Source organism: Mesocricetus auratus, unplaced genomic scaffold (genome assembly GCF_017639785.1).
Source record: "Mesocricetus auratus isolate SY011 unplaced genomic scaffold, BCM_Maur_2.0 Super-Scaffold_100019, whole genome shotgun sequence".
NCBI lineage: Eukaryota > Metazoa > Chordata > Mammalia > Rodentia > Cricetidae > Mesocricetus > Mesocricetus auratus.
In genome coordinates this window covers 26,715,116-26,787,204 of record NW_024429200.1, presented here as the reverse complement: position 1 = coordinate 26,787,204, position 72,089 = coordinate 26,715,116, and the positions used below count along the sequence as shown (strand labels likewise).

Here is a 72,089-nt window from a genome sequence, read left to right as displayed (position 1 = left end):
GAAGGAACATGACATGTCCAGGGCATTGTTTCAGTCCACCTTTCCTTCTCTTAGATATGTCATTAACATATATAAGGTGTCACGACTGCCTAGACCAGCAAGGAAGACACAACGCTCAGACTCTTCTTTAAGCAGTTTATTCAGGAACCTTGAACAATCTTCTGACCAATCTTCTGACCCCGGGGAGTGCCAACCCACACCTTAAAAGCCCTTGGGTGGCCAACCCCAGTATGCCCCGTGGAACATGCAGATAGGTCCACGTACGCGAAAGCAAGCCTGATATCCAGCCTTAACCAAATACAGGTGGGGCTCTTAAAGAGTTGTTTATCACAGAGAGCACTTGCTGTAGGGCTAGCAGAAGGCAGAAGCCAGCGCCATCTTAAGGGTGTGGCACTTCGCAGCTCTCTACACTAAGGTACAATGAATTTATAAAGAAAAGATATCTATTTGATCCATACGTTTAAAGGTTGGTAGGGGCGTGTAAGGAGGAAGGAATAAAAGACTGAGCAGCAGAACCTCTCATCCTCTTTTCGGCTTCCAGTTCGACTGCGGAGAAATACTCAGGTCATCTGGGTTGCTTGTTTTTCTCTTGTGAGTAATTTCTACAATGAACAGTTACCTATACTCCCAATAAGTGTGCCGTTTATCATTGCAGCATCAGTTGAAAATCCAAACAGCATGGTTTAGGCTTCAGTGACAACCGCCATGGTAAATAATAGAATAAGTAACCAGTGTGAAAAGCTCCAAGCAAGAAACCAAGAATGATTAGGGCCCATGTTAAGAGAAACTTTATCTTTGCTTGCTGCTCACCTGCCAGCCGCCTGGGCTCTGCCGCATTGTAGTCCCCAAATAAACACACAGGAGGCTATATTAATTATGAAGCTATTGGCCTTGCTTGTCTCTTACTGGCTAGCTCTGCTTTAAGTAATTACCCCATAATTGTTCATCTAAGTATGTCTCTTACCAGAGAATAGTTCCGGGCTCCTATCCCATGGCATTACATGTTGACTCTTGTGTTTCTCCTTCCCAGAATCCTCCTGGACTCCTAGTCCCTCCTATCTAGATTTCCTATTGGCTCAACAGTACTTTATTGACAAATGCACAGGACTTCCCCCAACATTTCCTCTTTTGTGTTTAAACAAAAAGGTCTTAACTTTAACACAGTCAAATTGTGTATAACAGAACAGTTATCAAATAAGAACATAGTTACAATATTTTAGCAAGACTTAAAGAAAATATCATCCATCCCATCCTTGTGAGTCCAAAGTTCTATATGTAGCTTATCTTTTATCATAACTAAGGAAAACTATAACTATAACTATCTGTCTTCAACTCCATCAAAGACCACAGAAGGATAATATATAAACACTAGTATTGACAGAGATATCTTACTGCCTAGACAGTCAACCGAAGTTCCTCTGTAACGTTGGGGCATCCATCTTCAGCCCATAGGCCACAATGTATCCAAAAGATTTCTCAGCAAAGCAGGAAATTTCAAACTGTCCATCTGCATTGGCAGTCTGTCAGTCATTTCTCTGTCCCGTAGAAAGTCTGGTAGACACTTCCATGAAGCAGAAACCCTGTAAGACTGAGTTTAGCAGTCACTTTTCTGTGGGTCCTGCATATCCAGTTTATACAGCAACAGTCAGTCTAGGCAAGAGCAGTTTCTTGCCCAAATGGCTAATCTTGCCATGTTGAAAGCAAACTCCATAACAAGTTTCTTCGATGCCCATCTTCCTCTCAGACATAATTGGTGCTGCCAGGAGCAGACATTTCTCATTGTCAAGGAAAACCCTAAACCATTTTAATGCCATTTTCTGAAGGTCTTTGAAAGGTCTGAAGACTATCTATCTGTCTCAAATATATCTCTATATATCTAGAAAACCTAACTTACCTAACTATAAGTTCTAAGTAACTATCTATAGTCTGTATTCAATTATGCATTATGTTTTAAAAGATCAGTATAAGCACAATCCTTAATCAAGAGGAGAAATATACACATCACAAAATTGACCTTGAATTTGTGTCAATAAATGAAAAACAATACCCATACCATAATTCCCCTTTTTACCATTAAAAAAGATTGGCTGTGATCACTAGCCAATTATAAACAATCCCATTTAAATGAAAACAAAGATTTATAAACAAGATGGGAATTGGGATGTCGCTCATTCCAAACTGCTTCCTGCTGGAAGGGGGCACCGTTCATACCGTGGGGATCATGACAAAACTCAGAAAACTGTATAAGTCCATATTTTCAGGGTCTGTAAGACTGCATCATCTTAGCTGTTTCAATTGTTGGAACATCTGATCCACTGCTTCCGGGGGTCTTGGTTCGTCAAACCACAGAAGCCTGGAAGGAATCCTCAGCTTTTCATTTTCTGTGGAAATATAAACTAAAACTCCTTTTCCGAGTAATATATCCTTATACTTAAATTTTGAAGTCAAGGCATTTTCAAAAGATAGAAGTTGAATTAATTCAGCAGCATTTATAATCAAGTGTACCTTAGCAGTTGCTCCTTCCTTAGCAATGAAAAAACTGAAAAGCACAATAGCGTACAGTATCCAGACTCTCTGTGTATTTTCCATCTTTATGTGGCTTATTTATTTATCTATTATTACTTTATTTATTTTACTTTTATTTATTTTTCTCTGAGACAGGATTTCTCTTTGGAAATCAGCCTGCCTCTGCCTCTGGAGTAAATCCTACTGGCGTGTGCCACCACAGCGCCGGCTTTTGTATTTATATACCACTTTGTCGTTTCATTTTATCTCTCAATCTCACGTATATTTTTAAACACACTGTAAACCTTTAGAGGTTTTGCTCATCCAAGTCTGACTTTACTGTAAATCTTTACGTTTTTCTGGCCACGTGTCTTATCTGAAAAACCGCGGCTGTTTTAAACTGCCTCTTTTTTTTTTTTCAAGATGGCGGGCATAAGCGTGATTCCAGCTTACCGCCTCAGTCCATGCTGACATCCAGCAAAAGCTGCCACTTCTGGCTGTACGTACACACCTTTCAATCATTAGCAGAGTCTCTTAAAACAACCTTGCTGGCTGTTTTTTTTTTTTTTTTTCTTTTTATGCTGAGTCAGGAAGACTCCAGTAAGCGAGCTGCGTGAATCTCGGCTTGTGGCTAGCAAAACTGAGCACACCTGAGAAAAATGCTGCTATCAAAAATCTGTTCTTCTCTCCGCTCTTCTGTTTCTAAAATTCCTTTAAAGCTTTTTTTATTTTGCGTGGAAATTCATGATCTCACTCCTGATCACCATTTTGTTAAGAGAAGCTTTATCTTTGCTTGCTGCTCACCCACCAGCCGCCTGGGCTCTGCCACATTGTAGTCCCCAAATAAACACACAGGAGGCTATATTAATTATGAAGCTGTTGGCCTTGCTTGTCTCTTACTGGCTAGCTCTGCTTTAAGTAATTACCCCATAATTGTTCATCTAAGTATGTCTCTTACCAGAGAATAGTTCCGGGCTCCTACCCCATGGCGTTACATGTTGACTCTTGTGTTTCTCCTTCCCAGAATCCTCCTGCATTCCTAGTCCCTCCTATCTAGATTTCCTATTGGCTCAACAGTACTTTATTGACAAATGCACAGGACTTCCCCCAACAGGTCCACAATACCCTCTGTTGACACACCTTCCCAATAGACTCCAAGTAGGCACCACCTCTTAAAGGGCCTACCACCACACCTAGAACTAAATCTCTATCACTGAAACCTTTGGAAGACAAACAAACAAAATTTGAACCACAGTAGGCAGTTAGTAGTAGAAAAAAAAATTTTTAGCCTCCATGCAGGGAGTCTTGCAGTGACTTTGAAATCTGCTTCAATACACACATTTTTAGTGAACTGAGAAACTTTGTGATTGAGAGTGGACCAGTATAGACAGAATGTGAATGTTATCTTCACATTCTTCCTGTTGATATCCAATTTCAAGAGAATTCTAGTCCCAAAATGACTTGGTGAACAGTAGCAATTTCTTTTCTTTTCTTTTTGTAAAATTTCATGATGGGAATATAATGACTTTAAATATTTTAAATTATTTTTTAATCTGAAATTATTATTTTTCAACCTCAAAGATAGAATCTATCCTGTTTTCTTGAGAGAAAACATATTGTATGTTTCTGAAGGCTTAGTATTTAATAAAATATTAACCCCAAGTTTATGAACTTGGAGAAACATAGAATATGTCCCTTTTATATTTTAATCCCCAAATGCTGAGTACAGCACTCAAATAATGTATCAGTGTCCTATGGAAGTGCTAATGCTGGCCACTTGGGTAAAATTGCTCTTGAAAGTTTGTTTCATTTGGTATTAATAATGATTTTTTTCTTTATCCCTTTTCTTATTCATTCAGCTTTACTTTAGTAGGAGGGTGTGAATAGACACCTGGTTTCTCATTGCTGTGAAAGACAATGATAAGAGATGTGAGCTCTTTGTCTTTCACTAGTCAGTGTTAAGAATAAAGTTTCATGTCTTAGAAGTTAACTCTAAAAATCAGTATTGCGGTTTCTTGAGCTAAACCTACGAATACCCATGGGACACGGCATCTCAGTCAAGAACATACATCCAAGAGGACTGACTTGTCCTCACACACGGAATTCTAATGTTCACAATAGGCAAAGACTGGAAAGAACCCTGGTGTTTTTAAGTGAGTGCAGAGTTTATTCACAATAAAATAAAGTGGATTTCTAGGACAGGGAAAATTTGGAGGAGTATCCGGAGAAAGCCGTTGAGGATAATAAAGTCAGTCCTGAACAGGTAACTCAATATTCCTGCCATGGGAAATTACAGGAACAACAGTCGCTTGGTCTGAGGAAGTAGCAGGTAGTGAAGAGCAGAGCAGAGCACAAAATCGCAGCCCAGACACAAGTATGGTGAAGAGCTTCTGTACCATTGTCTATGTATTCACTAGATGGTAGACGTTTGGATTTATCCAGGAGTGTGGGGGGGGGCTTTGGTATTATGAATAGTGCTACTATGAAAATTAATGTTCACGTCTTTATATGGACATTTGTTTTCATATTTGTTAGATGCCTAGGAGAAAAAAGTGTTAATTCATAGTAAATTAATATAATTTCCTCATGATATGCTAATGTTTAGCTTTATAGTGTTGCTAAAGCGTATTCTAAAGATCCAAAACATTTTACATTCCTAACAAAGAATAGGAATTCTAGACTTTCCACATACTTCTAACATTTGGGGTTGTCTGTAATTTTTATTACATTTATTTTACTTACTTTTACTTTGCTAATTGAGAATACATTTTTCCGCACAATATATTCTGATTATGGTTTCCCCTCCTCCAACTCTTCATAGGTCTTTTCCATCTCTCCTCCCATCCAAATCCACATTTTTTTCTCCCCTTTCTCATTAGAAAAGAAACAGGCACCTAAAGCTAATAAAATAAAGTAAATGTATTATTTATTTTATTAACTCAGGTCATCAGGCTTGGCTTTAAGTGCCCCTACCTGCTGAGCTATTTCACTGTCCCATCCATCATTTTTACAACCATTAGAATACAAAATTTGCTTATTTACTGGCCCTCACAAATGCTGGGCAAGCACTACTACTGACATACACTCCTAGTCATTCATAAGTATGGTTTAGTTTACTTTTCATCAATAATACTGAGCATCTTTTTATCAGCCAATTAGTTATTCCTATATCTTGTCTCTTTCAAAGTTATAATCCACATTTAAAACTATAAAATTGCTCACTTGAATAGGATACTGTCACAGTTACTTTTCTATTGCTGTGAAGAGACACCATCATGTAGCAGAGAGGACATGGAGCCTGGGGATCAGACTGCGAAGAGTCGCTACTTTAGTAGACCCAAGTCTCCCAGTGTACAAAGACAAAGACAGGACAAAGACAGGACACCTCCTTGCTCTCCAGGTGTTGGCTGATTTCCCTTAGCAGTGTTCCAGGGAAGAGCTCTGTGACTCTTTCATCATCAGGAATTTATTCCTGAAAAGTTTATAATTCCTAATGCCTAAGAGGAGCTTAATTTCCTAAGGGAGGGGAATTCTTTTCAGATTGTTTATTGCTAGAATACAGAAATACAATCAGTTTGAGTATGCATATTACTTCCTTAAATCTTGCAAACCTAGATTATCAATTTTAGTACATATTTATAGATTCACTAGGATTTTCCCAAATAATGCCATACTATCTTCAGATAAAATGGTTTTTTATCTACCTTTCTAAAGTGTGTGACATTATTTTCTCTTCTTGCCTAGTTGTTCCAGCTAAAGCCCTGATACAATGTTGAGAGGAAGGAGTGGGAGTGGGTATCCTTGTCTCTTCCTAGGCCTCAGCAGGTAAAGCATTCACTCTTCACCAATATTCCTTTGACTATAGACTATTCTTGTTTGCTTGTTTGTTTGGATGGCTGGAATATGGCCTGTGGTCAAGGCAGAACTATCATTAACACCTGGTAAAACTGGAAAGCCTTCAAACGACATAACCACAAGTTCCCCTATCTACTCTTGGCCCATGAATAAGTTGCCATAGCCAAGGAATGGTCAGCAAACAGCAGGTGTTGTTACTAATTGCCTCCAAAGAGAGGCATCCTGCCTCTACAAACCAGTAGAATTAATCAATAAATAAAATGACATCATCCTAAAAGTATCAGGCACTCCTTATCCTCTGGATATTACAAAACCTGCCTCCAATCCAGTCTAGGATGTTCAGTCTATACCTGAGGGACACTTCCTGTGGCCCACCATGACAGATGGTATCCTTTTTCCATGGGCTGCAAGTGTGTGGGATTGATATACTACGGATCTTATACGTAAAGTACCTGTGACTGACAGTTCTGTGTTCTCCCAAACCCTCCATCAAGAATCCCTCCCTTAAGGGTGGGGTTTCTAGAAGACAGGCTGAGAAAGCATAACTCTATTTGTAGCTTGAGAGATTTAATTGTGAACTGACATTGGATTTGTTTAATTATTTTCCTGGTTTTCTCATGCATTCATGCATCCATACAGTAGAATATATTAATTGCTTTTCATTTATTAATTGAGTTGCATTATTTGAGTGAATCTCACTTGATCAATATCATAATAATTCTCTTTATATGTTTCTGGATTAAATGTCTAGTGTACTAGTCAGTATTTTTGTAAATATGTTGGGTTGATGCATTTTTCTCTTGTGAATGATCCTTGGTTTTGTTTTTACTTTTTATTTTTGTTGTTTTTTATACAGGCTGGACTGCTAAGCAATAGATGTTTAGTTTTTTATTTATTTAAAACTATGTTTCATTTTACATACTAGTACTAGTTTTCCCTCCCTCCTTTCCTCCTCCCCTCCCATCTCTCCCCATCAACTCCTCAGAGTGGGTAAGGCCTCCCTTGAGGAGTCAACAAAGTCTGGTATACCGAGTTGAGGCAGGACCTAGCCCCTCTCCACTGCATCCCAGTTTCACAAGGGAATGGGCTCCACAAAGCCAGTTCTTGCACCCAGGATAAGTTCTGGTCCCACTGCCAGGGACCCAACAGATCAAGCCACATTACTGTCACCCATGTTCAGAGGAACATACCTAAGCATAATACAGTGTCCACCAAGCCAACATCAAGCTAAATGGAAAGAAACTCAAAGCAATTTTACTAAAATCAGGAAGAAGACATGGATGTCAACTCTCTCCATATCTATTCAATATAGTACTGGAAGTTCTAGCTAGAGAAATAAGATAACAAAAGGAGATCAAGGGGATATGCTTTGGGGAGGAAGAAGTCAGACTTTTGCTATTTGCAGATATGATAGCATACAAACATGATCCTTAAAACTCCACCAGGGAACACCTACTGCTGATAAATGCCTTTGGTAATGAGGCAGAATAAAAGAGCAACTCAAAAAAAATCAGTAGCCTTCCTATATACAAATGATAAACACACTGGGAAATAAATTAAAGAAACATCACCCTTTACATAGTCACAAATAATATAAAATATCTTGGGGTAGCTTCCTGGTTTAAATATCAAGGTACGATCAGATAATTAGCCTCTTAGAACAACTGATAAATTTTCCCTGCTACATACTTATTTCTTCTTTTTTAAACTTTATTTTTATTTTATTTTATGAGTATGGGTGCTTTACCTGCACATATGCTTGTGTGGGTGGCAGTCACAGATGGTTATGGGCTGCCATGTGGGTGCTTGGAATCAAACACGGGTCTTCTACAAGTACAGCCACTTAATGCCTTGGACATCTCTCTAATCTCCCTTTATTTCCTCTTGATTTGGATTTAGTTTGATTTTCACCTAGCTTCCTATAGGTAAAATTTAACATATTGACTTCAGTTGTTTTTGTTTTTGTTTTTGTTTTCTACTTTTCAAATTAGATGTTAGAGCCATACCCTTTCCATTAACCAAGGCATTACTTGTTTCCTACATTTACAGAAATGTCCTTTTTCATTCAGGTTGAGAGTTTTCTAAGATACCTTGTGACTTTCCTTAGTTGTACATGATATTCTGAACATTAATTTACTTTCCGCATTTGGGGGATTTTCACATTTATTCCTACTGTTGATCGGCATTTCAATTTCACTTTAGTTGGAGAGGATTCATTCAGAGATTGGCTTAGGGTTTACCATTTGGACTATCCTGAAGAATGTTCCAGGTATGTTTGGAATTATATGTGCTTATCCACTGGAAGGGATAAGCAGTGGAGTTAAATGAGGGCAAAGCTTCAATTCTTCACTAGATTCTTTGATTTTTTTTGCCTTTTTGTCCTAGCAACTATTGAACGTGTGACAGAAAAGTCTATTTATGAAACTTGCTTTCATGATATGTCAATATTTCACCATTATGAAATGCCTCTTGGTGTCACTAGTAATATTTTCTTAATTTCAATTTCTGTCTTATATTAATGTATTCATTCTAGCTATTTCAATCTCTTATTATTTTTAATCAGTTGAGTCTTACAATCTGTATTAAATCTTTTTAAATGCAATTTAAGAATTTCTGCTTTTTGATTGTTGGATAAGCACACTTGATGTAGTTACTGATTTCATTGAATGTGTGTTTGCTGTTTTTCTTCCTGTCTTCCAAATACCTCATGACCCCCTTTTATGTCAGAATTTTCATGTGTCATTTCAATAATTGTTAAATTTAAAATGTCATAGTTGTGTGTGTTCACATGATAGGTTGGGAGGGGCCCAGGCCACACACTTTTGTGCAGAGGTTAACGGGCAACCCTGTAGAGTCCATTTTCTTCTTTCTCCTTCATGTGGAGTTCGGGGATCAAACTCTAGTCACCAGCTTTAACATGGCAAGAACCTTTACCTGTTGAGTCATCTCAAAACATTTTTGTTTGAGATGGTTTTATATGTAGCCCAGCCTGGCCTAGAACTTTTGACAATCCTTCCTCAGCCTACTATGTGCTTAATTACATACATCGACCACACCCAGCCCTTTCCATCAAACCAATAAGCTTATATTCTGAGTTATTTTCTTAGCGTTATGCTATAGACTACTGCATTCTTATCAGTAGTATACAATTTATCACCCTCCATCAGGTTAAAGCCCAGAAGGTAATCCAGCAAAATATTGAAAAATTTTCTCCAGTATATGACCTTTTCTTTCTCCTTTGTTAATTGTCATACACCTCACAATTAACACTAGTCTATTACCAGTATGCCATCATAACAACTGCTTTGTTCAAGTGTGTGTCTCTTACAAAGTTCAAAGCACAAATGTATTTATTTATACATTTTCAAATAATCACATCCTTACTATATCAGTTCATCTATGGATTCAAGTTTTCATCCTGTATTATTTACCATTAATCCAAGGAAATTTTTTAGTGTTTCTTGTAAGGAAGATCTAACTTATCACATATTTTCCTAGATGTACAATTCTCAGCTGATGGGTGTTTTACCCTCTAGTACTTTGAATATGATTTCTACTCTCCATTCTTAAAATAATCCTGAACAGAACAGATTTATGCCTTCAGATCAAAATCCAGGTTTTCTGCCTCATGCTCTTGCCCCTTCTATTTCCCTGTGATTGGCTCTCCTAGCCTTACATTTCTGACTAGGCCTGGAACCCCTGGGTCTTGATGATTGCATGTTCCCTTTATTATAGGACTGACATGTGGAAGAAAAGGTCAACTTTATTTTACTTGTTCACAAAAGCACTGATTACCGCTTTGCTTGCAGAGAGCCAACAGCTAACTCTAATTTGAAAATAGCATCATGGGCTCCCAAAGTATCCATTGTTCTCTTTATAGAACTGTCTTCTCATCATCCTTTTAAGCCTTTTAGCCTTTCTAATTGCAAATCATCAGAAGTAAACCAAGGACTTCCATTGTTGTTTTGTGTGCATTTTGGTTTGGGTTTTTTGTTTGCTTGTTTTGGGGGTGCTTTTTTGTTTTTTTGTTTTGTTTTGTTTTTTAGCTTTGAGCACTACCATCTTCATCTTATTTACCAAGATCAGAAATAAAGAAAGGAGACCTACTGTCTGGGGTTTTTCTAAATGACATATGATTCATGCAGTAATGAATCCAACTGTTCGTTTTTTTACCATAAAAGAAATAAAATCACATTCTTTACAATAAGTATATTTTACACCCCCCCATAAAGTACAATATGATGGTTTCCATTCTTGTTGTTAAAAGAAACTTCATATCTAACAAAAAAAAGTTAAGTGTGATGGGAAAATGTTTAGTAACTCAGGAAGGGTTTGACTGACTGACTTAGGAGGCGTAGGGAACATAATAAGAGACTTGGTCTGTATCCGTTGCCTCCAGTAAGATCCTGTCAGGATACAGCTGTTGTACACTAGATACTTAACAGAGAAAATGAACTTCAGGAATTGTTAGCTAGGTGGCTGAAAAGGCATAAACAGAACACGAAATAGCAACCTCAAGAAACAGCTGCCACCCTTGGGCAGGGAAACAATGGAAAGAGGCTGGCCATAGCAAAACTTAGAAGCTTGGAGAAGAAACCCCATAGAGCTTAAGCTCCCACCTCTGCAGAGAGGTCCCCGGACAAGCTGGTCCTGGCATCTCTGAAAAGGCGCAGACAAACGGGTTCTGCTAGTGATATGATGGGAGGAAATTGCCATCTCAGAGAGCGGCAGGACGCAAAGCTGATGCTCCCAGGGACAGGATGCAGACAGGATGCTTCAAATAGTTCCTTCCTCCTCCCCACACCTTTACCCTCTAATCACCATCCTGCACCACTACCATCATCCACACCACAACTGAAAGAGCTTCATAGTAAACCAGCTGGTGACATGTAAAGGTGGTTTGTGGAGTGCCAGCTTCAGCATCCTGTAGCAGATTGTAGGAGACACTTGGAGCTGAGATGCAAACCTTTGTAACTGGTACACACATTTAATTCCAAATAAAACTCCTGCCGCATGTACCCAGTCTCTTTGTCTCCCATACACCTGCTACCACTGAGCATTCTGAAATGATGATAGAATTAAATAATCAAATATCACAGTGACTTGTAGTTTCCAAGCTTTTCACCAAGGCTGAATCAAAGCTGATGTTTATTTTCCATTATTGCAGAAGATAAGGGGGCATAGGGATGAGAAGAAAGATGAAAAAGATTGCTTTAAATTTCTTTATGGTTTCTTGTGGTTTTGCAAGAGTGTACATAGGAGATAAGTAGGTGTGTGTGTAATTCATACATGACAGAAATACCACAATATAAAACTGCCATATAAAAGAATCTATTTTAAAACTCTTTTATATGTATTGAGCCTTGGGTAGTAGATCAGTATTTATCCCAGGTATACAAATGGACTTTGGGCTCCCATCCAACAATGAGAGTTGCACTCTCACCCTGAACTCTTGGGGGAGGGTCTAGGCCCTGCACTGGATGAAATGACAGACTATGGACACCCCCATGGAGGGCCTCACCCTCCCTGGGGAAATGAGGGGATATTGGGGGGGGTTGGTGGGAGGGCACGGGAGGAGGGGAGGGAAATGGAGAGGGACCTGGAATTGACATGTGAAACAACCTTGTTTCTAATTTAAATTTAAAATTAAAATAAAGTATATATATGTAATATTATGAAATAATAATAATAAACTTTTATATGAGTAGGGAGGGCACAAGTCTTAGTGGGGGAAGCTATTGCTGTTCTTCTACAAAATGAACACGATGTGCCTGTCAAATTGCCTCAGAAATAACGGTACTTATGCCCATAGAATTGTTGTTCTATCAGATTCGCTCAGAGAAGTTTCATTTTACAGTGGTCAGTGGAGACAGCTTGTCAAAGTGGTGAGGATAAATGACTGTGGGATGCGCAGCCACAGAGAACTTCTGTATCGCCCACCTGCGAGTCCCAGGGAACATCTGATGAGAAGCAACTGAATAATTGAAATTCTGACATCAGGGGCATGATACGGATGTTGCACTCCTTTTGTTTGTTTTTATTTTTCGAGACAGGGTTTCTCTGTGTAACAGCCCTGGCAGTCCTGGAATTTGCTTTGTAGACCAGGCTAGCCTTGAACTCACAGATCTGCCTGCTTCTGCTTTCTAAGGGCTGGGATTAAAGGCATGAGCCACCTTTGCCCAGTGGCTGTTGCACTACTCTTGAGCTCAAAGCAGATTTAACTACATGAACAAGACTGAAGCCATGTTATGGAATTAGAGAGAGGCCTATGGGGCTCCTACCCACCCCGAGGGTATATATTTAGTTAGTGGCTCCTTGGGAAAGAGACATTTTCCTCAGTGGTATAGCCACTAGTGAGGCATTCATGGCCTGTACTCAAATTTTCACCTCCGGTCCTGTAAACAAACCTAATGAAACTCACTAGACCACAGTGGGGGGTGGAAGGCAGCCATCTTAAAGGAGAAGGTTGTCTGGTTGGGTATTAGCAGGAGAGCAGAGGGCACAAGAGAGGTTAATGTGTGTGAATATTTTTTAACTACATCTATGAAAATCCCATAATGAAATCCTCTATTGCATAAAATACATGATAACAAGAAACATTTAAAAAACAAAGTGATCTTTTGTATATTTCATATTATTTACTTTTAATGTCATGAAGTAGCTTTAAATGATGATAATCAAAGTACTAACAATAATAACTAGAAAAAGAAGTATTTGTGCCTTAGAATTTAAATGACATAAAAAGGCTAATTGCTCATTATGAGTAAGACCTGTCAGTGGGAACATGAGATTGAACACAATGACAAATAGACATTTCCGACCACCCAGTCCCAAATAACTTACTCAGAGACTGACTCAGAGGCTAAATTTAAATTATATCTATTCAGTCAATAGCTCAGGCTTGTTTATAACTAACTCTTCCATTTAAATTAATCCATTACTATTAATCTGTGCATTGCCACATGACTAGTGGCTTTACCTGTCCTTTAGCATGTCTTGCTTCCTGGGCGGATGACTGGCATCTCTCTGAACTCCTCCCTCCTCCTTCCCATCATTCTCAGTTTGTCTTTCCCACCTAACTTCCTGCCCAGTTACCTGCCTGACAGCCTTTTAACCAGTGAGAGTAATACATATTCATAGAGTAGAAAAGGATTTTTCCACAATCGGCATGGTGACAACCGAGTCAGAAGGGGCCCTGACTGGGGCTGAGGCAAGGCCAGTGGCTATGGATGAGAGGCTATGAGATTTCCCCAAAGAAAGGCAAAAGAGATAATGACTCTGCTGGGAGCAAAGAGCTGGGACACTTTTATTTTGGATTGAAAGAAAAACCCCTGGCATGGGATCTGATTTTCCTAAAATACAGCAAAAAATGTTAATGATACCAGGTCATTGACCCAGGTCTTTTTTCTTGTCTGCTGTGGTTTGTAATCATATCTCCATCTGATGCACTTGATGTGGAAAAGCAGTGTATAATCTAACCCAGTTTCTACATTATCTGGACGTCATCACCTACAAATCTTTGTTATTAACTTATCTGTGTTAGTTAGAAAGTATTAGAGAACAGACAACCAACATAACTTTTACTTAGAACTTATATTCTCAACGTTTTAAGGCCAAACTTTCTACTTGAAAAAAATCTATGAAGGGTATATAGAAATGATATTAAGTCTTAAAATTTTCAGAATTAGTATCTGACCCTGCTTTCATTTTATAGAATTCAATGTGTCTGTCAGCTTTCTATAACAGCAAAAATTAACAGAAATGTTCACCTTATGAAGGGAAATGGTTTGTTTTGAACCTACAGATTTGGAGATTCCATCCTGCGATGTATAGTTTTGTGTCAACTTTACACAAGCTCTGCAGCCTATAGAGCTGTTGTAAGAATTCATGAGACAGAATAGCACACAATGCAAAATGTAAATGTCAGGGGCAGAAAGTCTACAGGTACAGAGTCTTCTTAGAGAACTAGATGAAAAATCCAGGTTTTTAGCTGGAGTTCCTCCTGCCATGATAAAACACCATGACTAAAGCACCTTAGGAAGGACAGGGTTTTATATGGCTTGCATTTCCCCAAAACAGTCTATCACCTAAGAAGGTCAGGGCAAGGACTCAAGACAGGAACTTGAAGGTAGGAGCTGAAGAACGGGAAAGTAGTGCTGCTTTCTATCTCGCCCTTCGGCCTTGCTCATCCCATTTTCTTATACAACTCAGGACTGCCTGCCCAGGGGCAGCACACCAATTATTATTCAAGAAAATGTACTCCGGACTTGCGTGCATGTGATCTGATGCTGTGGAATGTGACAGCCAGCCCTAACCTGGCTCGCTCTAATCCGGTGACACTTCCTCCACAGTGCTCAGACCTATGTATTAATTTATATACATAACTCTCCTGCAACGGCTAAAGAAGATATGGTACTAGGCATCCTGTAAAGGCCATTGACCTTTGCCCTAGAATGCTTATAGGATCGTGTGTCCTGCAGGCGAGAGAAGAATAAGATGATAAACAACTTTAATGGAAGTCCCCTCTGTTCCATTAGAGGTTTTGCTGGGTCCAGGACCCCACCCATAGACTAACCCCAGGCATTCGGTGCCTGCCACCCTACCCACAAACTACCACTACTCCTCTCATCACCATAAACCTACTCACAACTCCCGCTGGAGCCCCTTGCTCTACCAGTGGCCATTCAGAACTCAACACCTAGACCAATAATCAACCCAAACCCAGATGCCACCCCCAACAACAAAGTCAGTCCATCGCCACCAGAACCCACTACCACAGCAAGCACTACATATTCCACCCCAGCTAAATAACAAGAAAATTAACTTAAAATCAACTTTATGAAGATGATAGCAGTTATTAAAGAGGAAATGAATAAATCCCTTAAAGAAATCAAGAAAAAAACAAAAAGTTGTAAGAAATCAATAAATTATTTAAAGGAAAACAAGAAAGCCAAGAAAGATAAATAAATAAACAGTTGAAGGAAACAAATAAAATTGTTCAAGACCTGAAAATGGAAATAAAAGCAATAAAGAAAACAGAAGCTAAGAGGATACTGCAAATGGAAAATCTAAATAAGTAAGCAAACAGGAACTATAGACACAAATATCACCAACAGAATATAAGAGATAGAAGAGCAACTCTCAAGTATTGAAGATACAATAGAAAAATAGATGTATCAGTCAAAGAAAATATTAATTCTGAAAGATTCCTAACACAAACTATCCAAGAAATCTGTGACACTATGAAAAGACTAAACCTAAGAACACATACAATTTTCTTAATAGGTACACATACTAAAACTAATACCAGATAAACAATTTAAATATAACCCGCAAGGAAATAAAAGCAGTCATGAAATCTCCCAACCCAAAAAGCCCAGGACAAGATTATTTTAATGCAGAATTCTACATATTTCAAAGAAGACCTAATACCAATACTCACCAAATTATTCTACAAAATAGAAATAGAAGGAACATTGCCAAAATAATTTTATGAGGCTACAGTCACCCTGATGCCCAAACCACCAAAAGACTCAATAGAGAAATAAACTTAGAAACCAATCTCATGGACATCAATTAGTTAAAAAAAATACTTAATAAGGCAATGACCAACCAAATCCAAGAACATGTCAAAAATAGGTTTCCTCCCAGAGATTCATGGATGGTTCAACACACGAAAATCAGTCAATATAATCTATCACATAAAAAACTGAAAGAAAAAAAACACATGATCATCTTATTAGATGCTGAAAAGACCTTTAACAAAATCCAACAACACTTCCTGATAAAAGTCTTAGAGAGATTAGGAATACATGGGACATATCTAAACATAACAAAGGCAGTTTAAAGCAAGGCTATATCCAACGTCAAATTAAATGTAGAGAAACTCAAAGCTGGGACATCAACCCAGCCACAAAATCTTCAACCTACAAGCTGTCCTCCTACTGGGCTGCCATGTCCAGCCATGAAATGAGGGTTTGTGATGTGAGGTTTTATTGTAACTTGTTATACCATGCTTGGCTGATGTCCCTGGGAGGCCTTCTCTTTTTTTGAAGGGAAAGAGAGGAAGAGTGGATCTAGAGGAGAAGAGAGGTAACAGAGAGAACCAGCAAGAATGTAAGGAGAGGAAACTGTGGTCAAAGTGTCATATATGAGAAAAGAATAAAATAAAAATAAGATAATGGTGTTCCTGCTTTCTGCTTTTATAAACTCACTTATGGCTGTTATACTGGATAAAGTGGTCTTTTTATTACTATACAACAGGGAAAAAAAACTAAGGACAGTAAAACAGTTTTCTTGCCCAGCTATGGATTTCATAGGTAATTTTATGTCCATCTTTTGTGTCCATCTTTATAAACCCTTCCTTAGTCACCTTCAGCAGGATATGCTGTTTAGCTTTAAGGCTGCCATCCTTCTTTAGTAGTAAGAATAAATTCATTTAATCTAAATGTGAATTGGTCTAAGTAGTTGACTTGCTTTTCTAAAAGCATACTTCTGCAGTTTTTAGGTCACTTCAAATAAAGTGGCAATTATAGCTGCCACATTTGACATTTAAGAATTAGTAATTTGCATCACAAAACAACCCTGGCTCATCACCTTTCTGTTTCTCCTCTGTGGATTGTTCTTTGAGATGCTTTAAATAGATGATGTAGTGAGCATCATGCTGTAAGTAGTTCATGTTATTAAGATTAATTTAAAATGTATATGAAGAGCTCTGAGGCTCATAGATAATGAGCACAGCATTAAAAACCAATTGCTGATGGAATCTATGCATAAAGTTAATGACTTGATTCATGTTTTCTGATAACTCTTCATCTTTTGTAAGGGATTTTCCACTAGAAACAGGGTTTCAGACCATTCTGTCACCCATTTTTTTTCCTTGGGATAATTTTTCTTTCTTCAACTTGTTCTCTTTTAATGGCCCTCAGAACAAGTTGAAGAAAGACAAATTATCCCAAGAGAAAAATAAAGATACACTAGAAACTACTACTGGTAGAAACTATTAGAACCTCAGCAATAAATAACAGTGAGGGAAGTGTAAATGAATACACCCAAATATAAATGACCAAAAGGAAGCCAACTAAGATTCCCCCTTTTCATAGTTTAGACTCCAAAGTTCTCATTTTGTGGGAAACAGATAATGCAATTCTCATTCCTGAAAAAGCATAAAAATAGATTGAATACTTTAAAAAAGCAATATGGTTGGAAGATAACTGCTCTGTGAAGAATCATAGCCAACACTAGTTTCTTGCTGAGAATTCATTAAAAGAGAATTGATTAGCAGGTTTGATATTCTTTAGAATAAATTAGATTTTACTTTGCACAAATTTTAGCTGGAAATGAAGTTGTAAATTAAAATGTCTCCTAATGTAATTACATTGTCTTCTATTATGAATCATTTTAGAATTGAAAACTCTACTTTTTAATCAAGAAATGAATGCCTGATTTTTAGCAGAATTAAATGGAGATCCAAGCAGAACCTGAAATGCATACACAGTGTGGACCACAGATAAGAAAATAGAATGTGGAGCCAGGCCATGAATGCCTAATATGAAGATAAGTGGCTATATACAGGATATAGGTTAAGTTTAATATGTTCATTTTGAAGATGTATTTTTATAACTTGAAAAATCTCAATTTTTGCATTTAAAATAAGGTAGGTTTGTGGCAAAGGGTTTGTCCATCTGTTTCTTCTGGATAATTAAGAATTTAGGATATATTTGGGCATGACTAAACTGAATGGTATTAAATATGTAATTGTTCCAGTGGGATGTGTTGTGTTTGGGGGTAACGTAGATCTGGTTTGGATGTTATTTTTTTTCACTTACTGTCAGAACAATATTAGGCAAATCTTACCTCTAACTGGGGGCTTCAAAATCTACCATGAAAGTTGGCTGTGAGTACTAAAAGACGTGATGGATGCAGATGTTTTCCCAGGCACTCATTAACTAAAGTGCCCACCTTTGAACTGATGCTTAAGAAAACTTATTGGAAGGAACTCCTTAAGACAAAACAAAATGGACTGCCTCTTTCCTACCCCTTTCCCCTACCACATTAGTCTCAAAAGTATTCAGACAGTAGGTTTGGGTCTATATCTGCTTTCTTGCTGTGCTGTCTGCGTATCCTGCCTTCTTCACTGTCCTCTCCAGCTTTCTTGCACAATAGTCATTCCATTATTTCTCCCTCTGTTGGTCGGAAAGGTTTACATTTTTTATTCTAGAAATGACAAAGTAGAACTTTAATGTTAATACAGGAAGAGATATCTGACAAACTTGTTTAACATGCTATTTGACTTTCCACATATTTGAAATGCTATAGAACTTTTTATGATTAATTTAGAAGATCCATTCTCAGTTAGTTGTACTCACTTATTTATGAGTCTGTTATTGATGATTATGTCATTCTTTTCTGACTGTATAGCTACCCTTCAATCTGATATTAGTTTACTTTTGCCCAAAGAACATCTTTATTTCCTTTTTTTTCAACATTTGAGTGACTGCATTATATCATCACCTCTGAGGAGCTATTTTTGAGGTATAGGATTTTTTCTTACACCATATTGGCTTTAATTCTGTTGTTTGTGGTTCTTATTATTGCTATTAATAAGACAGAGCTGTCAGGGTACTTTTTAACCTATTTTAGGACAATCTTTTTTTAGTTAAAAATGGTTACTTTAGGCCTTAGTCTTTTCTAGCTTCACTGTAAATATATATATATAATTGCCACTGTCTTTTATCTCTTTTGACACATAGGTGAATGTACAGAATCATTACTAGTTATCAGTACTATATTTATTCAAATAAAACAAAAAATAGAAGCATCAGTCATGGCCATAATAAAGCTTCATACACATACACACAAAAGAAAAAACAATTTCTGCACTAATGAAACATACAAACACCAAGTTCTTTATTTTATATATCCTCAATAATGAAAGGTAATTATTACTTGCTTTAATTTTCCATTTATACAGGTATAAGAAAAAATGAAAGTTCCCCAAGGATTCAAGAACATCAGCTAGACGATTTAGCAAACCTGTTATTGACTCTCTTAAACCTGCTAGAACTGAGAAAAGTTTTTAGTCTTCTATTGAGGTTATGACCAAGAAAAGAGTAAGCAACTGTAATCCTAGGGCTATATAATTGAATGTCTGTTATACTCAGAAGGGTTCCTGCTTAAGAAGTCAATCACCAGTTTGCATGGACCAGATGTAAAGAATTGAATGAGAAATACAAGTACTTTACAGCACTCACAGGCAATCATGGAGCAGTGTTCCCCTTTCTCCACATCCTCTCCAGCATAAACTGTTTTTGATTTTCGCCATTCTAACAGGAGTAAGATGGTATCTCAGAGTTGTTTTGATTTGCATTTTCCTGATTGCTAGGGATGTTGAGTACTTTCATAAGTGTCTCTCAGCCATTTTAGTCTCCTCTATTGAGAATTCTCTACTTAGTTCTGTACCCCACTTTTTAATTGCATCCTTTGGTGCTTTGGAGACTTTCTCCTTGAGTTCTTTGTAGATTTTGGAGATCAGCCATCTATCAGATGTGGGGTTAATGAATATCTTTTCCCATCCTGTGAGCTGCCTCTTTGTCTTGTTGACTGTGTCCTTTGTCTTGCAGAAGCTTCTCAGCTTCAGCAAGTCCCATTTCTGTGCTGTCTCCTGTACCAATTCGTTCAAGGGTACCTCCCACTTTCTCTTCTAACAGGTTCAGTGTGGCTGGACTTATGTTGAGGTCTTTAATCCATTTGTACTTGAGTTTTGTGTGTGGCAATAGACATGGATCTATCTGTAGTCTTCTACATGACAGCATCCAATTATGCCAGCACCATTTGTTGAAGATGCTTTATTTTTTCCATTGTATAATTTTAGCTTCTTTCTCAAAAACCAAGTGTTCATATGTATGTGGGTTAATATCAGGGTTTTCTATTTTATTCCATTGGATTTACTGAAGTTTTGTAATGAAGACATTTGTTCTAGTCAATACAAAGTTGTATTTTATGTCTAAGGTGGGAATATCAGAACAAGCTATGGTGTAACTCTGTAGGCAACAGTCCTGTTAGGTCAAGGGACATCAGTGAATGTTACCTGCTGAAGAATAGCATCCTGGCATCATTCTAAACATTCATTTGAAACATCATCCTTTATCTACACTAATGAAAATGGTTTCATGTGAGTAGGGTCTATATTCTTTCTAGAAGTAGAGTTTGTATATTTCAAAACTATAATCCTCCACAAGGGGAATCCCAGAGCTCCTTGATTTGGAAAATATTAGATTTCTTATCTGTTAACTCTTTAAGAAATCATATGATTTAGTTATCTAAAATATGCCCCTACTTCATAAACAAATTCTCCATATTCATTTCTACTCTACTCATAATAGGCAGGAATTGTAAACTGCTTTGATATCTATCGACTGACAATTGGATAAAGAAAATGTTGTACATTACCCTGAAGACAGGGAGGGAAGATGCGGTTAAGGAAAGGAAATTAGGTGCATGTGAAGGGTCATATGGAAAACTAGTGAGTGGAAACATCCTAAAATATATGAAGGTGATCTTAATGAAATCTTCAAGTAATGAGGGAGACAGAGTCCCAACTGGCCATCTCTTGTTAACAAACAAAGCTTCTAGTAACAGGATTATTTATAGCCAATTGAATTGCTGGCAAAGGGGTCATAATGAAATTCCAAAACAATCCAAGCTGTTTCCAAGACAATATGTTGCTCTCCACAAATTGACAACAAGACCCATCCCTAAAGACAACATCCAACTCATTATTCATGGAGAGTTCATGCTGATGCCTACACAGAATCTTCATCCATACTGTCTAGTGTCTTTGGTATGGGAAGGTACTCTTCCGGCTACCAAAAGAGAAATGTAAACCTCATCCCATCCACAAAATGGGATCCCATCTACAATGCCGTCCTGCCTGAAAATATGCTAGGAAAATAGTTGCACAAGCTTGTGGGAGTAACCAACAATGCTTGATTTGACTTAAGGCCCACCCCAGGAGATGGAACTGCTTGGTAACTAACACACCCAACACTTCTTGAGTAACTAAGAACGAAAGACTAACTAAATAGCCTAGAGATCTGAGGAAAAATCAACCAGTACTGGTCTAAAAAAAGTATTAACAAAAAAACTCCTAATCATATTCTGCTATACTCATAGATAACTGACTTATTCAGCCATCATCAGTGAAGCTTCCTGTAGCAGCAGATGGGAACAAATGCAGATGCCTACAGAGAGAGAGAAATCTTGGAACAGGCAGTTCTAAATAGGGTATTTCCATGAAATCCCTCCCATCTTAGTTCTGGGATCTGCAAAGAAGAGGAGGCTGAAAGAGTTAAGGAGCCAGAGGGTATGGAGGACAACAAGAGAACAAAGCCTCTAAATCAACTCAGCAAAAGTCATATGAGCTCACAGAGACTGGAGGAGCAAAAGGGTCTACATGTATCTGCACCAGGTCCTCAGTGTATATATTAAAGCTTTCAGTTCAGTATTATTATGGGACTCCTTAGTGTGTAAATGAGTAGGTCTCTGATTCTTGTGTCTTCTCTTGGGGGTCTTTTCCTTCTGTTGATTTGCCTTGTCTAATTTCAATGTGATCTGCTTTTGTTTTTGTTATTTTTGTTGTTGTATACTTTTTTATTTAAAAAATATGTTTCATTTTACATAACAACCCCAGCTCCCTCTCCCTCTGCTTCTCCTGTCCTCTACATCCCCCTTTCCACCATACATCCATTCCTCAGGGGAATGCCTTCCTTGTGGAGTCAACAAAGTCTGGCATACCAAGTTGAGATAGAACCAAGCCCCTCCGCTTTGTATCAAGGCTGACTAAAGCTGAAGGGCATGTGGAGTAAGGGGAACACTCCTCTATTACTGGTGTGAGTGAAAACTTGTACGGCCACTTTGGAAATCAACATTGTGGTTTCTCAGGAAATTAGGAATCTACTTCAAGACCCAATAATACCACTCTTGTTCTTGCTTTTAATCTCAGTATATTTGATTTTGTTATGTTTTGTTGTTATTTCTTAGAAACTTTTTCTTTTCTAATGAGTGCCAGGAAGAGAGTGGATTTGGATGGGAGGAGAGGTGGAGAGAAAGTGGGAGGAGTAGAAGTGGGGAGACTGGTATCAACAAAAGGGGAAAATTGAGGTACATTTATACAGTGGAATATTACTCAACTGTTAAGAAAAATGAAATTATTATGAAATTCTCTGCTAAATGAATGGAGGTATAAACATGAGAAGAGCAAGACCACAAAAGACAAATATTGTATGATTTCTCTTATATGTGGATGTTAGCCTTTAGGGTTTAGGCATATATGCTTCAGTCAGAATAACCACAGAGGTAGTTAGTAAGGGAAGAGGGAGAAGGGGTGAATCTTCCAAGGAAGGGGAAATAGAATATAGTGTGATAAAGGGATAAAGGAGGAAACAATTAGAAGTGTTAAAAGAGTTGAGAAAGGAATATGAGAGTGACAACTAACACAAAAGCTCTTTTGAGAAGCAGTATGGAAACCTACTAGGAGAAGCTTCCTAACAATGCCTCAACTAGTGATAAGGGATAATGAACCACACCAAGTATACCAGGAAGGGAAGTCATATGATACTTTATTAGAGAGAGAGAAGTCACTTACATGAGAAGCTGAGAACTGAGGTCAGAGCTCTGCTGGTCTCCTACATTGACCGCAACCCCAAGAGAGCAAATCACCCCTCCTTCCTTGACCTTTATTTCTGCCTTCCCCATGCACCTGTGACCACGCCTAAACAGGCATGGTCAATGCTGCAGGTACATAAAGTCTCGAGACTACCTACAAAGTAGACTTCTTTTCTTCAAGAAAAATGGGTTATATCTTGTTGCATTATTCACCAAAGGGGTCCAGTAGGACCCCTCACACCAAGCAGAATATCACCAACACTATTGGCTACTTATGGTCTTAGAGTAAGGCCCTATTTCTGAAGAAACCACATGACTTGTGTCATTGATTATGGGGAAACCAAATTGGTACCCAACTAGAAGCTTCACCCCTACTGACTAGCATTCATGGTGATAGAAGGTACTGTATATGTACTCCTACCAGAGGAGAAAAGTTATCAACAACATCAAACAGCTGCAAATCCTGTGACTAACAACAATGATTTGCCTGCAAGATATATTGATGCAATAGTAGCACAAATATTATGGGAATAACCAACAATTTTTTGATTAGGTTTAAGGCCCACTCAATGAGGTGGAACCCATACCTGACTGTTAGGAAAGCCAAGAACCTCAGACTCAGCAGTGTCTTGGGAGAAAAACCTACTACTATTCGGCTAAATGAAGAAAACAATAAAAATGACTCCTAATGACACAGTGCCATGCCCATAAATTAAAGCATCATTCAACCCTTATCATAGAAGCTTATTCTCACAATAGATGGTAATTAACGCAAACCTACAACTGGGCAATATAGAGAAATGGATGTCTTCATTCAACACTTACCCTCAATGCTTGGGGTACTTATATGGAATAGGAGGTGGAAAGATTCCAAGAGCCAAAGGTGGTGACTACCTCTAAAGAGCTGCATATTCCAGATACAACTGGGCTGACACACATTTGAACTCACAAAGAATTGACAGCCTGAAACAGACCTGTACAAGTTTGAAGCAGACAGAATCCCAGTTCTGAGAAGGGGAAATGGACATAAAGTACCACCCCTAACCAAGAGGAATTTACAATTGATATTTGCTGGGAAAGAAAAAATGTTTTCTCCAATGGAGTGTCACTACATATATCAACAGCACTCCAGGGCAGTCCCAGACCCAGGAATAATTGGTCAACACAAAATTGACTCCATATATTTGTGTGCTTTTTAATTTTTTTCTTATTGATTTTTCTTTGTGTTAGTTTCTTAATTTGAGTGAGAAGTAATAGAAAGAACATGAAGTTGGGTGGGTAGAGATCTGGGAGAAGGTAAGTAGAGGAAAGAATATATAATCAGAACATATTGTATAAAAAGAACAATTTTAAAAACAAAAAAGCTCTCTGATCTAGTCTGACAATCTTTGATTTTTAATCAAAATCATTAATCCATAAATCCATAAATTATTAATATAGCTGACTTTAAATCTAGCATTTTGCTACTTGCTTTCCATATGCCTATTGATGCTACTCACTCATGTTAAAGTATTCTACTTTTCTCTTTTAGATCTTAACGCCTCTTTGTTTTAATATAAATATCCTGTTTTCAATAAATTTTCAATTTATTTATTTATATCCATATGGGCACAGAGTTTCCAGTTTTATACTGCATCTGTATGGTTATTTGTTGCACAGATTGTCTCAACTCTGCCCATTGGTAGTTGTTCCAAACTGATCTCTGAATCATTTGGCTATGCCATGTCATTTTTTGAGCAATATTTTACCTGCTGGAATTAGCATAGTCGAAACTCACTTTGTACTTTCAACTCTCAACAAAAGTAGACAGTATTAATTATATCTACAAAGAACTCTGTTCCTGAAAATTAATGTTGAAGAGCCAGGATCTGTGATTCAGTTCTGGTCTTTAAAAATACAAGCGGTCTTCTGTATCCTGGGTTCTACATTAAGTATTCAAGTGACTGTAGATTGGAAATATTTGCTAAAAACTGATTTTTGCCCTGAACATGGCATTATTCCCTAAACAATCAAACTTGCAATTATTCACATAACTCACTATTATCACAAGTAATCTAAAAATGACTTAAGGAGAAAAAATGAATACACAGCAAAACCACATGAAGCCTAGGGACTGCACACTGTGGATTTGATCCTGACAGGGTCTAGCCTACCCTGAGATTGCCAAAGCCCTGGTACTAGGACCGCCTCCATCCACAGGAGGAGGAGAACTACCAGAATATTGGACCTGCTTGCACCCACTGGAAGGGAACCTTGGTCCCCTACCCACCAAGAGAGGAAAAAACAACTTCTAGATGAGAAAAAAACCTTAAAAACAACCTCATGAAAATGATAGAGGCCTTCAAAGAGGATATGAGAAAATCCCTTAAAGAACTAGAAGAAAAAAACTGTGGGGACACCAGACCTTGAGCAGAAACCCACTTCCCCTTCAGCCTGGGAGCAGGCAGCTGTGAGATAATGTTTACTGAAAACAATTCAGTGCTATAAAGCTCTTGATAGGGCTCAGATAAGGGCTCGCTCACTGAAACACCATGACTTTGACACCCCTTACGGCTAGATGCTTCTTCCTGTTCCCCCTGATGTTTCTCCCTGATTCTGGGGCTGGAGATTAAACCACCAGCCAGGAGGGTGAGAAGTCTGGGAAGAATTGTATGTAGATGGATGACAGAAGTCCTTAAAAAGGGAAGTGTTTTTTTCTTGGGGAATTCTCCTAAGCGGACTCGGGGTGCTCCTCGTAAGCTGACTTGGGAAGCATAAAGTTTTCTAACAGCAACCGACTGGTCTCTGTGTCATCTATCCCGACCACCTCGCTACATTCTCGGATGCAGGCTGCACAGCAGGTGCGACAAAAACAAAGCAAAAACTCAAGAAATGGAGGAAAAGACAAACCAAAAATTGCAAGAAACAATTCAAACAGTCAAAAGTTGAAGCTGAAATAGAGACAATTAAAAAACACAGTCTGAGGGATGCTGGAAATAGAAAAGCTGGGTAAATGGTCAGGTACTACAGATGCAAACATAACCAACAGAATCCAAGAGATGGAAGAAAGAATTTCAGGTGTTAAAGATACACTAGGAAGATTCCTGGCTTTCTATTCCACCAACAGGACCATGTTGGGGAAGTCCTGTGTATTTGTCAATAAATTACTGCTGGCCAATAGGAATCTAGATAGGTGGGGCTAGGAGTCCAGGAGGATTCTGGGAAGGAGAAAGACAAGGGAGTCAACATGTGACGCCTTTGGGGGTAGGAAGCCTGGAACTATTCTCCGGTAAGAAACATACTTAGATTAACAATTATGGGGTAATTACTTAAGGCAGAGCTAGCCAGTAAGAGACAAACAAGGCCAACAGCTTCATAATTAATATAGCCTCCTGTGTGTTTATTTGGGACTCATGCGGATCTAGAACCAGGCTGGTGCGGCAGAGCCCAGGCGACTGGCGGGGGATAAGCCAAAGCGGCTAGCAAAAGAAAAAGCTTCTCTTAACATAATGGTGATCAGGAGTGGGATCATGAATTTCCACGCAAAATAACAAAAGCTTTAAAGGAATTTTAAAAACAGAAGAACAGAGAGAAGCACAGATTTTGGTAGCAGCATTTTTCTCAGGTGTGCTCTGTTTTGCTAGCGACAAGCCGAGATTCACGTGGCTCGCTTACCTGAGTCTTCCTGACTCGGCATAAAAAGAAAAAACAAAACAAACAAACAAACAAACAAAAAAACAGCAAGGTTCTTTTAAGAGACTCTGCTAATGATTGAAAGGTGTGTGCATACAGCTGGAAGTGGCAGCTTTTGCTGGATGTCAGCATGGACTGAGGCGGTAAACTGGAGTCACGCTTACGCCCGCCATCTTGAAACGGCAGTTTAAAACAGCCTCGGTTTTACAGATAAGACACGTGGTCAGAAAAACATAAAGATTTACAGTAAAGTCAGACTTAAATGAAGAAAAACCTCTAAAGGTTTACAGTGTGTTTAAAAATAAACGTGAGATTGAGAGAGAAAATGAAATGGCAAAGTGGTAAATAAATACAAAAGCCGGCGTTGTGGTGGCACACGCCGGTAGGATTGCTCCAGAGGCAGAGGCAGGCAGGTTTCCAAAGAAACCCTGTCTCAGAGAAAAATAAATAAAAGTAAAATAAATAAAGTAATAATAAATAAATAAATAAATAAGCCACGTAAAGATGGAAAATACACAGAGAGTCTGGATACTGTACGCTATTATGTTTTTCAGTTTTTTGCTTGCTCAGGAAGGAACTGCTACTAAAGTACACTTGCTTATAAATGCTGCTAAATTAATACAACTTATAGCTTTTGAAAATACCTTGACTTCAAAATTTAAGCATAAGGATATGTTACTCGGAAAAGGAGTTTTTATTTATGTTTCTACAGAAAATGAAAAGCTGAGAATTCCTTCCATGTTTCTGTGGTTTCACGAACCAAGACCCCCGGAAGCAGTGGACCAGGTGTTCCAACAATCGAAACAGCTAAGATGATGCAGCTTTACAGACCCCGAAAATACGGACTTATACAGGTTTCTGAGTTTTGTTATGATCCCCATGGTATGAACAGCGCCCCCTTCCAGCAGGAAGCAGTTTGGAATGAGCGATGTCCCAATTCCCATCTTGTTTATAAATCTTTGTTTTCATTTAAATGGGATTGTTTATAATTGGCTAGTGATCACAGCCAATCTTTTTTTATGGTAAAAAGGGGGATTATGGTATGGGTATTGTTTTTCATTTATTGATACAAATTCAAGGTCAATTTTGTGATGCTTATATTTCTCCTCTTGATTAAGTATTGTGCTTATACTGATCTTTTACAACGTAATGCATAATTGAATACAGACTATAGATAGTTACTTATAATAGAATTTATAGTTACATAAGTTAGGTTTTCTAGATATACAGAAATATATTTGAGATGGACAGTCTTCAAACCTCTCAAAGACCTTCAGAACATGGCATTTAAAATGGTTTAGGGTTTTTCTTGACAATGTCTGCTCCTGGCAGCACCAATTACGTCTGAGAGGAAGATGGGCATCGAAGAAACTCGTTATGGAGTTTGCTTTCAACATGGCAAGATTAGCCATTTGGGCAAGAAACTGCTCTTGCCTAGATTGTTTGACTGTTGTTGTATCATCTGGACATGCAGGACCCACAGGAAAGTGACTACTGAACTCAGTCTTACAGGGTTCCTGCTTGATGAAGAGTCTACGAGACTTTCTGCAGGACAAAGAAAAATGACTGACAGACTGCCAACGCAGATGGACAGTTTGAAATTTTCTGCTTTGCTGAGAAGTGTTCCAGACACATTGTGGCCTATGGGCTGAAGATGGATGCCCCAACGTTACAGAGGAACTTCGGATGACTGTCCAGGCAGTAAGATGTCTCTGTCAATCCTAGTGTTTATATATTATCCTTCGGTGGTCTTTGATGGAGTTGAAGACAGATAGTTATAGTTATAGTTTTCCTTAGTTATGATAAGAGATAAACTACATATAGAACTTTGGACTCACAAGGATGAGATGGATGATATTTTTTTAAATCTTGCAAAAATATTGTAACTATGTTCTTATATGATAACTGTTCTGTTATATACAATTTGACTGTGTTAAAGTTAAGACCTTTCTTTTTGTTTAAACAGAAAAGAGGAGATGTTGGGGAAGTCCTGTGTATATGTCAATAAATTACTGCTGGCCAATAGGAATCTAGATAGGTGGGGCTAGGAGTCCAGGAGGATTCTGGGAAGGAGAAAGACAAGGGAGTCAACATGTGACGCCTTTGGGGGTAGGAAGCCTGGAACTATTCTCCGGTAAGAAACATACTTAGATTAACAATTATGGGGTAATTACTTAAGGCAGAGCTAGCCAGTAAGAGACAAACAAGGCCAACAGCTTCATAATTAATATAGCCTCCTGTGTGTTTATTTGGGACTCATGCGGATCTAGAACCAGGCTGGTGCGGCAGAGCCCAGGCGACTGGCGGGGGATAAGCCAAAGCGGCTAGCAAAAGAAAAAGCTTCTCTTAACAGGACCAGGTAAACCAGGCTCTGGGGCTCCCTGGGGACTGCCACAGAGCCTACCCTCCAAGCAGGAGACACACACCCTAGATTCCTGGTTTTCTCTTCCACCAACGAGACCAGTGAACCAGGGGACCAGTGCCTGGAGAATGCCAGTGGGAAATTAAGCACCCAAGATTTCTGGTCTTCTTCTCCACCCACAGTACTAGGACTAGGACCAGAAAGAGGAGAACTACCAGAGTACTGGACTTGCTTGCACCCACTGAAATGGAACTCTGGTCCCCCAGACCAGTAAGGGGCTCTTTCTGAACCCACTAGAAGAAGAGATGGGAAAGAGACAATACAAAAACATTCAGCAACAGAAAAACAAATATGACACCGGCAGATTCTAGAGACTCCACACCAGCAAGACTCCAACATTACAATGCAAATGAAGCAGAAGTCAATGACCTTAAAAACAACTTCATGAAAATGATAGAGGCCCTAAAAGAGGATATAGGAAAATCCCTCAAAGAAATGGATGAAAAAACAAACCAAAAAATGCAAGACACGGAAGAAAAAGCAAACCAAAAAATGCAAGAAATGGAGGAAAAAACAAACCAAAAAATGCAACAAATGGAAGAAAAAGCAAACAAAAAATGCAAGAAATGGAAGAAAAAACTAACCAAAAAATGCAACAAATGGAAGAAAAGACAAGGCAAAAATTGCAAGAAACAATTCAAACAGTGTAAGGGTTAAGAACTGAAATAGATACAATAAAAAAAACACAATCTGAAGGAAGGCTGGACATAGAAAAGCTGGGCAAACGGTCAGGTACTACAGATGCAAGCATAACGAACAGAATACAAGAGATGGAAGAGAGAATCTCAGGTGTTGAAGATACACTAGGAGAAACTGATTCATCAACCAAAGAAAATCTTAAGTCCAACAAATCCCTAACACAAAACATCCAGGATATATGGGACACCATGAAAAGACCAAACCTAAGAGTAATAGGTATAGAAGAAGGTGAAGAAACCCACCTCAAAGGGGCAGAAAACATATTCAACAAAATCATAGAAGAAAACTTTCCCAACCTTAAGAAAGACATGCCAATGAAGGTACAAGAAGTTTACAGAACCCCAAATAGAGTGGACCACAAAAAAGTCCCCTTGCCACATAATAATCATGACCCCAAATATACAGAATAAAGAAAGAATATCAAAAGCAGCTAAGGAAAAAGTTCAAGTAACATATAAAGGTAAGCCTACCAAAATTACACCTGACTTCTCGATGGAAACTCTGAAAGCCAGAAGGTCCTGGATAGATATTCTACCAACACTAAAAGACCACAGATGCCAGCCCAGACTACTATACCCAGCAAAGCTTTCAAACACTATAGATGGAGAAAACAAGATATTCCATGACAAAACCAGATTTAATCAATACATTTCCACTAACCCAGCCCTACAGAAAGTTCTAGAAGGAAAACTCTAATCCAAAGAAGTTAGCTACAACCAGACAAGCATAGGTAATAGATAATCCCACTTTACTAACATCCAAAAGAGAAAAGGGGTGGAAATCCACACACAATTCCACCACCATCAACCATTCCAAAACAAACAAGAATGAGCAATCAATGGTCATTAATATCCCTCAATATTAATGGTCTTAACTCATCCATAAAAAGACACAGGTTAACAGTATGGATTCGAAGACAGAACCCATCCTTCTGCTGCATAAAAGAAACACACCTCAGCCTCAAAGTCAGACATTACCTGAGAGTTAAAGGTTGGGAAAAGATTTTCCAATTAAATAGATTCAAGAAACAAGGAGGGGAAGCAATCCTAATATCTATTAGAGTTTAAAATAAAATCAATCAAAAAAGATGAAGGAGGTCATTACATACTAATCACAGAAGAAATCCACCAAGATGGAGTTTCAACTCTGAATACCTAGGTCCCAAATACAAAGGCATCCACATTCATAAAAGAAACATTACTAAATCTCAAATTACAAATAAAGCCCCACATACTTCAACACCCCACTCTCACCACTAGACAGGAATACCAGACAGAAACTTAACAAAGAAGCAAAGGGTCTAATAGAAGTTATGACCCAATTGGGATTAACAGACATCTATAGAACATTCCATCCAAATAAAAAAGAATATACCTTTTTTTTACCACGACATACCTTCTTCTCACCACCACATGGAACCGTCTCAAAAGTCAACCACATACATGGCAACATATCAAACCTCAGCAGGTAAAAAAACTGGAATAACTCCATGCATCTTATCAGACCACTATGCATTAAAATTAGAATTCAACAACAACACAGATTGCAGAAACCCTACAAACTCCTGGAAATTGTATAATGCACAATTGCACCATTCCTATGTTACAGAAGAAATAAAAAAGAAATGAAAGACTTCCTAGAATTCAATGAGAATGAAGACACAACATACCCAAACCTATGGGACACTTTGAAAGCAGTGCTATGGGGGAAGTTCATAGCACTAAGTGCCCACATGAAGAAACTGGAGAATAGTTATATTAGAGAATTAACAGCGCAGCTGAAAGCTCTAGAACACAAAGAAGCAAACTCAGCCAGGAGGAGTAGACACCAGGAAATAATCAAACTGAGGGCTGAACTCAATAAAGTAGAAACTAGGAAAACCATACAAAGAATCAATGCAATGAAGAGTTGGTTCTTTGAGAAAAATCAACAAGATAGACATACCTTTGTCCAAATTTACCAAATTGCAGAGTGTGAACTGCAAATTAACAAAATCAGAAATGAAAAGGTGGACATAACAACAGACTCTGAGGAAATTCAGAGAGTCATCAGGTCATACTTTGAAAGCCTGTACTCCACAAAATTTGAAATTTAAAGGAAATGGACAATTTTCTAGATAGCTATCAGTTGTCAAAATTAAATCAAGAAAAGATAAGCAATTTAAATAGATCTATAAACCCTATGGAAATAGAAGCATTCATCAAAAGTCTCCCAACCAAAATAAAAAGCCCAGGTCCAGATGGCCTCAGTGCAGAATTCTACCAGAAATTCAAAGAGCAGCTTATACCAATTCTTCTCAAAATATTCAATGCAATAGAAACCGAAGGGCCTTTGCCAAACTCTTTTTTCTAGGCTTCAATATCCTTGATCTCCAAGCCACACAAAGACACAACTAAGAAAGAGAACTTCAGACCAATATCCCTCATGAACATTGATGCAAAAATACTCAATAAAATACTGGCAAATCGGATCCACGAACACATAAAAACAATCATTCACCATGATCAAGTAGGTTTCATCCATCCCAGGGATGCAGGGTTGGTTCAACATGCAAAAATCCATCAATGTAATCCACCATATAAACAAGCTGAGAAACAAAAATCACATGATCATCTCACTAGACGCAGAAAAGGCCTTTGACAAAATCCAACACTCCTTCATGTTAAAGGTCTTGGAGCGATCAGGGATAACAGGAACATACCTAAACATAATAAAAAACAATATACAGCATGAACATAACTAAACATAACAAAAGCAATATACAGCATACAAACAGCCAACATCAAACTAAATGGACAGAATCTCAATTAAATTCCTCTAAAATCAGGAAAAAGACAGTTTTCCCCTCTCTCCATACCTAATCAATACTTTACTTGATGTTCTAGTTAGAGCAATAAGTCAGCAAAAGGAGATCAAGGGGATACAAATTAGAAAGGAAGAGGTCAAACTTTCACTATTTGCAGATGATATGATAGTTTATGTAAGTGACCTGAAAAACTCTATCAGGGAAATCCTACAGCTGATAAACACCTTCAGCAAAGTGTCAGGATGCAGGATCAACTCAAAAAAACAATCAGTAGCCCTACTATATACAGAAGATTAAAGGACTGAGAAAGAAATCAGAGAAACATCACCCTTTACAACTGCCATAAACAACACAAAATACCTTGGGGTAAGGCTAACCAAACAAGTGAAAAACCTGTATGTCAAGAACTTTGAGTCTTTAAAGAAAGAAATTAAAGAAGATACCAGAAAATGGAAAGATCTCCCGTGCTCTTGGATAGGTAGAATCAATGTAGTAAAAATGGCAATCTTGCCAAAGGCAATCTACAGATTCAATGTAATCCCCATCAAAATCCCAGGACAATTCTTCACAGACCTTGAAAGAACAATAATCAACTTTATATGGAAAAACAAAAGAACCAAGATAGCCAAAATAACCCTGTACAATAAAGGAACTTCCGGAGGCATCACCAACCCTGACTTCAGACTCTGCTATACTGCTATAGTCCTGAAAACAGCTTGGTATTGGCACAAAAATATACAGGCAGACCAATGGATTAGAATTGAACTAACCCCCACACCTATGAACACCTGATTGTTGACAAAGAAGCTAAAATTATACAATGGAAAAAAGAAAGCATCTTCAACAATTGGTGCTGGCATAACTGGATGCTGTCCTGTAGAAGACTGAAGATAGATCCATATCTATCACCGTGCACAAATCTTAAATCCAAATAGATCAAAGACCTCAACATAAATCCAGCCACACTGACCATCTTAGAAATGGGAGGTACCGTCAAATGAATTTGTACTTTAGCACAAGACACTGAGATCGACAATTAATAAATGGGACCTCTTGAAACTGAGAACCTTTTGTAAAGCAAAGGACACAGTCAACAAAACAAAACGGCAGCCCACAGAGTGGGGAAAGATATTCACAAACCCCACATCTGACAGAGAGAGCTGACTTCCAAAATATACAAAGAACCCAAGAATCTACTCACCAAAACACTAAATAATCCAATTAAAAAGTGGGGCACAAAACTAAATAGAGAATTCTCAACAGAGGAATCTAAAATGGCTAAGAGACACATAGGAAAGTGCTCAACATCCTTAGCCATCAGGGAAATGCAAATCAAAACAACTCTGAGATACCATCTCACTTCTGTCAGAATGGCTAAAATCAAAATCATCAATGACAGTTTATGCTGGAGAGGATGTGGAGAAAGGGGAACACTACTCCACTGCTGGTGGGAGTGCCAACTTGTACAGCCACTATGGAAATCTGTATGGAGATTCCTCAGAAAAATGGTAATCAGTCTACCACAAGACCCAGGAATTCCACTGTTAAGCATATACTCAAAAGATGCGCATTCACACCACAAGGACATCTGTTCCACTATTTTTATAGCAGCATTATGTGTAATAACCACAACCTAGAAGAAACCTAGATGCCCCTCAATTGAAGAGTGGATGGAGAAAATATGATACATTCACACAACGGAGCACTACTCAGAAGAAAGAAAAACAATGGAATCTTGAAATTTGCAGGCAAATGGATGACACTAGAAGAAACCAACCTGAGTGAAGTAACCCAGTAACAGAACGACAAATATAGTGTATTCTCATATATGGATTTTAGACATGGAGCTGGGAGTGCCAGCCTACAATCCTACTACAATCTGGGAAACAGGGAGATTCTGGGAAACAGGGAGGACCCCAAGAGGAATATGCATGATACCCCAGAGAAGGGAGAAGGGACGGGATCTCCTGAACAGATTGGGATCATGGAGGGAGGGGAGAGTGAGCTGGGGGAAAGAGAAGGGGAGAATAAGAGGGGTGAGGAGGATACGGGGGAGCAGGAACTTTGAGTCGGGAAGAATAGAGGAGAGCAGGATGAGAGATACCATAATAGAGGAAGTCATTATAGGTTTGAGGAGAGATCTGGCACTAGTGAGATTTCCGGAGATCTACAAGGATGACACCAACTGGCAATGTAAGCAATAGTGGAGAGGCTACCTTAATTACCCTTCCCCAATAATGAGAATGATGACTACCTTATATGCACCCTAGAGCCTTCATCCAGTGGCTGATGGAAGCAGAGGCAGACACCCACAGCTAAACACTGAACTGAACTCCTGGAATCCAGTTGCAGAGAGAGATGAGTGATGAGCAAAGGGGTCAAAGTTGGGCTGGTGAAGCCCACAGAAACAGCTGACCAGTACAAGGGGGAGCTCCTGAACCCCAGACTGATGGCTTTGAGGCCAGCATGGGACTGATCCATACCCCATAAATTTGGGTGCAGTGAGGAGGCCGTGGGTAGTAGATCAGTATTTATCCCTGGCATATGAATGGAATGTGGGAGCCCATTCCACATGGAGGGATGCTCTCTCAGCCTGGACACATGGGGGAGGGCCTAGGCTCTGCCCTGGATAATCCCCCATGGAGGGAGGGCCTCACCCTTCCTGGGGAGCAAAGTAGAGATGGGGTGGGAGATTGGGGGATTGGTGGGGAACAGGGAAGTAGGGGAGGGAGAGCTGGGTTTGACATGTGAAGCAAGCTTGTTTTTAATTTAAATTTATAAAGTATACACATTAAGCAGAGACAAATACTACTTTATGTTGGAAGCTTGAGCATCCGCAGATTTGGGTATCCAAGAAAGTTCTAGAACCAGCTAATCCTGATGTGGAGGAATAACTATATTTTCATTTCTCCCAATCCAACACCTACCTCTATTCCTATATTTTCAATAAAATTTACTCTCATTATTTTCATTGTTTCTTTAGCTAAGCTTCCTTTCATGTTATCTACCAGTCTCCCATCATGCCACTCATATGTTTTATGTTCATGTCTTCCTCAGCCTATGCCAAATTACTCCTCTTTTTTGGAATATTGCTTCTTGCTCTAATACTCGATACCAGACACATAACTCATCAAAACCTCTTGTGAATGCCACTATTTGCTTTTACATTATTATTTAAATATGTAATCATTATTCTTAAATTTTCATTTCATTCTGATACTTTCTCTTTTCTCATTATATTCTTTCTATACTCTTGATAATGGGTCCAGTTTCTCTCCTTATTAAGTGTATTCTCCTTGACTGTACAAGAACATTGTAGAGTAGCATATAGTATTGTGTGCATGTATCTGTGCAGAACCACCTGTTTCATTCTGTGCTGTTAGAATGAGAGATTTACTCTTTAGAACACCCTTCAAGTGAAACAAACCATGGGTAAACTACAGCTTGAAAAAGGCTGAGTCCTTCAGTAAGCCTGGACTCTAACCTTCCTTGCTTTGACTGCCAAGAGACAAAGCAATGTATTCTTTTCGGTGTTTGAACTGGAAGGGCGAGGGCTCAGTTTTAGGGAGTTTTGATTCATATTTATCTTCCTGCAGCAATCCAAACACTAGAATCCAAGCGACATGAGAGTACATAGAGCTGCGTGGACTCTTTGCCTACTAGTCCCACCTCCACTATGGTTATCTTGGCAGTTTTCAGAGAGAAAGCAGAACTGGTGATTCAGCAGACATTTAGGAACCCATTTCACCATTTCAATTGTCAGAAAACTTGGCCGCTTCACTCTTCACCCCTAAGTATTCAGCCAGGGATTTGGTCCTGTTTTTTTCTCGCTATAGCGCACACCCACCCCCCACCCTCCGCTTACTGATGAGGGAATCAACCCTCCTTCATTTACTTCACCCAGGTTTGCTTGTACAAACTACTCCATAATTGCTCCACTAAAGGGAGAATTAATTTCACTTGGAATTTCTCTAACATTTCCACTGGCATAAAGTACTTCAGTGGTTCACATTCTGATAAGGAGTAGAGGTCTATTTTACCACGTTTGTGAAGATATGAAAAAGACATCAACGTATACCTCAAGATAGTGCACCCAGTGACTGTAAATTTTCTCCTTTAGTTCACATTAAATTAACTGGGAAATAAAAACTGACTTTACTATCAAGATGTAGAGAATTGGCAGATCTGTCGTAACACCTGGAATTTCTATGCATGTCTTGACCATGTAAACAGAAGCGCATGACAGAATATTTCACAGAAGAGCAAGCTGTAGCTAAGCAGCCTCAGAGAAGATCCTCTGAATCACCAACATTCACCATAACTCTAGAAGGACTTTACACAGTGGTTCTCAACCTTCCTAATACTGCGACCCTTTAATACAGTTCCTCATGTTGTGGTGATACCCCAAGCACAAAATTATTTTGTTGCTACTTCATAACTGTAATTTTGTTACTGTTGTGAATCATGATGTAAATATCTGTGCTTTCCAATGGTCTTAGGTGACCCCTGTGAAAGGGTTGTTCAAGCCTCAAAGGTTTGACCCACAGGTTGAGAACTATTACCTAGCATCACAGACTATTGATAAATTGAGGGTGGCATTAAGATGTGGGGCTCATTAATTCATTTTGCAGTTACTAGTTAAAGGTCTTTATTTATATTGACCAATTGTCCATTTCCTCTATGCTCATAGACAGATTTTTAGGCAAAATAACCCCAACAGTTTCATAAAACGTGTCTGCATTCTCCTAAGTGCTAAATCATTTTTCTACCATGTGGGTAATCACCAAAATACATATATGATGAATGTCCATTTCATTTAAATATGAATCTCTGTAGCTATCATCAGTTCTTACCATGGACCAGGAAACTGAAAGCAGTCACTTTATTTTACTCCTTCTTAAATACCAATAGGCAGCCAATGGTGTTTAGATGTCTTAGGAAGCCTGAAATCCAAAAGAAAGACTAAATAGAGACTAAAAGAATGACATCAAATTCCAGAAGAAGCATTATAGAAATCCAAACATTTTTATAATGTCTCAGTTACTATTTATAAAAGTCTGAGACACGAAATTCATATTGTAAAAGGGAAATTTGATAGAGTTCTTGGAAGTTAGAAATGTGATTGCCAAGGAGAAAGTGTCATGAAAAGTACTAGAAGATAAACCTAAGGAAATCTAAACTAAAGAATAACATAAAAAAGAACAAACACATGAGCCTCTACACCCCAGTAGCAGGACATTAACAAAACAAATAAGCAGAAAATATAGGAACGAAAACATTTTAATTTTCATCTCTTTGAAGATACAAGTCTTCAAAAGAAAAGGGCTTGCTATGGAATGTTCATAAAAATGTCTAAATTCGCTTGTGTGTGGTGGCTGCAGTCTTTTAATTCTTAACACACAGGAGGCAGAGGTCAGAGGATCTGTGGATCTTTAGGAATTTGAGGCTAGTATGCATAACAAGTTGTAAAAGTTAGTCAGGGCTACATAGTAAGACCCTATCTAAATATATAAATAGATACCCACAGAAAGAATGACTAATTACCTTTACACTATGATAACTGTCTCAATAAAGGCCCAAATACAATGAAACCATCCAACTAGGGACTGAAACTTTGGAACCAGGAGACAAAAATAATTCATTCCTCCTTTTAAATTTTTTTGTTGGATATTTTGTTGCAGTGATGGAAAGACACTAAACAAAAATGGCTTGAATTGGGCTTCTCCAAGAAATAGGTTCTGGCCGATTACAGCACATTTGTTCATGTTGATTCGTATCTGAGAAATCTGAAGTAGAGCAGGAAAGGGTAGGTACTGGAGAATGTGCTGATGGGTAGTTTCAGATTTGAATGCATGGCAAGACTTGTCATGGCAAGGTTGTGAAGGGTTTTCTCTTGGCTAAAGGAAGGCCCTGAAGACATGATTAAGTGGGGTCATATAGGTCATTCCTGTAAGTGTATATACAACAAGAGCAAACAGAACTGATAGACAATATAGTGTCTGATGAGTTCCCAAAGGAAAACAGGCATGGAGGCAGGTGGGAGATTCGCCCAGTACAGGAGGATCAATGCAGAATGTGCTGGAAATACTGCCCAGATACACAGAGCTTCACTTCTAACTCACTCACTCCCACATCTTTCAAAGGGTGCAACGTTTAAGCTGAAGAATGAAGATTACAGAAAACATTCATCTTATTCCATTATCAAACTAAAGAAGGTAGGTCTAATGGGAATTTTGATGAAGTGGAGATCTTTGACCATTATTTCATGACTATACTGAAACTGCATTTTCAGATTATGCCTAGGGAAAAAAATGGACACGAAAACAAGCAATTACTTAAATTTTCATCCTGCCTCCCAGGATGAATTAGGCCTATAAAATAGATTTAAAAAGACAGTGGCAAATCAAAGCTATAGATATATTAGGCTTCAACTTCACAGAGTAGAAGTTCCAATCTGAAGTCTTCTAGAGAGACATGGAGGCATCTCTGAATTTTTGAGGCTCCTGGTTGGCCTAAACTCCAAATCTACTAGTGTTTCTAGAAGTTACTGCTAATACTATTTGAAGGACATGGTAGGGCAGGATTCCCTTCTTGGTGGAGTTGGATTATTCTTGATTACATTGGATGACGCAGGCCTGTGATACATTTCTTAAAGGATCTAGAGTAAAGACTAGATCTTCCACTCTGGAATTGGAGATCTAGTTACACGGAATGGGAAGAATCCCACTGAACTTGCACACATACCCTGAATCTCTGATTTTATGAACTGACAAGCCTCACCTTGGGTGTATGAGGCCATGTGAGAATTACTTAGTACCTCACAGATGCTGGCCATGACTTTCCACCTCATACTTTGCTGAGGCAGCTGTGTACACAGATGCTGAAGAAAAATGTCCAAGCACAGTTTTGCAAGTGAGCTATTTCACCCATGGTCTTGTTAGTTCCTGTCCTGTTTTCCACAATCTGGTTAGTAGATATTACCCTATGTTCCAATAAAGCTCAGGTGGAATGTGTTCCTGCCTCTGGAGTAAAATGGGACTTGTGATGCAGAATAGCTTTGTAGACGAAGTTTAATCCTCTAGACCTAACGCTCCACCTGATCTAAGGCCTTCCCTCCCCAATCAGGTTCCTTCCATCTCCAACATTTCATGGGTACTAATGACATTACATTCATCATTCAGGGTGTTATATTAACTGCTGTTTATGCCCGTCATCTGCTCTGACAACCTATGCTGGATTCATAACTGTTATTCATGCAGAGTATAGAAAAACCCATCTTGTGCCAGATTTAATGTGTAAGAACTATGTGTCTACTCTGCTAGGGTGGTTAATGTGGTTACTGTGACTAATGTCATAAAATGGAGTACTATGCAGCAGATAAAACAATGGAATCTTGAAATCTGCAGGCAAATGGATGGCACTAGAAGAAACCTTCCTGAGTGAGGTAACCAAGTCACAAAAAGACAAACATGGTATGAACTCACTCATATATGGATTTTAGACGTGGATCAGTGGAGTGCCAGCCTACAATCCTACTGCCAGAAATATGAATATGTTTTTAACTGCATGGCTTTTGTGAAGTTTTGCAAATAGTTCTTAATAAAAAAAAAACGATTGGCTAGAGGCTAGAGACTGACAACTGGTACACCAGGTGTGATATATCAGAGCAGAGGTTCTCAACCTTCCTAATGTTGCAACCCTTTAATAGAATTCCTTAGTTATGGTGACCACCAATCATAAGTATTTTTGTTGCTACTTCATAACTGTAATTTTGCTACTGTTATAAATTCTAATGTAAATATTTGTGTTTTCTGATGGCCTTAGACAACCCATGAAAGGGTCATTCTCCTCCCCCAGTTCCCCACAAAGGGATAGCAACTTATATGTTGAGAACCAGTGTCTTAGAGTGAAAGGGATAGGGTAGTTCTGACAAATGCATGGCAATCACATTAGAAACAAACAAAATCAAAACACAACACTGTTTGCTTCTATCCTAGGTTTCTAGGTTAGCCTGCCGTTGGGTCCTGGTCCTCCAGGCAGCATGGGGGTGAGCTCCCTCTCATGGTATAGACAAACATGGTATGCATTCACTTATAAATGAATATTAGCCACAAAGTAGCAGATAACCATGTTACAACCTATAGACCCAGAGAGGCTAAGTAACAAGGAGGATTCAAACAGGGAGATACATGAATCTCACTGTGAGGGGGAAATAGAATAGATATCATGGGTGGAGAGGGGGTCTGCAAATGGGCAAGGATGGGAACAGAAGGAATCACGTGGGAAGATGGAGGGAGAGAGTACTGGAGAGACAGCTGGAATCTAGGGGCATTCCTTGGAAAAGCTAGAAACCTAGTGCAATGAAAATTTAGGAGTCTGTGAGGATGATCAATGGGATACAGGAAGCCTGAACTGGCCATCTCCTGTAACCAGGCAAGACTTCCAGTGGAGGGATTGGGACACCAACTCAGCCACATAACCTTCCATTTACATTTGTCCCGCCTCCAAGACATGCTGGGGCAAAGGCAGCGCAGACCTCGTGGGAGTGATCAACTAATGACTGGTCCCGCTTAAAGATGTTTTAAAGGTCAAGCACTTTTGTGATTTCAGAAGGTACGCATGTATTATGACAAATTCTGTTGAAAACTATTCCCATGTTATCCCTGTTTTGTATGAGTTTAAGGCTTGGCCTCAACTAAATCCTTTCACTGCAAATAACAGCTTCACATCTTCTGGATGAATAACAATCTCATTGCTGACCTATTCTTTCAAAATGTTGGTCAGAGTAAGCAAATATTTTATCCTTCTTACAAAGTTTCTTCTTTGCATTATGAATTACTGATTTAGATTCAGCAGCTTTCATTTAGAATTCTATCCCAGTTATTAAGCTTTTTTTTTTTTATTTTGAGGGGCAGGAAAATTAACCCAAGTGCACAGACTATAATTTTTTTTATTAAGTTAACCTATCACAAGCCGGGCGGTGGTGGCACACGGCTTTAATCCCAGCAATCGGGAGGTAGAGGCAGGCGGATCTCTGTGAGTTTGAGGCCGGGCTGGACCGACAGCCTCCAAAACAATACAGAGAAACCCTGTCTCGTAAAAACCAAAAAAAAAAAAAAAAAAAAAAAAGTTAACCTATCACATTATCACATTTATATGTCAAAGACTTCTTTTGATTGTTCTTACACAGAACACACAAACACTCACGCACACATGCATACATGGTTTGTGGTTTTAAATAGATGTCATTTTATAAAAAAATGAAGAATAGACGTTTTACCTTTGGCTTTCTCAGAGTAAAAAAATATGCTTTACTTAAACTAATTTGCCTGCTGTTGGCTGAGAAATGTGAGAAGGAAATTTTAGTGTTAACAGTTTTAAGAAGCCATGGACTAAATAATTTCAGCTCATAGCTTTTCCACATAATTATTCAATAGAACAATCATGACACATCATCCTAGTGCATTTAGATTATACGAACATAAACAATATGATACTGTATTCACCTGCCACCAAACATGAAACAGGTATTTTACATAACCTCCACTTTCAATATAGTAAAATATTCAGGAACTCTTAATTTCACATTCAATGAAAATTTAATTTTTAACAAAATTTTATTTAAAGTATTAGGAATACAATATTCCAAACATAGAAATAGTCAGGCTGTAGCAATGCTGCATAGATAGTGGTATACGAGTTCCCTGATGCTGTGACTTCTTCCTAAATAAAACTTCAGTTTTCAAGTTGGTAGATGATGGGAGATGCATTACCTCTTCTCTCTGGGGATGGAAAAATGGCTTCAGTGGTAAGAAGACATATCACTTGAACAGAAACTAATGTCCCAGTTTAATTATATTTCCCTCTTTCAAAGACGAAAATTTAGAATGCAGGTGTTATTGGAAGGGAACAAGAACTGAATTACCTCTTAGGTGATATCCTGATCAGTGCCTACTTTACTCCAAAAACACTGAATTAAAGTTTAAAAATTACAACCACACCATTATGCTTACCTAAAATTGCCAACATGAATACTTTTTTACATAATACAATACAGGTATACAATAACAACAAAAATGATCTGTTCCCATCCTTTGACCTTCAGCAGAAAAAAGTTTACAATAGGATCTGAAAAGTAATTTTCATGGCAGAGCACTAATTCCAGAGAGATACTTAAAATAGAATGAACTGGTCAATGAGAAATTGCTACATTTATTTTATAAGAGTACTTTGCAAAAAAGAATGGCAATTTACTTGGAAGGAATTGTAGCTGGAAATACTACTCATTAAGAAAACATAAGTTACCCTGAGAAAGACTCTTAAAATTACCAGTATTGTCAGAGTCCCTTACTAACGCATAAAGAAACAGTTTGTAGGCTCTAAGCTCTTATTGTTACCTACATTAACAATGTTTTCATCACAAAGGCATTTTGGGCTTCTCTGCTTTGGGTGTGATGGAGGAGGACATTTTGCAGTCATTATGAGCAGGTCTCTTCCTGCTCTAACAGTTTATTCTTCTACAAATAGTCCTGGGGTCAAACCTATGAGTCACATACATGAAGGAATCTTCTATTAGGTAAACTGGTAGTTTTCTTAAAATAGTAAACACATTTGTCTGGTCTGTATTTTCTAATGTATGCCTAGAAAATAAGGCATTAAGAATTCATCATTGGCCACTGCAGAGCATAGATAACGTTTTCCTTTCAATGCAGAGAAGTGGAAACATACTTGAAAGTGCACTGCTATTTCTAACATCTCTTACACATTTACATTCAGCATTTTTATGACCCTTTGTTTACTTTTAGTATAAAATCATGCTTACTCCCAATATCTTACACATCCCATAATTACTTATGAAAGGACAAAGTGAGAACAGCTACAAAAGTAGCAAGATATTTTCCACAAATAAAAATACAGTATACAAAAAATGGCAAGTTAGTGATGAATGGTAACATGAATTCTCAATAATATCTTTCCCTGGTGTCCAAGTTACGATTTGACAAGTTTAAAACCTTGTCCTGTGTCCAGCACTGTGGGAAGAAACCAACTCATTTTTAATCTTTTCAAGCACCTAAAACAAGTTTTGCAGATCCAAAAGAGGTTCAGACCACATAACCAATTTGCCAAATGCACTAACGGGTAGGTAATGCGAGGGAAGTGTAACATCCAGTGCTTGGCCACATCACTTCCTGTGGGCAAGTGAAGGGTGTAGTCACTCCACCGTTTCGACACGCCATACACGGCTTTCACTGTGCGTCCCTTCTCAGCCCAGCAGATGCTGTTGCTGGAGTTGCAGTTGTACTCTACCCAGTCTTTTGTAAAGTCACCCAGCTGTGGTGGGTCAGCTTCTTCAATATCTACTGTCTTCGCCAGCTCAGCTCCCTGAACTGCAATATACAGGTCATTAATCTTTCTCACTTCCTTCACCCATGGGGTTGAATTCTCGCTGTCTAATATGATAATAAGCCGGGAACAGAAGGAACCGTTCTTTTCTCTCCACCATTCTAAAAGAGTATCCAGACGAAGTATGTCTCCACCTGTGAACAGGAAAAAATGCATTCCAGTGGTGATTTCTGAAGTCTCTTACTTCTTTAAATTTTTAGAATATTAAACAATAATCAAAAAATGAAAAATACTTTCAAAGTGTCTTTTCAGATACTTTTTAAAACATACTTTTAGACCTATGACTTACATACAAATATAGTACAATAACTAAAGAAAATTGATTTCTACGCATTTATTCCTTGATTTAAAATGAATACAGACAAAAATCATTTTAAAATGAAAACAATGAAAGCTGAAACTGTATTCAATATACAGCACCTACTAAACACAAACACCAAGTCTACCAACACAGTACATTCAAGCACTGGTTGCCCACCACTGTGATTATGGCTGGCTAGGATCTAGAGCTGGCTGACACTGCCCAGCATCTCAAGATTATCACACTGCCGATGTGGGAAAGTTTCAAAATATAAAACATGCTTTGCACTGACTGCATCTAGCTTTTGCACCATGGTAAAAATCATTAACCTGAACTGCTATAAGAAGATGAATTTAGTAAAAGAAAAGTAAAATTATACAGAGAAGCAAACATTCTAAAATTAGGTAGCAAATGACAGCTTATAATCCCTAATGAAAGGTGCCACCTGGTTTCATGACCTGAGAGTTGACATTACATTCTTACATAGCAGAAAATCAAAGAAGGCTTTGTGAAACCTTAAATTTATAGAAAATTCAATTTTATCGAAATATTACTATTACTAATTAATTAATAACTCAATAATTATTTCCACAAATAACTTTATTGGAACCAAACCACTTTTCTGGTTTTATTGTAGCTTGCTTTCACAGCTACTGTGGTTACAGGGGGTCTTACAGGTCTTTCCGATTTTGAAGTCACCTGAACAAAAAGTGCTGAGCCACCCAGAGTATTCCACTAAGAGAAAGGAGTGTGGGAATGAAAGAAGCAAGGAAGGAGAGATGGGGAGGGAAGAAGAGAGGTGGGCAAGAGGGAAGAGACACAGGGGGCTGTTAAAGAAAACAACACTAAGAACAGTGAGTTCTGTTAACTGCCGCCCACAAGAAGGAAAGTGCCATGCAAAAGAACACTCTGGAAAACGTTGATGAAGTAGACTCACTACTATATATATTATATATAGTAGTTTACATTCCCAGCACCCATAGTATATTCCAGAGGCACTGCACCTTTTGCTCATATGAATTTTGTTAGATCCAAAACAGACCTCAAAATGGCAGAGCTGCTGACAATGTACTGAATGAGACTCGGCTCATTTTAGGCTGGACTTTGACCAGGTAAACAGAAAAACTGCTAGCAGTCAAACAAAACCTAACTCAGCATTCATCAGAAACCTCGTAAAGTGGGTTTCTGTTTGTCAGGAAAGCCATTACTTCCCTTATCCCTTGCCAGTCCCCCTCTCCCAGCTACCTCCAATAAGGGCATCTTGTTCCTGACTAACTCAAACAAGACTGGAGCAGATCAAAGTCCCCAGCTAGCTCCCAGGCTGTTCTGGCTCCCACCCCACTTGCAACTACTCAAACTCCCAGACTGTTCTTTCTCACATGCTCCATCACACTGCTATCTGCTCCCCACTAAATCCACAAGGCTCTTTCTGCCATTTGCTGTTCTCTCTGCCCACCCCACAACAGCCTGGCAGCCTGAGTTCCTCAATAGCCTTTATTTCTACCCACAAAATGATAAAATGCACTCATTACTATACATACAAAGGTAGTTTACATTTAGTTTACATTTTAGTTCTGTGGTTTCACCCACGGGGCCCTCACAAATTTCATGATTTTCTTCTTATTTGTAAAGAATTTTGTTAATATTTTAATGGGAATTGCATTAAGTCTGTAGATTGTTTTGCAAAATACAGTTTAACAATATTTATTCTCCCAATCTATTCCTTTTTTACTTGTTTCATAAGCCTCACTATAGTGGTCTTTGTCCTCCTTGTGTGGGATTATTCCATGATTTTTGTATTGTTTTTCTTTTTTCTATGAGTCTATGGTGAGTGGAATGCTTCCTTGATTGAATTCACTACTGATATACAAAGAGGGAACTTTGTATACCTGTATTCTGCCATTATGCTAACTTTTTGCCAGTTCTATGAGACTTTTGGTAGAGTCTTTAGTCTTTCTCAGAATAGACAATGAAGAAATTGCACACTTCCCACTTCAATTTTGTGCCCGAGGCAACTGTCCTCATCAACTACCCCTGGCTCTGTCTCAATGGCCAAAGGACACGAACATTTTTTTTTTTTTTTTGGACACAAACATGTTAATTCTAGGAATCAATCCCGAGAAAAGAACAGAAGTAGAGGCAAACTTACAAATAATTTTTACCACTGATGTCTAGGGTAATATAAAATCTGAAACAAGGAGAATAGAAATAAACTATAAAATAAGCAGGTTACCTTATAATAAGGTAAAATTTGTGGGAATGCTTATATCATGAGGACAAACACAGCACAGAAGCATGTCTACAGAAGATGTAGCAGTAGAAATTACTGGGTACTTTCCCAACAGAAAAATACTTTTTTCTATTTTCCAAATAATTTTAGATGGAGCACCTGTAGAAGGTAAAAAGTGCTTGTGCCGTGGCCAAGATTAGTCATTTGGGCAAGAAACTACTCTATCCTGGACTGCTTGACTATTGCTATATAAAGTGGACATGCAGGACTCACAGGAAAGTGACTGCTGAACTTGGACAGTCCTACAGGGTTCCTGCTTCATGGAAGAGTCTGCTAGACATTCTGAAGGACACATAAAAATGACTGACAAACTGCCAATGCAGATGGACAGTTTAAAAATTTCCTGCTTTGCTGAGAAGTCTTCCAGACACATTGTGGCCTATGGGCTGAAGATGGATGCCCCAAAGTTACAGAGGAACTTCGGGTAACTGTCCAGGTAGCAAGATGTCTCTGTCAATTCTAGTGTTTATATATTATCCTTCTGTGGTCTTTGAACACAGATAGGTATAGCTATAGTTTTCCTCAGTTATTATAAAACATAAGTTACATATAAGACTTTAGACGCACAAAGATAGGATAGATGATATCTTTAAATCTTGCTAAATGCTAATGAACTAAATACTGCATTTATAGTTCTTGCTTAATAACTGCCTTTTTATATATTTTACTATGTTAAAGTTTAAACCTTTCTTTTTATTTAGACAGAAAAGAGGAGATGATGGGAGAAGTCCTTCTGTGTATATGTAAATAAAGCACTGTTGGCCAATAGGGAAGCAAGATAGGTGTGACTAGGAGTCTAGGAGGATTCTAGGAAATGTAGTGAGGAGAGTCCTTGCCACGTGATCCCAGGGAAGAGGGGACAGATCAGGATGCTGTCCTCAGAAAAGTAAGTCCTTATATAAATATGTACTAGTAATTATGGGTTAACAGTAAGTCAGAGCTAGCCGATTAGAAACCATAGCACAGTGCTTGTGCATACAGATAAGCACTAGATAATCCAGGGCAGCGAAACTTGCAGGTATCCTTCAAAAGAAAGGAGATGTTCAATGTGTCCTCCTAGAATGTTGGGAATGGATGCAGTCCACAGCCTGCTGATCCTGTGCTGTTTAAGGACCCAGGCTCCACATACATCTTCTAGAATTTATGTTTTACTTACTCCAGATCCTTTCCCCCTAAAACCTTGAGCATTACTTCTAAGCCTTAAAATTCATCCCTGACAGTGGTGTCATTTGTACTTCCAACAGCCTAATTGACTTCTATGTTATCTCAGGGTGAGTTTACCTCACTCAGTCTCCCTAGATTGCTGTGCAATCACTGTTTGGTATACTGAAAATATGTATTGTTCTCAGTGGTTCATAAAGAGATGACTGGCTAATAGCTAGGCAGGATTCTTGGGGCAGAGAGGATGCTGGGAAGAAGAAAGGCAGAGTCGTGAGGAGATGCCATGAGGCACAGAGTGACCAGGATGGACAGTATATAGATGAGAAAAAAAAAAGCCTTGGCAGCACACAGATTAATAGAAATGGGTTAACTGAAATTCTCAGAGGTAGCTAAAAACAAGCTTAAGTTATCAGCCAGTCAAGCTTTCTTAATTAATGAGAGGTGTCCATGTGGTTACTTGGGAGCTGGCAGGCAGGACAGAAAAGTCGACTACACGTTATTTTATCATTTTTTCTAGGTCAAGAACCCATCTTATGGAGGAAGTCATATGTACTTTGTAAAAGCTTCAATGTGAACATGCCTTGAGCGTTGTTGTACTCACACGGCTGAGTTACTTGTTATCTGAAAACTTTTCCCCAAAGTTGTATAAATATGGCAAAAATATATCAGCTAATATCAGACTCTGGATGTCCTGGCCCTTCATCAGTATCAAAATTGGGCTAAACCCAGTTCCATTCTTGTCTTTTCAAGGATCCTTTCCCTAACAGCTATAAAGCCTGAAGGATCTCCCCACAGAGCAACTGTTACTTTCACAATTAGAAAACGCTTTAATATGTTAGAATTTACTAGCGAAAATCCAACAAACTAATTTCAGAATATGTATTTCTACTAAGAGAAAACATCTTCTTTGCTAAGTTATCACACTAATAAGAGTTTTTTGTGTGTGTTTTTTTTTTTTTTTTTTTTTTACAATTTCCAACTCTGCTTGTAATAGGACCTCAGAAGTCAGGTTATGTCACATTATCTCTGTATAACTAATTTATTCACCTGCTCTTTATGAAAAAAGTAGGATGAAAACTATTTTATGCATTTCTCTAACATTCATGCATACTGTTTTAGAGGAACAACTTCAATACATAGTCTCTATGTACTACTAGTATTCTACTTTTTCAAAAAATGTCCAAAAGTTAATTTTTCATGATTTCCAGATACAGGAAATGTCTCTAGAATCAGACTACACAGACTACAAGCAATGACACAAATTCCACCCTCCATAGAACATCACTGCTTAGCATGGCACTCACAGCCATTTCAATATTCTTCAGCATATTCGACCCTAATTCTCTTTTAACATCAACAAAACACTCACAACAGCAATAAAGTCTTGTGAGCTATTTCTCTACTTTGTTTTATTTTATTCTGCTTTCCTGCAGGCTCTGTGCTACTCTTGGCTTTTGGCCCAAATACAGAGCACTTAACATTTATCTTCAATAACAGCCATTCAATACGTTTCAAGCAACCATGACTCTTTTTAAAGGGTCTGTGTATCTATGATAAATTGCTTTATAAAGTAGCTTCATTTTTTTTATTTCTTACTGTCTCTGATAATTATCCTAATTGTCTTTTATTCTAAAGCAGCAGTTCTCAACCTGAGTGTTGCAACCCCTTTGGCAATTGAATGATCTTTTTACAGGGGTCATCTAAAACCACTGGAAAACATGAATGTTTATATTACAATTAATAATCATAGCAAAATTACAGTTGTGAAGTAGCAACAAAATTATTTTTATGTTGGGTGAGGTCACTACAACATGAGGAACTGTATTAAAGAATGGCAACATTAGGAAGGTTAAGAACCACTGCCCTAAAGGAGGCAAAATTATCATGTTTAATATTAAAATTCCATAAATCTAAAAAGATTGCATATTCTAAGTAGTGTGTGTTAAAATAAGGAACAAAGGCACATTGAGATTCTCTTTCCCAAAGTAACATTGTTCTGAAGCTGATGCTAACTTATTGACCCAAGTAAAATCTAGTGCTAATGGGTCATAGTTCCAAGTTGCTGGAGATGGGCATTAACAAATTATCAGAATCTAAAGTTCATTGTCACTTGATTTGGAACAAATTGGAGCACTTTTTACAGAACAGGGGTGTTCTACTCAATTTCAAGGCAGAATCAGTGTGTAAGGCTGGTGTTAGGCAGGTCTGGGTTACTCGATCTCAAGAGATCGACTTTTGGCCCTGGCCCTTTCTGACTACTTTCAAATAAGGCAGGTTCCCCAGGCCAGGCCCCCTTGACAGTATGCATCCACGAGCTACAACATAGACAGTAGTGTCATACCCCATTCTCCACTGTAATCTACTTTCTTACTTTCTATAATCAACTCCAGAAGACTTATAAAACCACAAAACTTTTTGGCTAACAAAGAAATTGCACAATGGCCAATTTACTGGATGTATATTTCAAAGACTATAAAGATATTACTCTAGAATGTTACATCTAGGTATTTATCAAAGGTAAGGTTTCATAAATTGTTCCTAAGTCTTCATAAAACTTACAAATGCCAAATTTAGATACTGTCTATTATTACCTTTGTTTTCCAGAAAAGAGAAAAGTGATATCAGTTTTATTAAGCTCGATGTGTAGGACTTATTTTTAAAGAAGGGCTTGAAATAAATTTCAAAATAGTTAAGAAGAAAATATAAAAGTTCTGAAAAACATTTATATTAGGTATAAGTCCTTAATGGAAGCACACACAAAAGAGTTGAGTGTGAAGTTATACACTGTAGTCCCATGCTCCGCACAGTGGAAGCCAGGAGTATCATTTGAGGTCACGAGTTCAAGAGAAACCTGAACAACACAGAAAGATGATCGCACTCTTAATACTGACTTGTAACAGTTTTAAATTACAGGGATATGTGAATATCCAATAAAATTATGCCCCCCTCCACACTGGGTTTGCAGTGTTTATTATAAATACTACCTTTACAAAAATCAGTCCTTCCTTTGGTCTGAGGTTTTATTCTGTGAAGTGCTTTGAATGGACTAGAACTTTTCTATAGGGCTTTGAGTTAGAATGTATAAAAGCCTATCTCTTACCTAGAATAGTATAGCCATGGAGGCTCTTTTCTGGATTGTCATTCAAGAGCTATCTGTTAAGGAAATGAATTTATAAACTATGTACAAGGAGTTTGTTGTATCCCTTTGTGTATTTCCCACTCTTCTTGAAAATAGGTGATCCATGCTGACAACTTTATTTAACCACAGCATGCTACGTCTGCAATCAGGTGCCTGCTGACACTGGTAACATGAACCAGAGTGGGGAAATGTGTCAGGGGCCTGGCAGACCCGGGGTTGATCCCGGGAAGCTACATTCTGCCCCCAGCTTCCACTGGATCCTCTGAAAACTAGACGGTAACCAAGGAGATCACAGGACTTCAAATGAAAATCAAATAGTAGGCATAGTAGCTGATATTTAAAACGTGCCCAACATTTGCCTTTATTCCCGAAACAGCCATCGTATTATTTAATAGTAAACTGCAAAAACCTGATTTTCTTTAAAAATCTGCCTTTTATGAAAAAGTCTCACTCTCAACTCAGGCCTGAAACTGGCAGGCTCAAGCTGGCTTCAAACCATCTGCTACTTGAGCTTGTTTCCTTCTGGAGCTCTTACTCTGCAGCTCTAATTATTAATCTAATTATTAAATCTAAATGAACTCTTGTCAATCTAAAGTAATTAAATTACCTTACTTCTTCATGGTATAGTCCATGATTTTTCTTACCTAGGCATTACAGAAGGCTGTCCCTATCATATTTTCTGGGCACATACTAACCCACAAACCAAAGTCTACAACTAATCAAATCTTTATTATAGTTAGGGAGACTTACAAGTTCATGTAATATTGTAAAATCTCATTTCTTTGGAACTTCTTTAGGGGGAAAAATGCTTTCTTTTTCTATATGCAGGTAACCTTAAGCTTTTTCTCTCCTCAAGACTCTAAAAAGTATAAATGCATGAAAAATCCTAAAGTAACACTAAAGAACTTTATAGCTCATAATGAAATCGTGGCCACTCCCTTCCTTCCCGTTTTTATAGATGTGAAGACAGGAGGACATAGGCTCCCGACCTGACACCTAAGAGCCTGGTGAGACTTTAATCCTTACTGCACATGTGCAACACTGCTGAATCTGTGATTATAACACTTGGAGACTAAGACGTGCCCGTCAACACTTCCTCAGTTTCTAAAAGATATCACTGTGTGGAAGGGCTCTGAAAGCCTTTACAGGGAGACTGATTACAAGTCTCAAACATGTATTTTCCTCTCTAGATACTATAAGACATAATTCTCAATTCTTTGTTACAGCTTACTGAAGTGAAACAGGCAGTCTCGAAGACATTAATAGTAATGGTCATCTGTGAAGTAGTAAGCTGAGAGTTTTAATGTCCCTATGTGAACATTCCATGAATACAGACACTTCACAGCAGCGAAACGGACAGAGGTGAACTTACCTGCTAGAGCCCACTCTCCTGAGCCATGGGTATGCCCACTGTAATACAAAACATATGTATCATGTCTAGGTCCATCCACCGTCCGGAGTTCAAGGAAAGCTTTCAGTTTGGAATGTAGAGTATCAAAAGACAGTCCACTTGTGGAATAGTCGCATCCATAGGTCTCAATCATATGATATGCAAAGAATCTTTGGATGGCGTTGAGCATGCCAGTAGACCTCAAATTTAACTCCTGGACGTGTTCTGGTGGGAGCAGGGTTGGCTGACCATCAGGACTGAAAAAGGAGAAAAGAAACAAGACCAAAAGCAATTATTCTGGTTTTTAGAAAGCATTAATTATTCTGTGTTCCATTCTCAGGTGTCATCTATAACCAATTATTCAAGAACCATAATAGGTCATGCTAACTAAATGGCAAGTTTCTCTTCTATAGTTCCCTTCATGTTAAAAATTAAGTTTAGAAAACTCAAACCCGGTTTCTAAAGCTTGTGTTCCTTATCAGTAAAACAGTAAAGGCTGGAACAATACCTCATGTAATTCATAGCACTATTCTTTGTCCCCATTCTTATTTTTTTACTGAATGACAGATATTGAAGAAGACCTTCTAAAAATCAAGATTGTACTAGATGTTTCAAGAACACCTGACTAGGAACTAAAAGGAAAGAACATTTTATTGCTGAGAAAACTAAATTGACACATAAAACATGGGAAGCAAGAATGTGATTATATACCTAATTCCTATAGTGAAAAACGGGATCTTTGTAATGTGTTCAAAATTTTCTAATTTAAGGCACAGTCTAAAAACAGAAGAAATTATCTATTAACAAAGATAACTTTAAAATCATTATTAAGACTTAACACTAATCCTGGAATAAATGGTACCCAGGGAAACACACTAAACTATGTTTTATAACTAACAGAAATAAAAAGCTGTTAGTGTAAAAGAATAAAAATCATCACTACTTTCCTCTCCAAAATGAAATTTCTATCATACGATTTGAAAACTCTAAATTTTATTTAAAGTACTATTAATCCTATCCCAGTAATGCTTCAGTATTTGTTAAAATAAAATCTTTTTACATATTCTGACATTTACCGGTAACCAGAGAAAAAATAAACTGTGCATATTAATATTTCCACAAAATCTTTCTGCAGAACTGTCACATCTTACTTTGTAAGCCCTTTCTCAAACACTGATCTCTTATGAGACTCTCCTATTTCCAGCAAGCCTTCAATATAGAAGCATTATTGCAGATTTATTTAGGGGTGCCTACCAAATATTTGAAACCAGATTTTTAAAATTCTATTTAAAATACCACCCTTACCAAAGAAACTATAAGTAACATTTAGTCTTCAGGACTCATTTATGACAGAAACTATTTTTTCTATTGTAAATAAAGTTTGCTATTAAAAGATTTAAAAGTAGTGGCATTTATAGTTTCAAATTTCTCCTACATTTGGGGGATCAATTACATGGAATTAAACTACAATAATTTTGGGGGGGTTTGAGACAGGGTTTCTCATTATCGCTTTGGAGCCTGTCCTAGCACTCGGTCTGTAGACCAGGCTGGCCTTGAACTCCCAGAGATCTGCCTGCCTCTGCCTCCCGAGTGCTGGGATTAAAGGCATGAGCCACCACCGCTTGGCTTAAAGTATAAGTTTTTAATAAATTTCACTGCTAATCGTCCATGTTTGTGCAGAATTTTTCAGGTACAGAGTATTTCCACATCCTGTATCTTACCAGCAATCCAGAAAGTTCCTCCACGAGGGGTGATGCTACCATTATTGTGTTAAATAAGGACACTGAGGTTTAGAGGTATTACAATTTGTTCAAGGAACAGAGCACAGGATTTGCAGGCTCTCGGGTCCAGCAGACATTCATTCCATTATCATACGGGTTTACAGGAACTTTCATGATGCTCCTTTAGGAAGGACCTTTCTGAACCCTAGCTAAAATATAAGCTAAGCATAGCTGTCCACATATTTATATTTAATCCTGAAAGCGACACTATCACCTAGAAAATCAAGTTTCATACACAAGGATGAAGCGCAAGAGCATTACATTTTGGAAGTGAAGTTGTGAAAAAATAATCTACTATAATCATTAAGAGAACTTTAACAGTCAAGTGGTTGCTATCAAATCCAGCAGAACACAGTACCTGCAGAAGTTGGTAGGGATCACAATGGCATAGCCAACAGAGGTTCCTCCTAAACAGTTACCCAGTTCATGGAAGAGCCCATGAGCCAGGGACTCCAGTGGCAAAACAATGAGAAACATGCTCAGGAAGATTCCATTTGTGGGCTGAAAAAGCAAAAACGTTTATAAAGTTTGTGGCTATTTACACACATGTGTACTGACTCACCGTTTTTACCACTACAACCAAGTACAAATGGCAACTGATAATTTAAAACAATAGTAAGGAAAAGCCCACATTTGTAGACATGGACAAATTACTGTAGTAATGAACCTTAGACAGATCTCGAAGTCTTTTGGAAGTTGTAGCAAAACAGCACATATTTTTAAAAATTTGTTTAAAACCCTTCCATCCAAACTGTAAACAAAAATATAACAACTCCGGTGTGAAAGAGAAAAATATCTCTCCATGTTCAACCCACATATGCATCAGTTTTCCAAACACCATGTCTATTACTTTATCAAAGAGGATGCTTGAAGAAGGACTGCTTGCCCCACCCTATGTGGAACTCAAGAGTCCAGCAACTATGAGAATAAAACTGTAAAGAAAATCAAGGCCTTAAGGTTAAAAAATTAATTTCATTTTATATAATAGTTAACCTTTTAAAAACCCCAAAGTCAATTTGTCTAAATTGCAGATCATAACAAAAAAAATGTCAAAGATATTTAAATACCTTTTAAAGAAGCTTACAAAACAAACAGAAAAAAATTTTAAAAAGAAGTTTAAGTATTAACTTAAAACTAAAAAAGGTGCCCATTTAGATTGAAATAAAACCAAAAGATGATAATCCTGTACTGCAGCTTTTTAATATTGGCATTATTCCAGATTCTTGCATTGCTGCTGCACAAATATTGGCCTATATGCAGGAACTAATGTCAACACTAAGGAGGGGTTCATCCAATCAAAAGTAGAAAATTTACCCATAATGAAAAAACAGATACATTGTTCACTTTAACACAATCTAGTTTATTAACTATAATATAAATTATAGCAAATTATAATTATTTAGTCTAAAGAATCAAATTATGAATATTGAAAAATATGAAATTTATTAAAATCACTTCAAGTAGTCTTTTTTTTAAGTATTTCCACATCTTATACTACAGACACACACACACACACACACACATTTAAGTCACAAATATAGGGGTTGGAGAGATGGCTTTAGTGGTTAAAAACACTTGTTCTTGTAGAGGACGCAAGTTCGATTCGCAGCACCCATACAGCAGCTCACAAAGGTCTATAACTCCACTTTCACCAGATCTGATGCTTTCCTCTGACTTCTGCAGGTACCAGACACACACGTGGTACACAAACATACAGGCAGGCAACACACACACATACACATAAAGTAAATCTCTAAAAATGTTTTTTTCGTCATGAATGTATATTTGTACACATAGGACTATTTTTGTACTAAAACAGGTGACACATAGGCATTTCTGTAAGGCCATTAATTTGTATGTATTTACATTCTCATCTGCCACCTTAATGGTATCCAAAACTCTTTCAGTGTAAATATGCTACACCTTATATAACTGCTATATAATTTGTACATATTTTTATGTAATGCATATCATATAATTTCAAGACCTTATGTTGTGTTTATTGAATTAAAGTACTTATGCTTGTTGAATTAAAAGTAAATAAATGAAAGATTTATCATTTTAAATTGTTAGTTTATGTGTACCTGTGTCTATGTAAGTATATGTGCCCATGTGTGTGCAATTACACGCACTGACGTGTGCAAAGACCAGAAGAATGAGTCAGATCCCTTGAAGCTGGAGTTATAGGGGGAGTTATAGTTTGTGAGACACTGTATTTATTATGTGGTTTTGGGACTCCGGGTTTCATGGTTGCTTAGCAGCCATTTTTAATAACTAAGTCGTACCTCTCCAGTCCCCCAAAAAACTCATGAAGTTGTCAGAAGCAAAAGATAGAAATCTACGGAACTTTAAAAATCTACTTTTAAAAACTTCTTAAAAATTTTTAAATATTAGCTAAGAGATCCTGATATACAGTCAGTCATCAACATTCTAATACAAGTATTAGAAATCCATCCTGTCACTGAGTATTCTCAAAAGAGAAAAAAACACAAAAAATTAAAGCCATAACCCTTGTAAGTGTTAAAACACAGTTACAAAAATGAACTCAGGCAAATCTACTATCTAACGTTTCCCTGTAACTAACAAAAAGAGATTTTGGAGTAAGTAGATTCTATGGTCTTGCCAAATCTAAAAGCAAGAAACTGTACAATGGCTAATTACAGAGTAAAGGCTGTGAGTGGAGGCTTCCTGCATCTCAAGAGCATTTCTGACCTGCAAAGGAGAACAGCAATGATAACTATTTCAAATAACTGTGAGGACTCAATATATTTTTACATACACAATACAAAGAATGGAGTATTAGCACACAGAGAACAGTTGATAAATGTTAGATCTAATTAAAATAAAATAAAGGATGATCTAATATTTTTCTCATCTTGGTTGCTTTTTCCATTTTTGTTTTTGAAACAGGGTGTCAGGATGTAGTTTTAGCTTGACAGTAGCTTGTCATTTAGGTAGGCTGGCCTTGAACTCAGAGATCCACCCACCCACCTCTGCCTCCCAAGGTTGAGGATTAACAGCATGAACTACCACATGGGCCTCATTTAAAGGCTTGAAAACTAGGTGAAGAAGAAAAGATAGTTATGCTCAATGTAAGACTATGGACCAAATGCACCATTTTTGTGCATGTGAACAAGTTATTCATTCAGGATCCCATAAAATCATAAATGAACTGAAGGTCTCCCAATGTCTAGGAACGACAGTGTGACATACTGATGCACTGTTGTGCTATATGTAAACAAGGCTGCACTGTCAGTCATATAATCATGTACAGCGCACAGCCAACAATAAATGACTGTAGTGGTGCACACATTTACTACCTATACTTCCTCCATATAAGAAAGTTCACTGCAAAGTGGTATGTCACGCTTACGCAGCAACAGCCCCAAAGTGTGTGTGTGCTGACTGCATCCAGAGGCCAGATGGAGTGACTGAGATATAATCTGGATTTGTGAAAGTACATGCTATGATGGTCACAGTGAGCTGCTCAAAATTTATTTGTTAGGAACTGCACCATACCCATTATCATGAAGAAAAAGCTCTTCAGACCATTGCTTTTGTTGTTTTAGTGGAAAAAGAGCACCTACTCCTTTGAAGAGTTTCAGTATGTTCCCCCAAAGCATACTCTGGAAAATTAACTCTTGATATAGCAATCTTAGGAAACAGAATCTAATGGGAAGTTTATTGGTCATGAGGACACGGAACTTATAAATTACCTTCACAATGAAATAATGACTATTATATAAGGATTCAAAGCTACGAAATATGTACCCACCCACCCACCCACCCACCTACCCACCCACCCACCCACCCACCCACCCACCTACCTACCTACCTACCTACCTACCTACCTACCTACCTACCTACCTATCCATCTATCTCAACTTGAAACTGAGTTTCCCAATCTTCATACTGTGAAAAAGTAAACTTCATTCCTTTATAAATTACCTACTCTGTATTACTGTCACAGCAACACACAATGTACCAGGCCATCATGCCATTTTATAGTGTTCTGGGAAAAGTGATAAAATTTTAGCTTCAAGCTGAAATAATGTCCCCCTTTGTAACCTAGACTAAATGGCTCTAAGCTGGGGAAAACAAATGGAACAAAACAAAAGGAAAAAATGTGAATGCTGTGCACTTCTAATTCAGCAACAGATTGGAAAGCTCCCTATTCCCCATGCCAAATGAAGGAAAGGCTGGTCCCTCCACCGAGCTAGAAGTGAAGTCATGCTACATTAATAGATTTCATCTCTTCGCTGAATGCGAGGCTGATACTCAAACTTCTATCATACCCAGGAATCATCTCTTTCACCTACAGTAAAATTAACTGTATAATGACTTTTCTGATTTGGCTAAAAGGCTTCTACAAAAAGCTGCACCAAGTCTCCATGGAATCTTCAAATTGCAATGGTTAGCAAGGAAAGGCATATAAAAGCTCAAGTGAAAGATTTCAGAAAGAAGGTCTCTATATAAGAAAATGCCATGGAGTATGCTTCTAAGTGGGATGCAGTCTCCCTTTAGGCCTTCTGTTGAATTACCAGTTCCCATCAAAGCAACACTAGCTATGCTACGATACTGTGCCTTTCTAATTAACTTGTTTAAGGGAAAAGTTGAAAAGATGGAAGCAAATGGCAAACAGTGAACATAATACAAACTGTGGGAAACAAAGGCTATAATGATGCACTTTAAAGTCAGGATGAGATTATGAGCAAACCACAACACAAGTTAATGTGAAATTCCAACTCTTTAATGAAAGTAACTGGGGATGAAACCATTGATTCGTCCTGACAATATTAGAGTGGAAGAACTAACAAAAACAAACCTCTTAAAAACTCCACTTTTGTGAAGAGTTCTTAGCAATGACATAAAACAATTCAGAAAGGGAAATAGCCGATGGGTTATGCCATCTCTATTTCGTCTGTACTGACCATGGCTGAAATATTGGTTAACTTAAAAGTTGCTTTAATTTCTTGTTTTTCCTTGTCATATTAGGTCTGTACCCACAGTACCCATGGGAAAGCTTTCCAGTAGAAATCAACTAAAGGATAAATTAATGAGACACAAGAAAAAAGTTTAACACTTCTGTATCACTCTTATAGAAATGTGGTGTGTGTTTGTGTGTGTGTGTGCGTGTGAGAGAGAGAGAGAGAGAGAGAGAGAGAGAGAGAGAGAGAGAGAGAGAAGAGAGAGAGAGAGAAAGTGAGAGAACTAGGATCACTATTTAGAAACATTGGGTAACAATTGTTCAATTTAGAAATCTATTAAAATCCAATTTAATGAATTTGAAATAACTAAGAATAGACTTGGATTGGCAATGCCATTCTCTACAAAACAGTCTTACCCAACAAAACCTCACCTGTTTCCCTTTCACTATGTAATTTTCTGATTCTAAATCATTTGAAATTACTGGAAATTTGTAGATCCAGCAAGTGCTTTCCAAATTACGCATCCTATGAGTGTTACATTTGCTCTTCAGCAAAAGTCAGAGGAGAGATCACCCACAGAAGTTAAAGGGTGCATGAGCTGGTGAGGAGGGTGATGGGATTAACGGGGGTTAGAGACAGATTTCATAGACAGATGAGTATAGAAATGCTGATCTTTAGTATTTTCTTGTAGTGTGCCCCCATCCTCTCCACCCCCTCACCCCCCGCCCGAGTATTCTCGTTTACATTTCACAGAACACTGGGCAGAATAAAGTTTTTGAAATCTTTCTATAATCAATTAAATGAAAAATTAAACTACAAAGTCTAATTTCTTGCAAGGAACATGCCAACATCATAGACAACACTTATCAAGCAGCAGCAATTGGAGACTATAAATACATTCAAGCGGATTTATATTAGTTTTAAACAGCTAAATTAATAAACCATTTAACAGGATTGCCTCAAGACTTCAGCAAAGAATAATTCTAGGCTTGTCCCCAAATTACTGACTTTAGTCTTCAGAACTTCCAACAAATTCTGCTTGAGTCAAATGCACAGATGTCAAGCAAAGGCTAGGCAAGCTTTTTCTATAGTTAATATTTTAAGCTTTGGAAGGAGGTAATAGGGTTTTATTGAAACCACTAAACTATGCCATCTATTATGATAAAATCAAGGACAAAGGAGCTCCAAAATCTTTCCCTACCTTTGTGAACGGGTCTTGAATACACAAAGCCAAAACAAAACAAAACCAAAATAAAACACTGAGATGCTGGAGATGGGTCCGCAGTGCTGTTAATAGTGCTTACTGCTCTTGCAGAAAATCATGATTCAGTTCCCAGCACCCACATCAGGTGGCTCACCACAGCCTGCAAATCCAGCTCCAAGGAATCTGACACCCCTGCATACACATTTTAACATCTCTTAATACTGATGGAACTAGGCAGGCAACGATACAAGAACAAAATCACCATCCAGCTCGATTTAAGCTTATATTTACAGTATACCCCGCCCAGTAGTGCTGTCATCTTTTTCAGATTATTTCCAAGTGAAGATGGACTTAAACATACGCTAGGCCATAAATAGGTCTTCATCAAAAACCTAAAACCATACAAATTGTGTCCTCTAACTATAAAGATAAACCAGGAATAATAATAATAAAAGAAAAGACTGATGTTAGGAAATCCATGAGTATTAGGATTTTATACAATAAAAATATAACTAACCCATGGGTCAAAGAGAAGGATTATGGAAAAAATACCTTGAAATGCAGTATCACGCTATCTGAAAGACAGATGTAGATTAAAATAAAAAAATAGATCAGTGTTAAGTCTCACAATTACATTTAATTATGGTAGACATATATATGCAAAGACAGTTCAGTTGGGTAAATGTGAGTCTCCAGTCTTTTCAGTAAAGGTTCTGAAGCAACTGGATATTTGTAAACTAAACAAAATTAAGGTGCTTATAGTAAAAAAAAAAAGAAAAAGAAAAAGAAAGAAAGAAACTAAAAGGAAACATAGAACAAAATGTGAAGTAGTAAAGATTCTGGAAAAAATATGTGAGAAAAAATTTTGATGACCTACAGTTGAGCACAATCTTTTATAAAATACTGAATATACAGTTCATAAGAGAAAGAACTGACAAACCGCATTTTATGAGCTCAAAAGTGTTTATTCTTCAAAAAGTATCAATAAGAAAGTTAAAATATAAGCCAGAACAAAAAGAAATCTTCTAATCCTTTATGTGATAAAAGGCTTGGCTCCAAATACACAAAGACCTCTTAAAACTCAAGACAAATGCCAGGTGATGGTGGCGCATGCCTTTAATCCCAGCACTTGGGAGGCAGAGCCAGGCACATCTCTGTGAGTTTGAAACCAGCCTGGTCTACAAGAACTATTTCCAGGACAGTCTCCAAAGCCACAGAGAAACCCTGTCTCGAAAAACCGAAAAAAAACAAAAAAAAACCCTCAAGACAAATAACCCAACTAAAAAATGGGTGAAAAATATGAGCAATGAGCTATTTAAGTAGACTCATTAAAGGAAATAGGCCTGTAAATTTAAACAGAAATGAGGGCTAAGTTGAGTGATTTTCTCAAGTAAATCAAGTTTAAGAAACACTTCCATCAAAAGCTACAACATGGAAACTGATTCTCCTAACATCATCATTGCTGAAAGATTTCTGAGAAAACTTCTGTGTACCCCCACTGGTGCGTATACTTTACTTGAAGACCACTGGTATATGCAAAATACAAAAATCTAGTGACCAAGAAAGTATCTGGTTAACAGAATTTCATGACCTGGAAAGGCATTGTCCATGAATGAGGCTGACTTGGCAAAGAAAAAGTGTAACCACTAGGAAAGAGGCCAACAGAGGAGGAGAAAGGGAAGAAAATTCTTGCTAGAGTTCTGACATCATCGTAATTCTGAAAGTCCCTAGCTCTGGCAAAATGAGGAAGCTACCCTGAGGCAACACCCAAGATGTTTTCACTACTTGTTTGACCCCACACAGGCTCCTTGAGGCAGCCCACACAGAAAGTGTTTACAGCTAATGCCCTTTAACACTCACAACTAGGAATCAAGCAGTAGCAACAACCCGATGCAGAGCAACTGAACCAAGCAGAGCTGCTCTTGTACGCCCACATCCCAGCCCGAGGTACTCAATTACACAGTTTTGTCACATTACAGTTTATAATCAAGCTTTTCATGTTAGCCTCTTCCTCTCATGACAGGGTTATCCGGTTTTTAAGGACAAAGATGTCCTGAGCTCTTCAGCATTCAGTACCATCTCTAGCTAATGTCAATAAATACTCAGAAGAAAAGAAGACAGATTCATGATCATGTAGTGAAAACAGGAGGGTCTGGGTCTGGATCCCCAGAGGCCATGGAAAAGGTCAGGTGTGGTGGCACATGTCTACATCCCTAGTGCTGAACAGTTACAGACAGGAGGATCCCTGAGTTGGCTGAACAGCTAGCACAGCCAAGTCAGTTTGAGACCCTGCCTCAAAAAAAAAAAAAAAAAAAAAAAAAAAAGATGTAATTGACTGAGCAAGATAGATACTTGATGTAAACATCTCAGCTCCATATGAATACATATAAACACACACATGCATGTGCAAAGATACAAAATACCCATATTTAAAAATATCACACACATATAACTTAAACATTACTATAAATACAAACTCTTAACCACTGTGTTTGAATGTCCATAAAGGATATTTAAAAAAAAACATTTTTAGGCAGGAAATATACCATAAAATCCATTTTTCTCTTACATAAGATTCACATTCCCTAATCTTTATTTCAGAAGCTAATATGGTACTATACATATAATTTCTTTTCAAATAAAATCTTAAGAAAAAGGCTATGCCATAAATATGCTATATACAAAAAGAAAAGAAAAAGAAATACGTTATATACATGAACCACAGAAGGTGGAAATGGGTTTAGGCTAGTACCAGTAACTCTGACTGTATCTTTCAAGTATAATCTTAAGTATGTCAATAAGCATAATCTAAAGATGTCTTTAAGTATAATCTCTAATTGACACTGACATAAGAAAATAAACAACAACAAAAACACATGAACTTACCTGCCAGGAGACTGCTCCCAAAATTGCTGTTGCAAGAAGACTAAAAAAAACTAACTGCTCTGAAATTAAGCAAAAATGACGCATCCCTTTGGATGCCATGATTCTATCAAGGCTATTGTTATCTGCCCTGTGGTTGATATATACTTTATGGCAGTCGCTTAATTTGGTATGAAATCCCCAAAGAGTTAGAAGAAAAATAATATGGCAAATCATCCAAAAGATTCCAAAAATGGAAAAGCCTGGTATCACAAAATACCAGAGATGAGTGTCTCTGAGTTTAAATGCTGAAAGAATGAAGAATGTAAGCTCAATCATTCCAATGAAAACCACTGAAAGTCTCCTGCAAATTCTTCCACGATACAGAAAAGGTTTCCACCTTTCAGTTACTGAAAGTCCACTAAAATAAATGTCAAGGAAAGGGTCAGTTATTAAGCAAATAAAAAAGCATGCAAAAGCAATTGGATTCTTGGGAGTTTCCAATGAAGAGGAAAATAGCAATACTGAAAAAAGTATTAAGTTTGGAATAGCTAGAAAGGACTTCATTCTCAGGTCTATAATGAACATGGCTAAAGCGATGACAAGCAAAATAACACTTAGAGATTTTTCCACCAACATAGTTGTACTGGCGATGGCAAACCCAACCAGTTCCAGAAACTCTACTGTGGTTAGCAAAGTGGGCCGATGGCGGACATAACCAGAGATTCTCTCCACCAAAGCACACAATATCCTTAATACTATCGATGTCAGAAGCAGGTATTTGGTTGATTCTTCTTTCACGTCATTTTTAAAGGATGAATTATCAAGGAAACATAGGAGGCCGAGCAAAAATCCAAACCAGAGATTGGAGAGACTTAAGCTTGCTGCTTCCATTGAAAAGTAATAGTAGAGGATGCTGGCGATTCCGAGAACAAAGAGGCCAAGAATAAAAATCACCAAAATTAAAGAATTTGCTGTTTTTTCCCATCTTACATAAAGACCTAAACATATAGCCACCAGTAAGTTGAGTCTGGCTAAATAGCCAAGATATCGCACGGATGAATGCATGTTCACTTCTCGGTTTACCTCTTCCAGCCTTGTCATTGCTAGATAGAGACAATGACTAAAGCAGTAACGCAGTGATTTACACATGTAATCTGGCAATGTACGTGTCTCTCACACGTTACAAAAATCAACTTCTTGTGTTTCATTCAACAAATCCAATGTGGTGGTCACTCCTATTCCAACATTTTTCCAAAGTTATCTTTATAGTCACCTGAAGAGAAGAAAGAATATTTCACAGTTAAATTTTTTATATAGTATTGTGCTATCTTCTTTATACTAGATAAATGCAGCCCCCCTCCCCTTTGATTTTTTGAGACAGGGTTTCTCTGCTCTGTAGACCAGGCTGGCCTGGAACTCACAGAGATCTGCCTGTCTCTGCCTCCCGAGTGCTGAGAAGCATTAAAGGCGTGCGCCACCACCACCCGTCTATACTAAACAGATGAATAAGAGAAAAATAGAGGCTCTTCTGAAATCCATTTCAAAGCCTAGTTGCATATATCTTAATAGCAATGTTTTATGGCTTACAAATTCTGCAAGTTACACAAAGAAAAATGTCCATGATTTCTATTTATATTGCCAAGAGTCCATCACTAAGTATCAGTGGAGTCTTCCTGTCAAGGTTAATGCTGAATCTGCCTACTCTATTCCTATATGAATATTCAGTTCAGCTTACATCATAAGCGCTTGGCTTGACATAAGGAAATGACACTCAACTTTTAAATGGAATGAAGGACTTCATTAGTACTTCTAATTTGAAAACACTAGTAAACAGAGATGTTAACCATTATTGCTGTCTTAATCCCCTATACCTTTTAACAAGACTGTAAAGAGAAGCTTTTTCCTTGAGAGGAGCCTTCCCGCCAGCCTGGTTCTAGAGCCGCATCAGTCCCAAATAAACACACAGGAGGCTATATTAATTATGAAGCTGTTGGCCTTGCTTCTTACTGGCTAGCTCTGACTTAAGTAATTACCTCATAATTGTTAATCTAAGTATATTTCTTACCGGAGAATAGTTCCGGGCTTCCTACCCCATGGTGGTTACATCTCGACTTCCTGTGTTTCTCTTACCCAGAGTCCTTCTGGACTCCTAGTCCCTCCTGTCTAGATTCCCTATTGGCCAGACAGTTCTTTATTGACAAATTCACAGGACTTCCCCAACACAAGACAGTTCTAAAAATGCTATAAAATTTCAGTTTTTAAGACTATGGACAGACACCTCCATGGAGGGCCTCACCCTCCCTGGGGAAAGGAGGGGATATTGGGGGGGTTGGTAAGAGGACACGGGAGGAAGGGAGGGAAACGGAGAGGGACCTGGAATTCACATGTGAAGCAACCTTGTTTCTAATTTAAATTTAAAAATAAAAAATATATAAATAAATAAAATTCAGTTTTTATATGGTTTAGCTAATAAACCTAGCTAGAAGTAAGATTTTATTCAGTCCTTAAAACTGAGCCATAATTCTTGTACTTTCACACCTATCAAAATAAATTACTTAGATTATCACTTACTTTTCAAATCTAAATACTATCTATGTAGTAAATCAATTGCCGAACTTTCTACTCAAAACCCATATACTAGAATGCTTAGCAGGTCATTGCAAAGTAAATGAGGGGCTTCTTAAAGTCTACCTTTTCAAAAAGTCACTACACGACAGCAGTTACTTGCTAGGACCCAAATAATTATTTCAACCTTAAGTATGTCCATGAGTCCATGAGTTTCACCTAAATTACAATAATGGAGACATATTATATATATATATATATATATATATATATATATGAATGAGAGTCAAAGAGATAAGCATAATCTCAGACTCATAATGCTGGAAGGAGAGAACCAACTCCTATAAGTTATCCTCTGACACATGCACACATGTTAACAACAATACACACACACACACACACACACACACAAATATATAAAAAGAATTGTGAACTATCTACTAGGTAGTTCCTTAATGCTCTCTAGTATACTGTATGGACAGGTCTATTGCAATAGCTTATGGTCATACAATAATCAATAACCCAAAATATTCAGAAAACAAATAGTTTGTGTTCTGGGGGTAGGTAACAGTGCTAGAGTGGTCCCTAAAATGTACAGGACATTCGGCTTGAATCATGACAATAAACACACACTAATGGTGAGAAGGGTGTAATTAGCTATTTTAAACTTTCCTAATAGAGGTACAGTAAAAGACACACTTTGCAACCATGAAATAACTTAGTATTAACCCCTAAGTAGCATCTGGCTGGAGAAGAATGTTTCTGGAATCACTAGCACATTTCAAGCTCAAAAGCATATTTTGATTTCCACATCTATTCATTAGGTATTCAAACCAAATTTCCTTTATTATGTTTTCAAGTAAGCACTTCTTACCATGTGAAATTAATGAAAACGTCTCCTTTTTGTATATTGTGGATTTTTATATTAGTATAAGGAACTGATAAAATCTAGACTACAAAAGTGTTTTTAAAATATTACTCCTATGTACTATACCATACACAGGGGGCAAGGGAGAGGAGGGGGAAGAGAAGGGAGGGAGAGACTCAAAATATTGATGATATAATGTAGGCTCAGGATAAGCAACGCTAGAGGGAGAACACCCACACGATATGCTAAAAGGTACCTCTCCATTCATGAGACACCTCTCCTGGTCAGTACTCACTCTCACCCTGTGACTATTCTCTGTGGCTCTTTCTTCTCAAATCTACACCTCATCTCACTGCATTCTTGCCACATGACTGGCACTTGCAGGGTCATCAAAGGGGAATTCACTGAAGTTTCCAATAACACAATCCACCTCTATCTGTAAATCTGAATGCCAAAGAGTACCCTTCCTTTGTAAGTGCTTCCTGTTACAGAGTGCCATTCTCCTCGCCAAACTCTCACTTATCCTTTATTCACTAGTACTTAAGCATTTCTAGGTCAGCTTTTTAAAAAGTACTAACCAAAGGGGTAAAGGGAGAAAAAGGCAATCTTTGTTCTCCCCATGTCTTCCACCATCTTGACAGCTAAAGTTTGGTTGTTTAAGTCTCACACACTCATTGCAAAACACACAACAGTACTAGTCCCTCGGTACGACTGCTCTGCCAACTTCTGGAATGATCAGCAAGCTCCTGAATATGCTGGAACCTTGGCAAGTTTCTGAACATTTTGTTTAAAAGCCTTCACAGTGTTGAGTAGTATTCCCTTCCCTGGCTTCTAAAGTCCAAGGATCCCTATTGTCTTCCTATCTCAGTGCTTTCTTCTTGGTTATCATCAAAGTTCTTCACTTCCAACTCAGCTTTTTGACGCTCAATCCCCAAGCCTAGGCTCTGAGCAATCTCAATTACTTCCGCACCTCAGCTATGCAACTTAATAAAGGACAATACATCTCTATCATGGAATATTATGCAACCACATTCTTACAGGAACTAGTTTTAAAAGTCTCTGCTCATTCTGCCTTCCTTTAAAAGACAGCCTGAACTAGACATTAAAACAAATCAAAAAAGCCTTATAATCCTTTTCACTTGAGCTGCCTTTCCTAGTGATTTCATAGAAAATTCCAGAGGCAAATACAAGCAGAGCACAATGGAGTCAATTGGTCACTTCTTTGCCTACTAATCTTCTTGACTTTCTTCTTAGCATCTTTCACATTCCTTCTCCTTCCCATCCCCAAAGTCACCACCTCAGTCTTGGCTACCATGACTTCATGCTTGAATGGTTTCCTTTTTTTTTTTCCCAATCTACTCCTGCCCAATTATAGAAATCGTGTTTTTTGATTGTTTAATTTGGTCTTGGTTTTTTGAGAAAGGGTCTCTCTGTGTAACAAACCAGGCTGTCCTGGTACTAGATTTGTAGATCAGGCTGGCCTTGAACCCACAGATATCTGCCTCACCTGCCTCTGCCTCCCAAGTGCTGGGATTAACGGCATGTATCACCATGACCCAGCTGGAAAGTGTGGGGTTTTTTAATATCTATTTTTTATTTGTTTGTTTGTTTGTTTGTGTTTTGGTTGTTAGAGACAGCAGAGACAGGCTGATTTCTGTGAGGTCAGCCCGGTTTACAGAGCGAGTTCCAGGACAGGCTCCACAGCTACAGAAAGTGTGTTTCTAAAACCAAATTTTACTGTTACTCCACTACTCAAACTTCTCTAATGGTTTTCCGTCCCTCACAGTACTATAGTCTAAACTCCTTCAGTGCCTTCTAAAGTATTCTGCATTGGATAGGAATAAATTCCTGCCCCATCTGTTACTACTCTTCCTCTCACTTTGTATTCCAAGCATACGACATTTTGATTATGAACTATATATTCCATGCCTTCCCTGGACGCGTTCTTTTTTCTCTTCCTAATCCTAACTGCCTATCAAACTCTTCGGGTCTGGGCTTAAATCATTTTCTTAACAGAATCACCTCTCACTACTGCAGGTCCTCTAAAATAGAAAAAATAATAATAATTCTCTTTACAACTTGTTCAATGCCTGCATTCCTCACTAGGTCCCAAGGTCTCCGGCGAGATCGGACTTCCACAATGCATGGTCAGTATCTAGCCAAGTCTGTAATCAAGTTAGCAATTTGTTTCTTCGTTTGTTCTTAAAGACGAATACAGAAATTAGTACTTAACTAATACAGATAAAATCGACAACTTCCCGAATATGCTGCAACTAGTACTAGAAGTCGAGGGAGATTCCCAGAAATCCCTGGCTTGTTCGCGTCACTTAATCCACCAAACTTCTTCCAAAACAGAAAGTGCCCTCCGGGTGTCCTATCTATGGCGATGGGCTTCAAGACACAATGTGTCGCTTTCACGATCTTTCAGTGGAAATCTATTTCTGTCCCACCGAGGGGAAGGAAGTATCAAAAGCTCATAGAACCACGCCGAGCAGTCAGGGCTGGAGAACTACGACCTTGCTTTTCCCGAGTTCCTGCCGACCACTTTTTAGACCCACCTCACGGCAACTCAAAACTCCCACTAAATTCCGCCCCTTGGAGCAGCGATGGTAACTTGTCTCCCGTTAGGCCTCATCCCAGCGAGGGTGGAGAGACGGGGCCGGGGACCCTGGCTGCTCGCCACCCCTCAGCTCCGAGAGGAAGACGGCGCGGCGCGGCGCCGGGATCGCGGTGACGAGGGACCCCCAGGGACAGCCTCCCTGCGACCGCCTGGGCCCGGCTCCCAGCGCCCCCGGGCCGGAGGTCGGCGGGGCGGGGCGGGGCCCGGGGCGGGCGGCGCCCAAGCCTCCACCACCCGCGGCTCTCCCGAAGCCACTCACCCGACTGGACGATCGCCGCCGACCCTCGCTCCGTCCGTGGCGAGGCCTCGCGGAGGGCGTGGGGCCTCGGAGCCTGCCGCGACTCGGAACCAGGAGGCGGTGAGCGGCGGGGACGCGAGCCTGAGACCCTCGCTAGCACGGCACGGCCACGGCAGAAACTTTCTCTAGGACCCACGCGGCCGCCATGTTTCCGCCGACTCCGGGCGGTACGGATCGCCGCCTGGGTCAAGCCGCGCCTCGCCGCGCCGCGCGCTCCCTTCCCTGGCCCGGCCTCTGAGCTGCTCTCCACGCCCAGCCGCGAGCCTCAGCGAGGCAGGTGCGCCAGGCGCTGCACGGAGGCCTGCGGGCCCCACCCTGGGCCCTGCCTTAATTCCTTTCTGGGATTAGCAGCAAGAACAGGGAACCAACCGGAAGACCACAAAAGGACGAGCAGGCCCCTCAAGCCTGTAGGTCACCGCTTAGGAGTGGACCAAAACTGGACTAGCTTGGGTGGGATGGTTGCAAGTAGACTGTCTATATACATTATATATACATTATGCAAATACATTACATATACATAATTCAAAGCATTATAATATATGGCTTTGCATGTGATGACCAAGCCTTCAAAGCCCTTCTCTCCTTCCCTCAACCTGCCTTTTAAATTATGTCCACCTTTAAAACACATCCTGAACTTCTTTATACTACAGCCCTATCTCTCCCTGGCTCTGAGCTACTCTTTCCACCTCCATTGATGATTTTTGCACCCTGAATTTACATGGTCATACTGTTGGAAACCTCATTTCACAGCTGCTGTGGTGCCGGGTAATAATCTTAGGGGTTGAAATCTGGTTGCAATTTTGGTTTCCCCATCTATAAAATGGTGACAAAACCTTCCTCACAAGATTGTGTATATACAGGGCAACAATGTGTGTCTTCGTGCATATAATGAGTTTTTTTTTAATATTCAATACCTGTAAGAACACATTGTTAAGGAGGGCCGTATTTAAGACAGTCGTCATTAAGTAATTACAGGGACCAATTTGGTTCCATCTTGAAGTAGAGGTGAGGATATGGTTTCTAATCAAAATGGAGCTTGTAGAAGTGGTAATTTAAGAATGAGAAGCAGGGTGTAGGGTTGTGTGAGTGGATGGAGAATCACAAAGAGAAAACAGCTTTCAGGGAGACAATGACGCAATGACTAAGAGGTCTAACAGCATTCTTGCAAAGAGACCAAGGCTGACTGCTTGTTGCCTAGAAAATGGAGAGATAAGAAAGAACAGTCTAGCTAACGTGACTTCATAGCATTCTTGGTTAAAAACTTGGAAAAAGTTTGACCAGACAATAAAGCAAGAAGACCCCTTTCCTTGCCAAAAAACCCTTAGTTCCTGCCTGCCTTCTGTTTCCCTTCAGTGCTGGCTTGCTAGTCTCAGTGAGGTCAAACCGTTTCAAAGCCCTAGTCTTCTCATATGTAAACAAAAAACTGATAACATCTATCCCACAAGGTTCCTCTATGGATTTAGGGAGAATGTGTGTTTTTTAAAATACCTTACAATGTTTAGTTGGCTTATCCTTTCAGATAAAGCTCAAAATCCTTAAGTAGGACATGTGGGTGTTATCTGAGTGGTGGAGTGCTTGCCCCGCTTGCCTGATGTTCTGGCTTGGAGGAACCACTGTCAGGGGAAAAAAACATCTTAAAATAAATAGGGACAAATGTGTGCTTTTCACCTTTAGCTTAAACTCACACACACACACACACACACACACACACACACACACACACACACACACACACACACACACACACACACCCGTGCTCTGCACTCTAGCCCGCTTTCATTTCCTCGAATGTAGGGCCCGGCTCAGTTCTGCACACTATTCCTACAGCTTAGTTCCTGGTATTGAGTTAGCATTTCAATGTCTTTAAAACAAAAGAATGGGCCCTCACTAGTTCTCATCACTTAATTTATATTAGTGTTGTCTGTGTGTCTTAATGTTATAGTTCCCGTGAAATCATTGAGGACATCAGGGCTCTGTTGAGACACATTAAGGGAAAGCTATTTCCTTCCGGTCAAAAGAACGGAATCTACGTCTGCCCTGGTTGGAGACCTGACATTCTGATCTGCTTCAAAGGTTGGAACATTCCATATCACTGTCTCCTCTCTTAGGAGTTAGTAGACTAGGCCTGTTTGCTATTTTCTGGCCAAAAGACCATCCCTCAGGAAAGCTGCCATGCTAAGGAGATAGGAGGAATAATTATCCTCTTAATGAGATAATGTACTTTTCCTTCCCAGAAATCTCAGCTGCTTGTAGTGCCTCTGCCAGGTGGCTTGCCTGCTCTTCTAAGTTAGGAGTTTTTCTTTCAATACTGGCAAAAGCCTAAGAATGTTTTCTCTGACATTTGGGGGTCTTTCACTCTTTCTCTGAAGCCATCCTCTGTTTGTCAAGTACCTATTTGCTTTCATGTGGCTGCTTGTTGGCATGGTTTTCTCTCTTTGTCCTTCCTCCTAGTGGCTACCAGGATTTACAGCCTGCCTGCCTGTCTGTTGTTTTCTCTCAAACTGTAATAAAATTGTCCTTGAGCTCCTGAATCCACTTTTAAATCCTTTCATTTATAAGACTAAGAACCCAAATGTGGAGCCCCAATTTCCCTGGTAAGAAATGACACTCCACATGGAGTTCTCGAAAATGGTAACACTAGTAAAGTGTGAA

The 72,089-nt window shown here is 38.5% G+C and overlaps 1 protein-coding gene across 2 annotated transcripts; it reads right to left on the bottom strand.

The window, feature by feature from the left end:
• Window positions 1–42,222: 42,222 nt before the first annotated feature.
• On the bottom strand, window positions 42,223–69,532 carry Tmem168 (transmembrane protein 168). 2 transcript variants are annotated; one of them, XM_040728554.1, is made up of 5 exons: window positions 69,399–69,532; window positions 63,108–64,359; window positions 54,448–54,590; window positions 52,291–52,565; window positions 42,223–44,161 (listed from the first exon to the last, which is right to left on the bottom strand). In XM_040728554.1, exons 2-5 carry the CDS (start codon window positions 64,233–64,235, stop codon window positions 43,614–43,616), a joined length of 2,094 nt encoding a protein of 697 aa, XP_040584488.1. In that variant the 5' UTR covers window positions 64,236–64,359; window positions 69,399–69,532; the 3' UTR covers window positions 42,223–43,613. The 2 variants fall into 2 exon arrangements, with proteins under 2 accessions (XP_040584488.1, XP_005081011.1); XM_005080954.4 differs by lacking the exon at window positions 69,399–69,532 and adding an exon at window positions 69,078–69,207.
• Window positions 69,533–72,089: the final 2,557 nt, after the last annotated feature.

What these genes read in the sequence shown, in the direction of transcription:
- Tmem168 (XM_040728554.1), bottom strand. Translation starts at nt 64,235, where the DNA reads ATGTGTAAATCACTGCGTTACTGCTTTAGTCATTGTCTCTATCTAGCA. An exon ending in ATCCCTACCAACTTCTGCAG is followed by an intron (nt 52,566 to 54,447) that starts GTACTGTGTTCT and finishes CTCCTTTTTCAG; the next exon opens with TCCTGATGGTCAGCCAACCC. An exon ending in AGGAGAGTGGGCTCTAGCAG is followed by an intron (nt 44,162 to 52,290) that starts GTAAGTTCACCT and finishes TCCTGTTCACAG; the next exon opens with GTGGAGACATACTTCGTCTG.